Source organism: Siphateles boraxobius, unplaced genomic scaffold (genome assembly GCF_051911475.1).
Source record: "Siphateles boraxobius isolate OS27281-9 unplaced genomic scaffold, OSU_SipBor_1 130, whole genome shotgun sequence".
Taxonomy (NCBI): domain Eukaryota; kingdom Metazoa; phylum Chordata; class Actinopteri; order Cypriniformes; family Leuciscidae; genus Siphateles; species Siphateles boraxobius.
In genome coordinates, this window is record NW_027508734.1 from 33,796,016 (window position 1) to 33,868,104 (window position 72,089).

Consider the following 72,089-nt stretch of genomic DNA (forward strand, 5'->3'; position numbering starts at 1 on the left):
AGAAAGTTTTCTGTGATGGGTAGGGTTTACAAAGTGTCTATTTAGACTAAGTGCAAATAGCCCGCCTTGTTGGCAGAGGCTATTTACACTGTCTCGACCCACTGGCATCTGGTTAGGACATGTACACAAAATAACGGAAGACTCTAGATTGTCACCAATAGCAATTGTTTAGGGGGTAACGGTGCATGACCAATGTTTTGACCCAAATTGATCCAAGTTCAAATCCACCTTTTTCCAAACTCGCTCTACTCCCTTCCCCCATCACATATCAGAATCAATAAAGGTTTCAATAAAGGTTTTAGAAGATATTCAAAAAGTGGAAATAAAGTATCTAACGTATTTAATAATAAAGTGTTTATCAGTTTGGGTTTGGAGTAGGTGTAGGGAGGGCTTTATTGTCCTAATAAGGTGGCATCCATTAAATAATGTTAATAAAATAATAATTTACACTCTATGCCATTATTGCATACCGTTTAATGTACAACAACACTGAGGTGCAAATAGTATTTGTCACAATTCATAAGTATAAATAGTATCCAACTACTATTTACAGTCATTGCAAAGAAAAAAAATACTATTTTGACATGTAAATATAATCTATTGCTATTGCACTTAGTGCAAATAGCCACTTCCATGGGTTTAGGGGTAGGGTTAGTGTAAAGGGATGAATATACAGTTTGTACAGTATGAAAATCATTGTGTCTAAGGAATGTCCCCATAAAACATGGAAACCCAACGTGTGTGTGTGTGTGTGTGTGTGTGTGTGTGTGTGTGTGTGTGTGTGTGTGTGTGTGTGTGTGTGTGTGTGTGTGTGTAAGTGTGTAAGTGTGTGTGTGTAAGTGTGTGTGTGTAATTTAGACTAAAACTAGTTTGTCAAAGAAAAAACAAAATAAACAGAATCTACTATCATCTACAAAAAATGATTGAACAATGCTTGACACATAATCCTGCAGTGCAGAGCTCGAGTATTCTCTTTGGTTTTAACTAAAAAGACCAATTTAAAAGCCCCTACATAAGTCCTTACATCTAGATGTGTTTAAATTGTCAAGTTTACATGTCCAGGCTGAAAAGCAATAAAGGACAAACAGTATAAGGGGAACGTTGTGTTTAATTTGACTCTGCATTTGTGTGGGCATATGTCCACAGTGATAATACAGCCTTCTGCCACTGTGAGGGATCAGTGGAACCCTTTCACAGTAAATGAGCCAGGGAGTTGCTGACCAGAGGATTTAACAGATTACAACTGTCACTGGCCGCCTTTTCCATTTATTCTGGCCCTCCACGATGGGAATATGGAATGTCTGTGCAGCATTATACCTTATTCAAACAATTTACTCAAGTTATGACGGCACCCTGAATAGAATTTTCACATCTCCAGGCAGAGATAACACAGTTTGACTTATTGAATTATGCCATTCCACAAACATGCATCTAGGTTTTTCTGCCAAAAGAAGGTCAGTCTTTATCCTGTCTTCACCCAGAAGAAATCAATTTAACTTTGTGTAAAAGGCTCAATTTCAGTGGGTTTTCCAAGATAGAAGCAGCTATAGAAGTACTAAAGCAACAAGTCGTCAATGTTTTATAAGATAGAAGCAAAAGGAGTGATGTTGTGCTTTTTACTCCTGAAAGAGAGAGTGATCTGTATTTAAAGTAACCCTCTGCTGCAAGGATCCCTCAAAACGCATACCATTGAAAGCTATTTTTGACCATTCAGTGCATTACTTTATATATTATCTATCCCATAATATAACAGTTCTTTTAATATGCCTGTCAGGAATGAATCCACTGGAGGCAAGCTGGTTGAGAACCAAAATGTAGTGATGTGTCCTCCCGTATCGAGGCTTCGAAGCGTGTCGAGTAATCCGGGATGATTTCTGTGAAGCGCGTATCGAGGCTTGTGTCGGTGACGTATGTGGTGACGTTTGAAGCCTCGCGAGCCGCCTGTACCACGTGACTGCTTCAGGAAGTGTCTATTTCAAATATAAGGGCCAGCAAAATGCAATGGATTCCCCCTCACATTTTGTGGACTTGGGACTTTGCGAGTTTGTTAGCGATCTATTCAAGCTTCTTTTTTTGCGATGGAACCATGCGATGTCATTATAATCACACTGCATGTTTTACATTTATTGTCCACTTGATGGCACAATAGAGCAAATGAAGCACCATGAAGCTTCGGTACATGAGTGAACCAATTGGATGGAACGCTGTTCCATGAATGCTTTATGAAGCTTAATCTCGCCATCACTACCAAAATGCAACTTTACTTCAAAACATAATCAAACATAAAACAAAGACATGAAACAGAAACAAGAACAACGACAAGAAACCTGGACAAGAAACATTCAATACTAGACAAAAGCACAAAGCAAACATGAGGGCTTAAATACACAGACTAATTACAAGACAAGGAACACATGTGAACAATGATCAGACGATTAACAAATGACAAGACATATGGAAGGATCACATGACATATGTGGCAGGGCGGATCAGATCCCGCCCTATTAATTGTTGAGTGATGGGTGTGACAGCCTATCGGCAGCCATCCCTGGTATATTTAAGGCGGAGTTCAACCCACCTGGGTATGTGTCATTGTCATCTTTGTTTGTGTGCGCACGCATCTCTGCTGGAGGTATGTACCTAGTTGTTTGGCTAATGTTGTCGCTAGTCCACATGCACTGTTTAAGTGGAAATGTATATGTGTTAGCCAGACTAGGGTCTGGATTTGTGCGACGTCGCTGTTGGGTGCAGGCTGTCCTCATCACAGGTATGTTACTGCTAACGGATTACTGTTAGTTTTTGTTTGATCTCCGGTAACCTATGTTTTCATCACAGTACAGCTTATGTGCTTGGTCAGAATGGAACACGGGTACAATTGTGGTTTGCATCCTATGAACAAGGCTGTGAGTAGCTGAGTATTCTGGGGGTCTAGCGATCTACCATTGGAAAGGTAAATTTAATCACTCGATTTTACGGGTGGGTTATTTTAAATGTATTTATTAATTGTTTGCTTTCTTTAGTGCGTCAAGCTGTTTGAGCGGTTCATCTTGGTGGACTGCGGGGCAAAATGCTCCATAAACAACGTCGTTAAGACTGCACGGTCTTGTTCTGCTGCCATTAATCTTACTATGCGATCGTTTATTATTTTGATGTATGATTTGTTTGTTTCTCTAGTTTATTTTTCTTTTGTTGTTTGCTTCAAGCCAATGCTGTTGGTTTAAGGGAGTGGCTTGTTTCAGAGCCGTCATTCAACATGAGATGTGCCATCAGTTGTATCATTTAACTCCTACCTTTTGTAATATTGCCACCAGCAGTTTGGTTATTTTGGTCTTTGACCAGTGTTTTTCTTAAAGACTGCGAAGAAATGAGCTACATTTGTTTTCTGTGATTTACTACTTTGATCTCATTTCGTATGTGTTTTTTTTTTTTTTTTTTTTTTTTGTTTTATATAATATTTGGCTGCTTAAATGTTTATGCTGAACTGACAGTCTGATGTGAACCTCTTGGGAGGTACTAGCTGGTTTAACTTCTGTGACCAGAAATCTGCCAAGTGTTGGTTTCTTCTATAGTTAGAATTTGTTCTACTATAAAGTGTTGATACAGGTGTCTGCAGAAACTTGTGAAATTGTATTGTGTCTGATAGTTTTGTGTTTCTTTCAGAAGCTGAAGGCCCCCGGTGTAGGGAAGTTAGCTGTTGGTGCCCCTTCTGGTGGTGGTGTTTCCTTCACTGAGTGTTTTGTCTTTCTGGCACCTGCTTGTCTTTTGCTTAACTAGTGTAAGTGTTTGTGTGGAGTGTGGTGAGTGGTGTGGCCGTTGGGTACTCGCTGTCCAGCTAGCTCCTTACGGGTAAGCCTCAGCCTGAAAGTGTGGTTTTATGTTTGTGTTTTTTGTTTGACGCATACTGAAGAAGTGTAAGACTTTTACTCCTCGAATCAATAGTTTAGATGTATTCAGAATAAATAGGATTGTGAAAAATAAAGTGTTTTGTGTGTTCAGATTCACGTCTCTTGTCCTCTGTGGTAGCGAACGTGTCCTTGTGAAATTTCCCCGTTCAGTGAAACTGGGTGGCGTAGTCTGCTTTGTTTTCTTGTTTTACTCTTTTGCTATTCCTTTCCCATAAGTGTAACTTTTGCCAGATCTCCACCTCGCCACACATACATGAAACGGGAACAAGTAACAACTTAATATCTCTTGATCTACCATCTTTTATAAATATCGTGAAATATTATTAAAATCTAAAATTACTGTTATATTTTTTAAATCCAATTTATTCTTGCAAAGCTTAATTTTCATGATCTGTCAAATCATAATATTTTGACTTACTGCTCTATAAATATTTCTTATTATCAATGCTGAAAAGAGTTGTGGTGCTTAATATTATGTGGAAACAGTGATATGTTTATGAATTTGAAATAGAAGAATTTATGTATTTACTGTCACTTTCGGTCAATATCTTTAGAATCTTTGCTGAATAAGTTCATTTATTTAAAAATATATACTGACTCCAAACTAGGCCTATATATATAAGTAGATACCATGCAAATAATAATAAAAGCAGGAAGTATAATAAAATAGAAATATAATAAAAAATAATAATATTCCTGTTTTGAGGCTTAAAAATGCATGCCTCAAATAGTTACATTTCTTAAATCAAATCGGACATTTGTCAAAGTTCAGCTTGTCTTTACTCTTCACAACAGGTTTACAAAATGCCAGTTATTGATAAAGTATCAGTTCAGTGGCTTCAGATCAAAGTGGGGCTGTCCGCTCCTCAGTGTTCAAGGTGCTGAGCATGCTGACGGGGAATGAAGCTACAACATCTTAGATCTTTACCAAAAGGTGGAGCATGCATGACAGCAATCCATTAGATGTTATTTGTTTATAATAATTGTCCGTATTGTTCACATTCTTGTAGGATTTAATATTTGTTTTGGAGAAAATGACAGGGACTGAAATGTGTTTAACACATGTAGCCATGCATAAAAGATACACTGCCTGTTTGTTTTAAAGCGCTCTCCAGCAGCATATGTCTTCATTATTTGTAGACCCATTTGCTTATGTTAAATTATTCCTGTAACCTACTGATCCAAAATATTTGCTATTCCCTCTTCTATAACTCACTCACTTCTTTATCAACAGAACATGCACTAGCTTCCAGCCACTGTGTTTTACATTATGCTAGGGCTAATGCAAGGTAAATAACCATCCTTCTATTGTCTGCATCCCCTCCGGGAGAAGCCCCCTGATCCAGGCCTGATTTCCATTTATACTACATGTTACTCCAGGGTAGATTCTTTTTTTAGTGTTACTTGGGATGGTTGCAATGCCAGGAAAAAAACTGTGAATACATTCATTCTGCAGTGACAATGCTTGTTTCTCAACGACAGAAACGAATGCAGAAAAATACCAGCGTGTGTGAGTCTGTGGGCATGTGAGATGTGAGAGCATGTGGGTGTGTTTTTCAGAATCAGAAAGAGCTTTATTGCCAAGTGTACTTGCACACACAAGGAATTTGTTTTGGTACTGAGGCTTCCAGTGGACATATACAAATACTACAAGAAACATAATACTACAAATTATAAGAATAAAAATATAAATAAATCTACATATAAGTATCAAGCGTAGTAGGATATTGCACTAAACAGTGGGAGTATTGCACTTAAAGGCATATGCCTTGGGAGGAGTGTTAACTGTTCAGGAGGGAAACTGCCTGTGGGAAGAAACTGTTCCTGTGCAGAGATGTTCTTGTGGCCAGTGATCTGAGTCGCCGTCTTGACGGTAACAGTTCAAACAGGTGGTTTCCAGGGTGAGTGGAGTCTGTGATGATTTTACCTGCTCTCTTCCTCACTCTGGAAGAGTACAGGTCCTGGAGGGATGGCAGGGGGGCACCAATGATCCTCTCCGCAGTCCGGACTGTCCGTTGTAGTCTCCTGATGTCTGATTTGGTACCTGAACCAAACCAGACAATGATGGATGTGCATAAACACTTTTTTGTGGCTAAATGTATGTGTGTGTTTGTCCGTTTACAGATCATATAGTGGCTGTCACTGTTACAAGTGGACACAGTGAATATAATGGTCTCCCGATTGGAGAGGATCAATTATACCAACACCACATTTTAATACATGCTGACATGTGAGGAGGAAATGCATTCAGCTGAGGCATTTAAGAGTGATACTTCTCAGGGAGGCCTGGAAAGTGTTTTTCCAAGAGAGCTGAAGAGCAGCGAGGAGAAGAACTCACCTAGCTAGCAGGAATCAGTGACAATGGCATTTGAAAAGTAAAGGAGTTAAGGGTAGGAGAGAAGGAGAGCTGTCAATCTCATCCCAACCTACTCCAGCCAGCTATGATAAAGCTGGGATAAAGCCAAGGTTAGAGCGGAAATGTCTGTCAGTATCCATTACTGTCGGCAGGTGCCCAAAGGATTGTATCTAGGTCTCCAATGGCCACTACAGACCTGTAACAGTCATCAGCAATTTACCTATTTAACTCATTTAACTCCTAAACACCTGAAAAGTCAGTTATTTTTGTCAATGACATGAATCGAAGTAATTGATTATGTCGACATGTCGTTCCAGAAAAAAATCATATTAGGCTATATATATATATATATATATATATATATATATATTAGTGGCAAGGGGTGACTTTTTTAACTGTTTATGCTGGGTGGGCGTTATGTCAAAAATGCAGCTGGTGCAGATACGTTGGATGGGTTTAGTGTTTGTGGGTTTCGGATAGGTTTTGCTCTATTCAGAGTGTTAGCTGTTAAGTCGCTTACTCTCATGACACATAGCAACACAGCTAAAGTTTTCTTAATATTATGTCTGACATTTTACTGAAAGTAGCCTACATTTGCCTGTTGATGCCTTCACAAACACCTTGTAGTGTTACAATTACAGTTTCGTATACTGAATACAGCATTTAAGGTTATGATGATGATGATATTTGCTGTGAAGCAGTTTTCCAGCAAGAGAGTCCGGCAAATCTTGTTTTCTGTATCTGGCAGAATTCTGCTCTCTCTATCTAACCGGCTATTCCTGTTTTCTCTCTATAGTAAGCAGATTACTGAAACTTTGGTAGTCTCACTGTTTGAATAGTTATGCTGATTGGATTGGAATTGGTAACACTCCATGTATTGCCCGGTTCCTAAACCGGTATACATCATTTACATGCTTTGTTCACCACAATGTTAAGCCCTGCCCCTAAAATGTTTATAAATTGCAAGGGAACGTTTCATTTAGTCAGATTTGGGTAAGATTTTGGACGAAGCAGACTACAGCAAATAAACAATCCTGCTTAAAAGATACAATCACTACGTCTCCTGGTTTTTCGCTTCTAAGTCTCCTACACTTAAGAAGAACAAGGTTTACAACAGATGGTGCCATGACCCGGATAGAGCTACTCACCAGAATCCAGATTGAATCAACAAAAGATCTCAACGAAGAATGAACTTTCTGACTGGGTTCCAGACGGAATCTTGAAAACCTCAAGCTCAACAAAGATCTCAACAAAGAATGAACTTTCTGACTGAGTTCCAGATGGAATCTTGAAAACCTCAAGCTCAACATTTCCAGTTCCAAACTGAATCTTAAAACTTGAAGCTCAACAAAGATCTCAAAGCTAACTGAGTTTCCAGACGGAACCTTTCCGTACAACGAACGATTTGGTGAGTTTCGGTCTATTCAAAGAACCGCTGAAGACCAGTACAAATCTGTTATTCCTCTGCGCCGTCAGAAGAAGAGTTAACAAACAGCTGTAGAGTTTGGTTAACTACGTTATCTTCTAAAGTTTTCTGTTAGAGATGAAAGTGATCCTCTGTTGTCAGGCAGGGAAGAATTTAGCATTACGTGTTAATATTTGGTGATCCTCTGTTCACAGAGAAGGATTAGCATTTTGTGCTAGTTATTTTTGTTTTATTTTTTGGTGATCATCTGTTTCAGGCAGGGAAGTTTAGCATTACGTGCTAGTTATTTGTTGTTGTTTTTTTTTTTTTTTTTTTTTTTTGTTGTTCATCCTCTGTTCACAGAGAAGGTTAGCATTACGTGCTAATATTTTGTTTTATCCTCTGCTTTGCCAGGGAAGTTAGGGAAGTTGGTCTGTTTTTCAAACAGAAGAATTGTTTATCTTCTGTTCTTGTAAGCAGGAAAGATTAGCGTAAAAGTGCTAGTAATTTGAAGGAAGGTTAACCCTCTGGGGTCTGAGGGACTTTCTGGGTCCTGGAGGTGTTCTGACATGCTCTGACATTTGTGCTTTTTTCAGTTATTTATAAACATGTTAATGGCAAAGGTGTAAATTCACTCGATATAGCACAAACGGGGCTACCGTGATATGTGAGCAACATGTATGTACATGTTTGTATTGTTTAGAGAATAATGTTTATGCGTGGTTATTGAAAAAACTAAAACTTAAAGTGCCTGAAATAAGGCCACAAATCACATACTAAATATCTGTCCACAAGACTTTTGACAAATGGGTGTTGTTGCCTAGAATTTTTGCTTCAAAATGATCTGAAAATCATCCTGCCTAATCATTTACACAAAAAAATACATTGATTTAAATTCTATAAGACATCTTTTGTTTGGAAAGACTATATGCGTGGAGACGTGTTCACACCTGAGAAGACAAAGGCCAGATAATGTGCCACATACATAATGAGCTGCATATTAATTAGCCCTTTCACACAGGTGTGTCACTGGGTCCCAAAGAATGCAAGGACAAAAGAAGTTATCTATATATACATATTTTACAATTAGAAATTGTAACCAATTACAAATAGGTTACAATTACAACAACAATTACAATTTTAACAATATTTCAAGTGTATTTCTTTTTAAAAAGTATACATTTTATCATACGTATTAAAAAAGGTAAGGATTCATTAGTTTGAATATTGGAACAAACACTATAATAACATCTTAGTTAATAATTCAATATACCTACTTTATTTTTGACAAAACATCATACTATGTTTAGATACTAAACTAGTATACTACTAAACTAGTATATTTAACTATGAGCAGAAATTGGTGAACAAAAGCGTACCTATTTAATGTGACAGTAGTCTTTTTTTACAGTCAAAACTTTATAATCTATCCAAAACTAATCACAAAATAGTGTCTAAACATTCATATTTAGTCTTTGTTACAATATTTGTAACATATTGTGTATGATATATTAGCATATACATGTAAATTTGCAGTTTGTTGCTTATACAGACATTTTATTTCAACATATTTCAGTCTATTTTTACTCATCTTAGTAGGCTATAGCAATATAGTTTGGAAGTGTTCATGTAAACATAACGTTTACTAATGTAGGTGCGAGAGTGAATGAACGGCACAGACACGCGCTGTATAACTGTAGTAAAGAAAGCGCGCCTGTGCCATTCATTCATCTTTTAGCCTACACACAGACACGCAATTCATATTTAAACAGTCTTTTTGCGGTTTACAGTCAGACACTATTCAATATCGCGATTAGAACAAAGCACTTAAGAATAAATTACTTACTACATCAGCTGGATCTGTTGCTCCGCGAAATGAAATTACCAGCACTTCTTAGATAGTATTATTCCTCACAGCGTAGGGATACACTGTGTACACAGCTCTAGTAAGATACTTACTGAACACGATGCGTTTTATAATCCAGCTGGTGGGCGTTGGCATGTTTGAATGGCTTGCCTTAGATCATTTGCGTTTGAATACCGCCCGCTCTCCGTGGGCGTGGCACATTAACACGTAAGAACACGTAAGAAAAAGACTGACATCTCTCTCTTTTCATACAGATTACATAAACTGAGAATATTTGTTTTTTTTATATATAAATTAATTCATTTAAAAGAAGAGAGTTCAAGCTTCATTATGGAAAAACACTCGTGCCTGTATGACAAGTATTCGCGGAATTACAGTTAATTTTCGGACGCATTTCAGAATGGACTTAACTGACAGAGAGAATGCAGAACGTGCATCATGTTTGTTTTTCTTCATTTGGCGACAAGCAGAACACTCTATTTTTATTATGAGTATCCACAAAAAAAATAGACACTTATCAGGATTCTAATGATGTACAACACTTAATATGTAAGATCAAAATCAACAGATTATTTTGAGTTTATTTTGCACTGATAAGAAAAAAAGCGAGACTATCGCGCCCGCGCGATAGCCAACCTCAGAGGGTTGACAATAGTTTATCAGTTTTGAGTGTACCTTCTGTTTGATCATAGAAGTTTTAGTGTTTGTTTGTGTGGTAACAAAGAAAATCACAAAAATGGTTAGAAGGAATGCTAGGTTGATTCCAACAACTGAAAAAGGCGGTCTTGCTACTCCTTTGTGGTCAGATAGTGAATTCAAAACACTGTTAGGAGAACAAATTAACCTAATAGTCACAGGAAAAGTTTGACAAAAACTAACACAGAAATATGAGATTCATCCAGACAAGATTTGGTCGGTAGATGAGTGTAAAAAGGTGCTTGGAGCAAGTATCCACAAAAAAAAAATGTGAAGGGGTATTATGCTGCCATAGAGAATTTGGTTTAGCACTAGCTACACAACAGTCTCAGCATAACTCAGAACTAGAGAAAGAGATCAAAGAGCTACGTGCTAGAATTTATTCTTTGACATAGAAATTGAACCGCAACAAACCTATAAAAAAAATGATGTAGAAGAAGTTAGTCAGCCGGATAACATTTACCCTGACTTACAAGCGTTCTTTGAATCAGATGCGGCTCTCTTCCCAGTAACTGATGTCCCTGTAAATTCAGTAAATGTGTGTGGTGCTAGAAAGAGATCGCAGGGAATTGAGGGAACTGAAAGTGTTCCTCCCAACTCTTCTGTTGTCCAAATCCAAACTGTTGAAAAAGCACTCAGACCTAGAGATATAGAGATATTATCCCAGAGCTTGCCATCAGCACGTACACAGTTTTCTGAATTTAGAAGAACATTAATCAGCAAAATGCGTCTATATGACATGTCGTTAACAGGGGTCACACAGTTAATGTCACAAATTTTAACTGAAACTGAATTCAACAGTTCCCTTTCGAAGGGAACTCAACAATACGTCATCGACGCAATGGGGAACGCCTCAGGCGTGCATGTGTCTGAAATCACTATCAAATCACGTCAATCACATTGACCGGCAACAGCCCGTGAATCATTAGAGTAATGATTAACGTGCGACCTGGAAGTATATAATGGAGCCTTGCAACATGACAAATCATCTCACACTGCTAAGGCAGATTGTTTTCGTAAGTGGGAGCCCTCTGTGCGAACTGCGAGCGTTTTTCTCTTAAAACGCTCCGCTCTCGTCTGGCCCTCTTCTCGAGTGAAGGGGGTTCAGTGTCTGGACGTCATGGTGCGGGTCCCGCTCGTGCCGAGGCTGAGCGGCGACTTACATCTTGGGGCTCCCAGATGGAGCTCGTCGATCGCCTCGAGAGGGCTGTAAACCTCTCAGATGATTCGACGGCTGACGAGGGCGAGCTGCAGGTCGATGGGGAAGATTACTCACCGACTGTACCTGCAGTTGATGCTCTTCAGGATGAGCAGGACATGGCTGAGGAGGTTTATGATCAGGTAGATCCTGAACCTCCTCAGCCATCCTGCCCCGTGTATGCAGAGCTGGTGGATGTGATGGAGCGCGCCGCCGACAGGCTGCAGCTGCCTTGGCAGCACGCTAGAGGAGAGACCACTCGCGGTAGGCTCGACGATCGGTTTCTCCCCGGCCATACACCACCAGCTCAGGTGAGCCTTCCATTCCTTCCCGATCTTCATATGGAGATCGAGAGGGCATGGAAGAACCCATACTCTGCCCGTATCCACCGACATCAGTGGGCCAGTTTCGCTGATGTTGAGGGGATCGGAGAGCATGGGTACGTGTCAATGCCGCCCATTGACGAGACGTTCGCGAACTATCTCGTGTCTGGGCGGTTAGCGACACTGAAAGCTCCAACTCTGCCATCCAAACCGCTCAAAACAACGGCTCGTTTGAATGGCAGAGCATACACGGCAGCAGGTCAGGCCGATGCTGCACTGCACACCATGGCAGTGTTACAGGCGTACCGGGCCGACCTGCTGGGGGATCTCGACCAGGGGGCAGGGATGTCCCCTGAGGCGGTGGCTGAGCTGCGCCACACCACAGATCTGGCTCTCCGGGCTACCAAGCAGACCGCTGCCGCGATCGGACGGTCGATGGCGGCGATGGTGGTCACGGAGAGGCATCTGTGGTTAAATCTAGCCAACATCGGGGAGAAAGAAAAAGCCTTCTCCTCGATTCGCCGGTTTCGCCTTCCGAACTCTTCGGCACCTCCGTAGAGGCGGTGGTTGGGAAGTTCAGGGAGGTGAAGGCGAGCTCAGCAGCATTCAAAACTTGTATACCGCTGAGATCCGTGTCCGTACCCCGGCAAGCGGGAGGGCCTGGCCCTTCACGGTCTGAGGACCGTAGGCAGGGCCAATGAGCCAGTGTCGCCTCTCGTGCACCCCCTCTCTCAAAGAGCAGGTCGCAGAGAAGGCGTGACTCCCGCAACAGGAGAGATCTGAGGGAGGTTAACCAGCGCAAACGCACACAGCGTCGGTGATGGATAACCTCCCAGGAGGGTCATGACATCTGCCCTCTCCTCTCTCCTGACCCCCAGGCGTTCATTACATCAGGCCTGGGGATGGGCCTATGATGAGAACTATGTTCTGACGGCCCACCTAGGCTTGGTTTGTGGAAACGCCCCTTTCAGGCTTGTGAAGTGGCGGATCCCAAGTTCTTAAAATAACTATCTGCCGGGTCTTCGCACGCCGCAGGTGAGCTGACCGGTCTTTTGAAGAGTATTTTTTGTGATTAAAAAATAAAATGTTTCTCTTTACAGACCGCGTTCCCTGTATAGAGTTATGGGGTCATGTCAAAGTACTAAGGTAAGATAACTTTATTGGATTATTAGGGCCCTGAAGTTCCCTGTTAGGTGGCCAGAACGGAACTGTGTTAGCCTTCGAGTTGCTAGGCCACCTTAGGGTAGAGTAGTTGGTCTCTCTCTTTTAGAAGTTTTTACTTAGAGTGTTGACTGACGCTAGTGCTTCAGCTAGATCTTATGTCTGGCCCACGGGGCCGTTTTGACTTGTCTGAGTGTTTCGTCCCTTGAGGTTGGTTTATAAGGACGAGGTAGGCCTCAATCAGGCCTCCGTGGTATTTCTGTCTTTTTTGTGCAGGGTTAGGTCGTCTTTCGCTTCACTAAGAAGACGGGGTTTGTCTGCCCGACCCTGCCGTGCAGAACTGGTATACGGATTATCCGCCAGTATAGGCTTTACTTACCTCGCCGAGCTACTGCTCGAGTGCTGGGTTGTAGGTGGTGGCTTTTAGGTCAAGCCCCACTCCCCTAGGTTGGGCACAGATACATTTCTGTCACCCCTAGAGCCGCTGGCAGGCCCGCACCATGGTAACCTCAGGGTGAAGTGTGAGTATTCCCCTGTGATACAGGGTAGGTCTGAGCACTTCACTCCCAGTTCTGTATTTTCCTACCTCGCACCACTATGGCTCGGGTCGAGTATGAAGTAAGCCTTCACTTCTTCTTTTGTCGAAGTACGCTCCCCTGAAGCCAGAGCATTGCCCTGAGCAACGCCCATGCATAGATGGTAGGCCCCTGACTAACTGGGGCCTCCGTTTAGGGAGAGTGGCGTATGCTTGTACCCCCCTTGTTTTAAGGGTGCTAGCTTTCTTGCAGAGTACACTGCCATGGGCGATGTGGTTAGGCACCTGAATGCTGTAGGCGCTGTGTGAACAGCTTATCTGCCAATGAAGGCTGCGCCATTGAGTAGTAGGCCTCAGCAGGCCTCCTTGATTGGGCAGCCCCCAAGAGGGCGCTGTAGGCCAGCTCACTTTACGTGGTTGGCCCTGTTGGTTCGGGCAGTTGACTCACTGATGGGTAGTACGCCTTAAACAGGCCTCCTCGGAGGTGAGTCCCAACATTGTGGGACATACCTATAGCGCTACTGGAAGCCCAATAGTAAATGATGCTTGTGTAGTATGGTTCCCAACAGTGTATGTTAGCAGAATATGACTTGTTATCAGCTAGTAGGCCCGACCAGGCCTCCCTGCTAGGTGAGTCCCCAGCTGGCTGGTCTTAGCAGACCACCTTGCACTATCACCCGGACTCAGGGCTCATAGCTACCAGTGGTTATCAGGTAGTAGGCCACTCAGGCCTCCCTGAAGGTGAGCTCCCCACATACTGTGGTTACCAGGTAGTAGGCCTCACCAGGCCTCCCTGAAGGTGAGCTCCCCACGTACTGTGGTTTCCAGGTAGTAGACCTCACCAGGCCTCCCTGGAGGTGAGCTCCCCACGTACTGTGGTTTCCAGGTAGTAGGCCTCACCAGGCCTCCCTGAAGGTGAGTTCTCCACATACTGTGGTTATCAGGTTGTGGGCCTCACCCGGCCACCTTGAAGGTGAATTTCCACTTACGTTGGCTATCAGGTAGTAGGCCTCTCTGGGCCTCCCTGAATGTGAGCTCCCAAAAGTTCTGGCTGTCAGGTAGTTGGCCTCTCTGGGCCTCCCTGGATGTGAGCTCCCAAAAGTTGTAGCTGTCAGGTAGTAGGCTTCACCAGGCCTCCCTGAAGGCGAGTTCCCACATGCTGTGGTGATCAGGGTTTAGGCCCTACTGGGTCTCCCTGAATGGGAACGGTCAGGTAGTAGGCCTCACCAGGCCGCCCTGAGGGTGAGTTTCCCACATGCTGTGGTGATCAGGGTTTAGGCCCTACTGGGTCTCCCTGAATGGGAACGGTCAGGTAGTAGGCCTCACCAGGCCTCCTTGAAGGTGAGTTCCCACAGATTGTGGTGATCAGGTAGTAGGCTTCACCAGGCCTCCCTGAGGATGAGTTCCCCACATACTGTGGATTTCAGGTTGTAGGCCTCTCTAGGCCTCTCCAGGCCTCCCTGTGAATGGTTCCCTATGGTGCTGGGTTTATGAAGCTAGTGGCCTCTTGCTATCTGTTTCAGCTAGCCTTAATAGGCAGCTGCTGAAGGCGAGCTTGCGCCCTGGCTCGCTAAAGTGTTCATTCTCTGCTATTGGTTCCCTCGGAACCTTTCCTGCCTACAGCCTGGTTTGCCTACCAGGCAGACCTTGTGCTCCCCTCACCGAGGGTCTCTATGAGCATGCGGCTTCCTGAGTCTGGTCAGACGGTCGTAGACATCTCGTGAGGCCTCCCAGTTAGATCAGCCATTAGGCCTTCACAGGCCTCCTCAGTGTTTTGAAACACAGACACTGGGTTGATCCGTGGATCGAGTAGAGAAACTCCCCTCACTAGCAAGGGTTGGAAAGCACTATGCGGAGTAAGGGTGTCATGATTTCGATATTAAATCGAAATTGATCGAAATGAATTCAATGGTATCGAAATCGAAATAAAAAATGGTATCGTCGATACTGCCACGCCCCATGTCGCGTCCGTGATGGAAAGTTCGGATCGTTTTACAGACTCTATTGTTCAATCTCGTTCATCAAAATTAACTTTTTTTCTAGTCATTTCAGGGGCTTTAAATGTTATTATTAACATGCAAATTCCCTGAACATTAAGAAGATGTACATAATGAATGCAGTGAAAAATAATTTACACTACAGGGAACAAATAATTACTTTACATTCCGAGTCTTTTGTTCATTTGTCGCGTGACAGAGGCAATGAACAGATCTTTAATGATGAACGACTCATCACGGTGCGGAAAACAAAACACCTGTTGAAAGGCTGCGAGTCCTCTAACTGACACATCATGGCAACTGCAGATATCGAAGACCCATCAACGGAACTTGAACACCCTCCTGCTTCTCTGAAGTCGCCGGTGTGGAGGTATTTTGGATTTGCAGTGCGGTATGTTGACAACGTTCGCGTTGTCGACAAAAAAGCCACAGTTTGCAAGCTCTGCTATGTGCGTGTACCATATTCGTCCACTGGCAACACGACTAACATGGCTGCGCATCTCCGCAGACAGCACAAAATATAGATTTGTCGGTCAAACCAACAACTGTACAAACTACTCTCCCGTCTTCATTTGGAATTAAATTTCCAAGTAACTCAACTCGTGCAAATGCAATTACAAGCGCCTTAGGAGTATTCATCGCTGCAGATATGCGACCTTATTCGGTGGTGGAAAACTCCGGATTTAGGCATTTAATTAGCGTGCTAGAACCGCGCTACGAAATCCCAAGTAGAACGCATTTCACAACTACGGTGATACCCTCATTGTACAACAATGTAAAGGAGAAAGTTATTGAAGGTCTGAGAAGTGCACATTTAGTGGCCTTGACTACAGATTGCTGGACCTCCAGAGCAACACAGAGCTTCATGACTGTCACAGCACATTATATTAATGATGACTGGGAAATTCAAAATCCAGTCCTTCAAACTCGCCCCATATATGAAACTCACACAAGTGAACATTTAGCAGAAGTGCTGAGGGAAGTGGTAGTGGAATGGAAGTTGGACAGACAAAATGTAACCATCCCTGTGACAACTGATAATGCAAAGAAAATTGTCAATGCCTCACATGCAGCTGGATTGTCTCCACACATCGGATGTTTTGCTCACACTATGAATCTGGCCTCCCAGAAGGGGTTGGGAGTAAACCAGTTTTCCCGTCTTTTGGGCAGAGTCAGGAGGGTGGTCACTTTTTTCCACAGAAGCACCACTGCAGCAGCTGTTTTAAAGTCAAAACAAGACATACTTCAGCTTCCTCCTCACAAGCTGGTTCAAGATGTCATTACACGGTGGAACTCCAGCTATGACATGATCACACGCTATTTAGAGCAACAAGCTGCTGTCTATTCTGCACTTGAGAAAAGGACATAAAAAAATGCCAAAGACCTTATCACCCTCTCTGATCAAGATGTGACTGTTCTGGAAGATGTATGTCAGGTACTGAAGCCCCTGAAAACAGTCATAACCTTGATGAGTTCCGAACAGCAGCCTACTGTGTCCATGGTCATGCCTCTACAACACACCATCCTGACATCTATGAAGCACACAGAGACACAGATTCAACAATTGTAAAGGATGTTAAATCTGCTATAGTGGCAAACTTTGAAGAGAGGTTTTCAGACCCAATACTTCAACAGTTCCTGAATGAGAGCACTGCCTTGGATCCAAGGTTTAAGACTTTACCCCACCTGGATGACATATCTCGGAATAAGATCTTCAATTGTCTAGAGGATAAAATCTTGCAAATGGACCCCACAAAGGTATGTGATGCATTTAGGCTAATGTGATGATTCTGATGAAATAACCATGTTATTCTGTAAAGTAGAATTCTGTAAATTTAATAACAATATATTAATTTAAAAAAATATTTCAATATTTCAAATATTTCTTGTTGTTGTCACACTTAAATATAATTTCTCCCTTAAACAACTGTTTTTTGGTATATGTATATTTAATTTTGTATATTTGTATTTGTATTTTGTATATTTCAGTCTCATGCCTCAGGAGAAGGGTCCAGCCAAAACCCTGCAGAGGATCCAGAAAATGTAGCAACCGGCAGAGGCAGCCCCCCAGCAAAGAGAACACCACTCAGTGAACTGTTTGGTGATTTATTCAGCACCACAGCCTCCACTGCAGCAGCATCATCAGCAGCAACAAAACCATGGCCTGATGTTGTGAAAGATGAGATTCAGCTATACAAAATGGTTAAAGTAATTTCTGTGGATTCAAATCCACTGAAATGGTGGAAAGATAATGAACACCAGTACCCAAATTTGTCCAAGCTTGCCAAACGTTATATTGCTGTACAAGCAACAAGTGTGGCGAGTGAGAGAGTTTTCTACGGCTCAAAGAGCAGCCCTCTCTCCAGAGAATGTGGACATTCTCATTTTCTTAAAGAAGAACATGAAAATATAAAAATCACATTTGTTGTCTCTGCCCATAAAAATGTAAATAGTTAATGTTTTGACAGTATTATAGTAATTTTTAAGCAGCTCTCTTGAAACTGCTAAATTGTTAGTTGTTCTATAATAAAAAAAATAATAATGTTTTTGTTTGATAACTTAAAGAGCAGCTCTAAACAAAACAACACATCCCTCTTTAGGAAGAACATAAAAGAATGAAAAATACAGTCATCATTCTCAGGGGATAAAAAGTAGTTATTTGTGTGGTATATGTTTTTTTATAACAGAATATAACTGTTCGGAAATAGTTTAAGATGCTTAATTGTTCAGAGAAGAGAAGACTAGTATGGAGTCTATGGACATTGCTGTTTTATTGCTTTTGTTTGTTTTGATGTGATTGTGAACATAAATGTCATCTTCTGAGAAGACTGCAGTTACAAAAGCAAAGTAACCTGCCATTTAGTTTCTCTTAAGTTTCCAATTGACTTAATAAAGTTATTGTTACATTTATGATGTTACTTGTTTTTGTTATATTTTAAATTTGGCAATGGTGTAGTGTACATTGTGAAGAAATTTATATTGCATAATGCATAAACGTGTAGTCTAAAAATTGCATAGCAATCTGCGCTTTAATTATTATTTTTTTTTAATCGAGAATCGAATCGAATCGTGACCTTAGAATCGAAAACTTAATCGAATAGAGGATTTGGAGAATCGTGACACCCCTAATGCGGAGTCATGCTCTCCGGGATATCCGTCTCTGAGATCCGGGCCGAGTGGTTCACTGCCAGCTTCGCAGTCCCTCGGGCTGGATGCCTTACTTAAGGCTTTTGTCCAGAGGCTCTGTCTTCAGACAGACAGGATTTGGCCAGACTAAGTGTCTATGTACTGACGCCAGGTCAGGCCGTCCTGGTGGTATTTCGGGGTGAGTACGTTCCCCTGAATAGTGACTGGCTGGGGTTCCTTCGGGTTCCCTAGCCACATTCCCTAGAAGGGACCCCTTCTAATTGGAAATTGTGGTTCCAAGCCAGGAGCCGGCCCAGGTAGACCTTTCATTTAACCATGTTTATGAAGGTTTTTCTGTGAGGCTGTAGCTTGGGCAATGACCGTAGGGAATGCTGTCACTGACAGCCCAGTGTGACCTGAGGGTGAGTGGTTCTAGCGTTTCATTTGAAGTTGCTGGTTCTGACAGTTGTCACTGCCCTTGGGCATGCACTCCCCTCAGCATGGCGGAGTGGGTATTTCGTTCCCCATAGCGTCGATGATGTATTGTTGAGATCCCTTCAAAAGGGAACGTCTCAGGTTACGACTGTAACCTATGTTCCCTGAGAACAGGGAACGAGACAATACGTCTCCCTTCCATGCCTCGGGGCTTGCCTACCGTACAGTCCCTTGAGACGATAAGGTGATTTGTCAAGTTGCAAGGCTCCATTATATACTTCTAGGTCGCACGTTAATCATTACTCTAATTATTCACTGGCTGTCGCCGGTCAATGTGATTGACGTGATTTGATAGTGATTTCAGACACCTGTCACGCCTGAGGCATTCCCCATAGCGTCGATGACGTATTGTCTCGTTCCCTGTTCTCAGGGAACATAGGTTACAGTCGTAACCTGAGAGGTTTTGAATCTACCGTGACTTCTTAAATAAAACATGCCAGTAGAAGTGATATGAGAGAAGGTGTTTTGAAAATCCTAAAGAATATCTTAGGGCCCAAAATAGATTAGTCTAGAATTACTAGTTTTGTACCAAAGAAAGAAGAAAATGTAAGTGAATATACTGAGAGGTTTTGTCAGTCAGCCGTAACGTACAGTGGAATAGTGGATGACTCTGAAAGTGTGCTCGATGACAAAGGACCACTGATTCATATCTGGTCAGATGGCCTTGTAGCCGAATACAGAAGAGCTTTGCCATTCCTAGATATAGCTTGGTCTAACAGAACTCTCAGAAGTAACTTAGACAGTTTGGCAGCATGGGAAAGAGATGCCGATGTTAAAACCAAAGTGTGAGTAGCTGCAGCAGTCACATTTAGGATAGCAAAACAAGAAAGCAGGTGGTCTAAAAAAGCAACCACATGCCACTACTGTGGAAAATTAGGACATTGGGAGAAAGAGTGTAGGAAGAAGTTGCAAGACACAAAAAGAAATGCTATGCATAATTCTGCTCCTTCTCAGCCTGCTTACAACCCTGAAGCAGTTCCGCAAGTGTCCACTGAGACTTTAGGACAGCTAGTTCAGGCTCTTCTAAGAGCACAAAAAGACCAGGAAACAAAAACTAATTGTTGGGGCTGTGAGTAGCTACCTTTCACCTGTAATCCATCATAATGACAAAATAATTTTTTTGAAAGGTAGCATACAAGAGAAATAAATTTATTTTTTGCTTAATACAGGTGCAGAAATTACAATAATTCCGTACAACAGACATTCCGTACAAGAAAACTAAACTTTCTTTAACTGGCGTAGTAGGTGAAGATTCCGTTTTGTATGAAACCCCGCCCATAGAGGTACAATTTGGCCCGAAAACTCTGACTACAAAACTGCTATGTGCTCCTTTAAATACAGGTGCAATTTTAGGCATGGATCTCCTGAGACAAGTACATCTAACGTTAGACATGTCCTAAGAATTTGCTAGCATTAAAATTTCCTCAGCACAAGTTTCTACCAATAATGTAATCCCTCAAGAGTATGCTTTCTTACAGAATCATCCAATTTGGGCTCAAGACAAGGATGATTGTGGTTTGTTGACAGGTGTAGAACCAATAAAATTGATGGTGACTCCACCTCCGGTCACTAAACAATATCCAATCAATAAGTAAGCTATACAGGGTATCAAGCCTATTGTAGAAAAATTGCTGACGCAAGGAGTGCTAGTTAAAACCAACAGTCCATGTAATTCACCCATATGGCCCATCAAGAAATCCAATGGGACATGGAGACTCACCATAGACTACAGAGTAGCCAATAAACATATTGATAAAATCACCCCCCTAGTGGCAGATCCTTCCACAATTTGTAATGGCCTACCATTAGAGTGTAAGATTTTTTCCGTAATTGATATGTCTGATGGATTATTTTCTGTGCATTGCACTCTGACAGCCAGCCATGGTTAGCTTTCACAGTTGACTATGAGCAATACCAGTGGACACGTTTGCCACAGGGATTTCAAAACTCACCAACCATATACCATCAGGCTGTCAGACGTGATTTGTGTGACCCAGAATGTCCGGTAAAACAGTCCACTATGATCCAATATGCCGATGATATTTTGATTGCCTTAACAGATGTAAGAGGTACATCAAACTGAATTGGCATCATTGTTGGACTATTTGCATAAACAAGGACACAAATGCAGCTTTCACAAAGCTCAAATTGCTAAAAAGCAAGTCACATTTCTGGGTCAAACAATTGGTGCAGGAAAAAGATCCATTACACAGGATCGAGCAGCTTCAGTCAAAACCATACCTCCGCCTACTACCATTAAAACACTCCGCCTATTTTTAGGAACAGAAGGTTACTGTAGACCGTGGATAGAAGAATATGCCTCGATTGCTCAGCCTCTCTATGACTTGTTGAAAGGCCATGGTAAAGATTCAGATACTGTTTGTATGGAAGAACTTCACCTCAAAGCATTCAATGATTTGAAGAGAGCACTATGTCAAGCACCAGCATTAGGAATTGCCCAATCTGATAGACCCTTTGTGCTTTATGTCCATGAACACTATTCTGGTAAACTTGACAATGTCGCTCAAGGTATGGGCCCATGCCTTAGAGCAGTGCAGGCAGTTCATCTAGCTCTTCAGGCTTCATCAGCAATGGTGTTAGGTCAGACTGTAAATGTAAAATGCCCTCATGCAGTGTCCGCATTAATGAATCAAGCAAAAGTCACTTCTGTAACCTCCTCCTGTTGGGAAAATTGGTTAGAAACTCTCACAGCTCCGAACATTGTTTTACAGTGTGCACCAGTCACAAACCCATCCTCATGTATGATGTCTGCAATGACTGAGAATTTGTTAGAGGATGAAGGAGAAATGACACACGATTGTGTTACGCTTACATATACACCTACGAGTGAAGTAAAAGAAACTCCCATAGAGAATTCAGAATTTGAGTTGTTTGTTGACGGTTCAGCTCAAGTAATTGGAGGTAACAGACGAGCAGGTTATGCAGTAACGTCCACCACGGAAGTGTTCGCTTCAGGATGTCCTCCAGATAATTTTTCAGCTCAAGCTGCAGAACTAGTAGCCCTAAAAAGAGCATGCACGCTAGCTTCAGGATCAGTTGCTAATATCTACACAGATTCCAGATATGGATTTGGGGTAATTCATGATTTTGGTGGCAAACCAGACAGTTTCTAACTTCTGCTGGATCCCCCATTAAGCATGCTGAATTAGTGAAAGATCTAATGTTTTCCATGAAACTTCCAAAGAAATTAGCAGTGATCAAAGTGAAAGCACATCTCACAACTAATACTACGGAAGATAAAGGTAATGCTCTTGCTGATATAGCAGCTAAACAGGCTTGTTTCTATGCAACTGTACAAGTGTGTTCTGGTAGTGCAGCACAGAAGACAATTACGCCTCCTGAATCAAAAATTGATCTGTACAAAGACGTTCCTCTGTATGAAGCATCGACATGGTTAGACAAAGGAGCCACAGTGGATCATCCGGTTGCTGGACCAAAGGGGGAAAGTATGTCGCTCCCGAATCACTGTTGCTATATATGGCTCAACAAAAACACAATTTGGGTCTCAGTGGTCCAGCAACGATGAATCACAGGTTCTCAAATCAGTGGTGGAATCCAAAATTCAGAAATGTAGCCACAGAAACAGCCAAGAGGTGTATTACATGTCAGAAAAATAATGATGTACCAGCAGCCACAGGACAGGTAGTCAAGGAAGTGTCTAGAATTTTGAAGATTAAGTGGAATCTTCACTGCCCATACAGGCCACAAGCATCAGGACAGGTTGAACGATCGAACAGAACAATCAAAACCACACTAAGCAAAATGCATCAGGAAGGGGTACCATGGGTCGAAGCACTGCCAGCAGTACTGTGTAGTATGAGAGCATCACCTAACAGAACAGTAGGACTGAGCCCTCATGAGATTATTACTGGACGCCCCATGCAGATGCCAGGTGTGATTGATCTTAGAAATGCTGATGTACACATTGCCTCAGATGCCCTGATTGCTTACTGTGAAAACCTAACAAAGGCGGTACAGAGTGCCAGAGAGAGAGTTTAGTCATGTTGGCAGACTCCACCAGAAGGTGGACACACAATCATCCCAGGTCAATGGGTCATGATAAAGCCATTAGAACCTAAGTGGCATGGACCACATCAAGTGATGTTGATTACAGCAGCTGCAGTATTGTGACAGGGAAGGAAAACCTGGACTCACGTATCACACTGTAAAGTTGTTCCCCCATCTTCAGGGATAGGTTAGGACACGGAACCAGTGAGGAGCCCCGGGAAGAACCGAATGCAACATGCGTCGGGGGTTAAACCTGGGGTGAAGACTCCCATCATTACCTCACAGTTCCTTAGGTGTCAAAGGGTTTAAGAAATAGGGAAAGAGGGAACAACAATAGCAGACTCAGAAAAAGTTTACAACCATAGTGTTTGAACAAATACTGCTCTACTGTCTAGCAGACTCGAAAAAGTTCACAATCCTAGTGTTTGAACAAAAACTGCTCTCCTGTCTTTTGTTTTCTTTCTTATTCTGTGCAGACACCACTTGATGACTGTTCCGGGACCCATACGCACCGACCTCGTCATCTGCGTATGAAGCCACAAGAAAACCTCAAGAAAACGACTAGACCCACTGCCGAACCAACCATCACGAAAGAAAAAAATACACAACGCAGAGACTCACATACGAAAACCTTCAGTCATCCATCAACATGATCAAGATTGTCGTACTACTAAGCATCATGGATATCACACAAAGTGTGGACTCCAGAAACAACATATTCTTAGAGCTGATGAATATGTCAAGAAATGCCTTGTTTGCTGGGAAGAAAGTTTGCATGCCACACGCACCTTCAGTAGGAGCAGGAATCCCATGGGTGGCCCACCCTATCTCCAAATGTGACACGTGTACCTTATTCAATCATCATACCAGTGGATTATACAACAAGGATACATGTCACAACACAACAATTCCTCCCGCTTCTCCGTGTTGCATTCCAGGATTACCATCCTGCAACCTAACTTCAGCTACTCCCATCATGACATATCTACTCCTGCCAATGATGTTCTATTGGTGCATGGAAAATTATGCTCCAGCATCGACTCCACTGGGTGAAATTCCTTGTGAACGTTGCAGCTTTGTGATTGAAAGAGGAACAGAATCCCATGTGTACGTTACTACAACAGATAAGAAAGAGGAAAATTACTTAGAGTGTTTCTCCAGAAACTCATCCCTACCCATTTTTTTTGCAATTAATCAGTTGTGTATGATCTCTCCACCAACTGACACTTTTTGGTTATGTGGAACTTCTGTCTACAGCATCCTCCCCAGCCAATTCAACGGAAAGTGCACCCTGGTTTATGTTCTACCAGCTATCAGAGAAAATACACACTCCACCCCAAACTCCCCACAGCTACAAAATTCAGCTCCTACCACTAACGAAGCAGATGGCTGCATTCCAGGACTCATTTGTGCACAAACATGGTGGTCAAGAACTCTTGGTGCATTAATACCACCTTATGGTGTCATGAAAGTCCTTGCTCAAGTCAGAAGCTTATCGAATTCTGTACAGAAATTGGCCAATGATACGGCTTTGGCCCTTGGTAACATAACGGACACTCTTGCTTCGCACAAGATAATGATCTTACAGAACAGAGTGGCCTTGGATTACATTCTAGCAACGCAAGGAGGAGCCTGCACCATCATCGGACCTGAGTGCTGCATCGGGTTAATGGATCCAACAGAGAACTTGAACAAAATCCAACAAAACATTCTTGATCTTTCAGCAAAATTAAACCAGATGACCGAAGATAATTCTTCATGGTTCGGAAACTTGATTGGTAAACCCTGGCTGTGGATAAAGGAAATAGCAATTATGTTGTTGTTTGTTCTACTGGCGTACTATCTATGCGTCCACAGTATCAAGTGTGTCATACAACATATGAGTCACGCCTCTCATGAGAAAATCACAGTTCCTAACAGAAAAGACTATTACCCGCAGGGTCGCCACGGACCCTAAAATTGCATGTTTGTTTCTGTGTCAGCATGCAATTGCAGAAAAGCAAACAAAAAACATGCGTTATGTGCCTGTAACAATCACAAGTTACACGAATGAACTTTTAAGTGTTTAAATTTGTATATAATGAGAGAGTTATTAGAACTCTCAAATGGGGAAATGTAGTGTTACAAATTTATTAAAATGTTTTCATTTAGGTTCCAATACAATAGTATATAAACTGAGACAGTTTCGTATACTGCATTCAGCATTTAAGGTTATGATGATATTTGCTGTGAAACAGTTTTCCAGCAAGAGAGTCCGGCAAATCTTGTTTTCTGTATCTGGCAGAATTCTGCTCTCTATCTAACCGGTTATTCCTGTTTTCTCTCTATTGTAAGCAGATTACTGAAACTTTGGTAGTCTCACTGTTTGAATAGTTATGCTGATTGGAATTGGAATTGTTAACACTCCATGTATAGGGCCGGTTCCTAAACCGGTATACATCATTTACATACTTTGTTCATCACAATGTTAAGCCCTGCCCCTAAAATATTTATAAATTGCAAGGGAATGTTTCCTTTAGTCAGACCTGGGTAAGATTTTGGACGAAGCAGACTACAGCAAATAAACAATCCTGCTTAAAAGATACAATCCCAACATCTCCTGGTTTTTCGCTTCTAACTCTCCTACACTTAAGAAGAACAAGGTTTACAACAACCCGTAAAAGCTGTTGAGTTGTGTTTGAGTCGAGTCAGGGAAGGAAATCAGCAAGGAAATTGCGCGAAATTGAGAAAATATGCTGTATTTTTGTAATTCCGCTATAGGTGGCAATAATGTAGCAGAAACTACATGCTTCATCTTTAAACGTAAGGCGCATTTGCTGAGGACACTCATCTGAAGTTCTTTTTTTTTTTTTTTTTATGTTACTAAAATTTGTATAAAATAATCAATAGGCCTATTAGCAGGCTACTAGAAATAAAAGTAAAATATAATTAGAATAAATGTAAGTATAATACAAATATAAGTATTCTTTAAAATATGTTGAAATAATGCAAACAGAGGACTTTAACAAATGCAAAGACTAGTCTTTAACAGTTTATCGTTTTCATCAAGTTTCGTCACTTGACTAAGTCTATTTAGTTTTGCATCAAATACAATATGATTTTCGTCGATTAAGATCTGGCAGCAACTGCACATTTTTCCGCTTGAGCGAGCGATTAGCGGACAGCTTACCCTGTACAATAAATCTCCCATAAGCCAGCAAACCAATGAGAGCGCGGGACAGTGATGACGACACATAACAACAGAGCGTAAGCGGCAAAGCTGCTGTGTATCCGCTTATCCGGAACTATCAGTGAGTGGCAGATTTGAAGACAATTACCCTCGTTTGGCAAACAAATAAATGACAGACCATTACATACATATTGCCAACATTTTATCATGTGAGCTTTATGGTACACTTCAAACAAAGAAATGTATAGTGTTAATGTTAATTAGCGAGACATATATACCAATATGCATATAAACTCGTGGTTCATGGTTTAAGGAAATTATGCATTTTACTTGATTGTGCCATCACATACAATTTTTGAAGTTAATAAATGTAAGCTTTAAAAAAAAAATTGGTACAAGTTTTTCAAAGCCAACATGAATACAAAAAGTAGGCTATATAAGGCATATGTGGCACATTTGTTTAAACTAGATGTTCTCCTTTTTATCGTGGACAATAATTATTGACCCAATTACCAATCTCTCATCACTTCTCTTCTTCAAGATTCTAAAGGGTGGTACTAGTTTATTACTCATCTTTCACTCTCTATAGTGCTCGCTCAATGGCTTATGGCTGACATAAAGCACACATCCAAACGTCAGTGGGAGGAAAATGACTAAAGCATATTTAACGCTATAGAGACAGGCCCACAAACTGAGAAAAAAAAAAAAATATATGATCAGTCATGCACTCTAAAATGTACCATGTATATCACTGACATGGTCATCTAAAATATAAATTACGCATTATCGTTTATGTTTTTTATCTCTTAGATGTGTAAACTTCTTTAACATAATCACTGTCTGAGGGAAAAACAGAAAAAAGGGAGTTATGCGTCAGAGAACATAAACAAGACTTTCGGTTACAAACAAACCAGCCTGCCTTGCATGCAAATGCTGCTGCTCAGACAAAAGTGCTTGTCAGAATGTCCTTCCATTGGGTATTTCTTTGAGAACAGACTACTCTTATCTCTCATGTCACTTCAGTCATATCGTATAGGCCTACTTGTGATTTGTAACTCATTTAGACTCATTTAGACTCATTCATGGCAGTCAGTGCCAAATTAAAACATGGCTTCCGAAATTTACATTCATCAAACAAATGAAATACAGCGGGTTCATTGCACTGCAGTACTGAGCATTATTTTGCATCTGCAAAGCAAAGCGTAAAACATGGGCTATTCAATTAATTTGGAATTGGGGCCAGTTCATGAAACTGAGGCAAAATAAGGGGCCGGAGAACTCCCCCCCTTGTTTTTGTGTCAAACAAGTTGTGACGTTGTTGTAACATTAAAACAGGAGATCGTGACTTACTCTGGGCTCAAAGTGATGCTTGGAGCTCCAGTGGTTTGGTTTCCTCTGTGGATGAACGACATTTAGTTTTCTTGATTGGCTGATAAGTGGCGGGCTCGACTAAGAACTCCTGGGGAGACGCGCTTGATTCCTGCCGGTTCCATAGTGAGAGCGGCGCGACCAAAGAAATTTTGGGCGCTCCGGCATATTAAATATATTATAAATAGTTTTTCCGTGTGAGACAAACAATGTGTGGCTGGAGTGCGTGACAAAAGACCGAAATGCGTGATTGTCACGCTCAATGCGTGACATTTGAGAGCCCTGGAATATAGAGAGTCTCCACAACGGATTGAAGCGCACATCCGAGTGAAGACTGTGCGCAAGCCACAAGAGAACACAGTATCCGCGCCACTGATCGCAGCGGCAACGAGCACTTTGATCCAAAACAACACATTTCAGCGCTAGATCGCCTCTTATTTAACAAACGAACGAAGTGAATGCTCGGCTAGTTAACTGGAGATTTTTTAATTTATTTGTATTGGTACATTCGTGCTGCGAGATGTTTCAAAAGTGGTGAGGACAATATCAATCTTAGTAAAAAATGTCCCACCCGCAAATTACGCCCGGCCCTGGGGCCGCCAATTGAATAGCCCGGGCGTAAACTATCATTTTTCATGATGTGACTCAACCACTGACTCCCGCGGCCCATATATATATATTTTATTATTATTATTATTATTTGGTTCTTCCTGTGAAAAATGCATTACAAAATGTGTGCTTCTTATACAAACCAGCCTCCTGAGTAGTAATTAACAGACTGCAGTTGAGAATAAAAATAGCTGCATTTTCAGTTGATCCGAAGAAGCATTAGCAGAGATTGCAGAGATTTTAGCAGAGATTTTAGATTGCCAGTGTGAATGGTGATGACCTACAGTGGTCGGTCCTGGCCAGTTCATGTTTGGCATAATGAAAATAAGAGCAGATAGTGGCTGCAACCAGTCATGCATATAAAACAGAGTTTTTACTATTTAATGCTGTGTAAAGTCTATTCATTAAACATGCGGAGGGCGATACGCCCATCACATCCATGTATTCTGGAATCTAAATAATTCCACACTGTACACATGATAGAGAGCACACAGCAAATCTTATCACATGTTAATCTTGTTCCAAAAGCAGCCTGATATCCCCATCCATCAAAAGCCTATCTACATGGATGCATACTCATTTCCACATTCCCTATGTGTTAAACATGAGCATTACAGTCGCTGGCATTTTCTAATCTCAGAGGTGCTCAAGTACCCATCACCAGTGTCCCAGTTCCCACCTGCACGTCATCACTGTACTTCAAAAATAACTTTGAAATCCATCATTGAAATCTCTAGATCTGTATTAAAAAAAAAAAAAAAAAAAAATTCTTGACTTCACTACTAATAACTGTTCATTTTCAGTTTAACAACATGAATTGATGCAGACGACAGAAAATGTCTTGACTTAACAATGTTCAAAATACAACCACATAAGAGAAGAAACAGTTTTGAAAGAAATTGCAAATTATTCAAAACAAGGTGTATTACATAAGGGAATATTCTGAGGATGTAAATGTCTATATATGATATCCCTTAAATGGATGCATGAATGTCTCACCAATGATTATTACATATTCAGGTCTTTAGCGACCCGGATCTATATCTAACACGGAAGGAATTCTGCTTGTCACAATTATAAAGGGGTTTGAGTGGGTAATTATCAGTATCTAACAAGACGAAAAATTATTTATTCAATGTTGTCTACATTATATTGCATCTGCAGCAGCATTGTGAACTTTTGTAAAGATACGTTTAGCCATTAACTTCTAAATGCATCATTACATTCAAATTGCAAACACATGAGGAGAGTCACCGCATGAAAGACCAACGGCTGCAGACCAAGGTGCCACAACATTTCTCTCCGAAACGGTAGGAAATTAAATTAGATTGAATGGAGGATTTTAACTGTGACAAGATGATTGACAGGGCAGTTTACGGTGGCTGGACGCACGCGACAGAGCTGTCCGTTAAAGATGACGAAGTAGTATGTCCCAAAGCTTGCCTACTCTTTTGCTACACACTCAAAAGTATGTACTTTTTCTTCACAAAAAGAGTACATACTTTTAGGTCGTAGTATAAGTGGGCGAATTGGGACGCAGCCTAAGACAGACAGGTGCAGATGAAGACTGTGACAGATGTCTAACTTTTAAAAAAAAATGAATGAGGAGGATGGTAGTGAATGACGTACCGAGTCACTAATGGCATGAGGTATCCGATAAAGGAATATAGAGTATTGTTCAAAAGTTTGGTCTTGTTTTTTTTTTTTTTTTAAGAAATGATTTGGTTTTTTTTTTAGCAAGTGTGTGTTAAATTGATCAAAAGTGATCATTAGTTAATATTTTGTTATTTTTCTCTGCAATAATTTAACCATATTACTGTGTTTTTTAATCAAATATATGCAGCCTTGGTGAGCATAAGAGACTTATTTCAAAAACATTTTAAAAACATCTTACTGACCCCAAAGTTTTGAACTTTATTTTAACTCTACTATTTTTACCAGATTCATCAACAGTATGGGGTTTGTAAATATGCTAAATTATTTCAGGCTAGCAACGAATACAGGCAACAGGATATGATGTCATGCTGGTATTCTAATTAATTAGAAAAAGTAATGAATAAATTAAAAATGTCAAACACTCTCCACAGAACTGCAAAGTGTGCAGCAAGTTTGTTCCTGATGTCAAACCAGGGACTAATAATATCCAACCCGTTCTCATCCTTTGGCGTCATACATGTGACGCTTTGCACATTTCGTTGAAATCTTACCCACATGGCATCATTTAGCATCAATATGAGACGCAGAACCCAAGGCGTAATACAGGTGACGCTCGTCTAAATCCAACGCACATGGCATCGTTTAGCGTGAATATGAGACGCAGATCCCAAGGCGTCATAACCGTACCCTACCCCAGACCTAAACCTACCCATTACAGTGCGTGTTATATTGACGCTAAAGGATGCCATGTGCGTAAGATTTCGACGAAATGTCATATGGCGTCACCTACATGACGCCAAAGGATGAGAATGCGTTATAATATCAGAAGTTGGAGAGGACAGAATAATATCCTGACCGTGTAAAGTTTTCAGAACAAAAATAACAATTTAGTCTGCCTAGACTGATGCAAAACAAGAACAGAGCGATCCCAATAAAATCAGCCAAAAAGTCCCCATTTCTACAAGCTATGAAAAGGGCCTTGTGCTTCCCTTCCATCACAAATCAACATATATGACCTTTAGAAAAGAGAGAAGATTTGCATTATGCAGTCCATATCGATTCACGTAAGCCTTTTCATTTATTCCCCTTTAGCATATTTTATATTAATTGTTAAAAGGTCTCACTAGAACTGCAACAACAGGAACTTATTTGCATGCAAGAGGAGTAATGAACGGGGAGGCGAGAACATTGCTCTGCATCAAACACACCAATCTGACTGATCTCATGTACTTATGTCATCACGGCTCAGCACAGACTACATCATGACAGGTCCAATTTAAATCAAAAACCTCAGTGGAACTTCTCACAAGCACAAATATTATTCTCAATGGGGTCTCAATAAAAGAAGGTGGTAGAAAAATAATCTCAGCTAATGGTAGATGACATACAACCAAGGCTGTGTGATTTTGCTGTGGACGCCAGGCTCAGAACCTTTTGTTTCTGCAGCTCATAATTTATACGGTATTCATTATGCACACCAACAATTCCTTTGGTCTGAATCACAGTTAGTCAGCATGCAATCTTGAATGCCAATGTTTTACCTACTGTAACTACTGCAGCATGTAAAATATATTACATGACATTTATATTCACAAGCAATTTACACATGAATGTTTGGAGTTGTCAGAAAAAAATCATGTAGTGCGGTCGACTGTAGTTGCTTCAGACAACTGAACTAGATACTGTGAGATGTGGGTTAAAGGCTGGAGTGGGACAAATGCCTCCGAGTCTTACATGACCTCTGTCTCATCGTCAAAAGGGGAACTGAAGTCAGTGAAATTTACACATGTAAAGGAGAGACCTCAAGGGTTTATACACTTGTTTCAGTAATGGGCTAAAAAGTACATTTGGCACTCAATCCAGATCTAATACTCTACGCTCTTTTATTGCTTTTAGGAATTCCATTCCATTCCAAATCACCAGGTATGGTGAAAAAAATTGATTCCCTCCCAAACCACAGGCCTTTCATTCTCCTTCAAGCTTCAATCCATCCTGAAACTCTCCGTGGGTATTGAGAGGTGTGACATTAGCATTTCAGCACTTTCATTGGTCGACTCACTGAAAAATGGGCATTACATATTAATGATGTGTTGAAAGTGAAGTAATCTTTGACAAGCAATGCAAAGCGTATGACATCTGATACATGCGTGCGTGCGTGCATGTGTGTGTGTGTGTGTGTGATTGTGTGTGTGTGTGTGTGTGTGTGTGTGTGTGTGTGTGTGTGTGTGTGTGTGTGTGTGTGTGTGTGTGTGTGTGTGTGATTGTGTGAGAGAGAGAGAGCGAGACCCCCTGTGTGTGTGTGTGTGTGTGTGTGTGTGTGTGTGTGTGTGTGTGTGTGTGTGTGTGTGTGTGTGTGTGTGTGTGTGTGTGTGTGTGTGTGTGTGTGTGTGTGTGTGTGTGTGTGTGTGTGTGTGTGTGTGTGTGTGCGTGTGTGTGTGTGTGTGTGTGTAAAATACAAAATAACATTATAGCTTGAAATGTTGAAACTGAAATTTGGAACAGAAATCTCATAAAAACTGTAACGAGGTTAAAGGCTCAGGGAAGGAGGAGGTGGGAACCGGAGAACATTATACAAACTTTAGTACAAAAGAAAACAAACGACAAAACGAAAGTAAAGCGGCAGCCACTCACTGATGACTGCCGCATAAACTAAGGGTGTACTCACACTTTGTTTGCCTGGTACCATCCCCTGGCGCAATGGTCCCCCCTCCCCTGCTGCCCTGCACTCACATTGCACTTAACGTCATGGGCCAGAGCATGCTTACGTCATTTGCGATGCAACTTTTTGTTTTGAAGAAAACAGGAAGAAAAGTGCTTTCGCTAATAGCCTAACAGATTTATCATTTATGCCGCAGAGCAATTTTCACTTGATTGTCCTGCACGTATCAGAATATTATTACAGAGTCAACTGACTTTGACGGAGGAATTTGCAGCCACAATTCCTGTTCATCAAAAAGGTTAGAACCATACCAGTTATAAACCTAAATTAATTAATACATAACAAATTGATTGAATTATTGAAAAGTGTACAATACAAGTAGTAATAGAAGAAGTTTGCTGTCGTAATGATGACAGTAGCACACACAAGAGTAGTAACTTGCGTGCTCCGCCGCGTTTTGCAATCACTCTACATGCGTTCCCCGCCCGAGCCCAATTGAACCGCACCCACCTCTTCAAATTAAGCCCGGGCATGGTACGGAGCATCTAGGGCTAGTCCTCTCTCGTCTTCCACTGTCGTCACTCCTCCTCTTATCCTTCCGGAGCTCCTACATGGGACTCGAGACTGGTGTGGCATGCAGGTGACGCTCATTAACCTTCGCGTCACTGGCCTCGCTCCGTTACTGCAGCTCTCAGCCCTGCCCTGCTTGCCACAAAAACAAATTAGAAACATTGACAAATTGGTCTCTGTTGGCTCAGTTCAGAAACTCATTATTTCAGAAATTCTGTGTGGTACTACATAAATTAACTTAAAAATCTTTTCACTGATCTAAGATGTGGCCCTTGTGAATTTTAATCAGCCCTGAACAAACATTTCTTGGTTCAGTTCATATATTTTAATTTAAGAGGTTACAAAACAAATAATAACTAAAAATGTCCTACAAACAAACAAATAAGTATGAGAAGAAGTTGAAACATTACAATATATTCAAATCCTAAAATGTTTTTAGGATTTAGGACACTGGGCGGCAGTGGCTCTGTGATTCATGTTGGTTGTCTACATGCCTTGCATGGCTGACACCGCCATCAGTGTATGAATGAGTGAAAGAATGGGTGAATGTGAGGCAATATGTAAAGCTCTTTGGTGGCCATGGGTCTGTTGAAAGCGTCTGATATAAATGCAGTCCATTTACCATTACCATTTTATTTTAGGGTTGTGGCCAAAGCTAACAACATAAAATGCATAGGCTACTGAACATCACAACTACAAAACAAACAACATTCCTATTCCCTACATTCACAAACATGTATCTGACTTCAAGCATTAATAGTATAAAAATTAGAAATTCTGACTCGTATGACCACATTAAATTTGTTGGGTTAATGCTAAAGACAAAATTTGTGAAATAATTGCATCAAATCAAATGTTTTAAACCCTGTCAGCTGTAAAAGTTAATCATCTGATCTTATAGGTTGGGTAAGCGATATTTGAAAACCGCTGTTTGAAAGTTGATCGGACCGACACAACCAGACACAACAACAAAGCCAATCAGCTTTAGGGGGCATTAGACGGTGGAGGAGAGAGAACGAGCAAGAGAGAGATGTTAGGATTGGAGGGTGAGCTTTGGAATAGGAGAAATGAAGAGAGGGGTGTGTTTGTTTGGGTTGATTTCAAATATCAATGACTTTTAGAAATAGCATACTGCACCTTTGAGTTAGAGCCAAACTGAACTTAAATTTATGTTTTAAAAATATATATTTTTTGATAACACTTTATTTTGTCCCCTTTGAACGTTCTGTTGACCATTAGTAACTATGTTAACTAACTCTCATTAGAGTATTAGTAGACTCTTTGCTTAATATCTGCTAACTCTATTGTGATGCTCCTAAACAGACACTCTACTGATTATAAGTAACTTTGCAACTACGTGTCAACTTATTCTAACCCTAACCCTACCAGTCTAATACTCTACTGACGCTCTAATGAGAGTTAGTAGACATGTAGGTGCAACATTACTTATAGTCAACATAATTTAATTAATTAATTAATTTTATAGAATGTCTTTTTGTCGTATACAGACCTTAACCAATTTACAGGTTTTTACTGTAGCATTTTACAGTATGTTATTGTTAAATTATGTTTATTTTTGTGACATATGTACTCATGAAATAAGAAAAAAATTATCATCACAAAGATCACCAGAGATTTATTAATTCCAGGTGTAATGTCAACCTGCCTTGTGTTTGTTATTGTTTGGACTGAATACCCGGAGTTTATGACCTTTGCCGGTTTTCGACTACGATTGTGGATTACCTTTTCAATAAAACTGCATTTGGATCCTCAACCTTCGTGTCTCGGAGCAGTTTGTGACATATATACAGTGCTTAGCATAAGTGAACACACCCATGCTAAAGTTGACTGAAAAGAGGAATAAAAAAAAATCATCTTTTGGAAATTGATCTTAATGCTTTAATTAAAACAATTAGGAAAAATCCAACCTTTAAGGTCACCAATTTTATTTGTGAATGAATAATGTATCATAAATAAATACATTTTCTTCCTTAAAATACAGGGTGCATAAGTCAGAACACTCCTATGTTAAATTCCCATAGAGGCAGGCAGATTTTATTTTGAACCCTGCAAGACCCCCCAAAAAAAGAAAGACAAAAAAATGTTTCACCTGTCAGATGTTGTTGTAGGAGGCTTCTGATGCAAATAATATTTTTTGTTATTTTTTTGTTATTTATTATGTTTTAGTAAGTTAAGGAAAATTTGTAATATTGCAACATTGGGCCTATTTGGGAGTAGAATTTCAGCATTTGCACTCACACTGTCAGAACAAATATACAGAACAACTAAGGGCTCATTTAAAGTGTGGATTGCTTACATAGTACCATAACAGTAAATATCATGAATAGTACTAATAATACTCACCCAACAGTCATACCTTTATGAATTAGAATTTATTAAAAATAAACATAAAATATAAATATTAAATACAAAACAGATTGAAAACTATCAAAGAAACAGTGTCCAGTGTTCACTTGCAATGGTAGTCCCAAAAGCAGTTCATTTCCTCTGAAAAGCAAAGACGGAGATTGCACTTCCTGCAGAGAGTATTCAAATATAATTTTTTGCAGTGTCTGCAGTGCCCTCTCATTCTGAAATGAAAACAATAGTTGTAAGAGTTAGAGTATGTTCAAGTATAAATCATTTAATTGTAAATGAATCCTATTTATGTGATACATTCCACTGAAGTCACACAATTCTAAAAGGAATATTCAAACCCCCAGACCTCTTACATCCCCACATTCCAGAACATTAACACTTGTCCCTAAACAATAGACCATGCAACCCCCTATATGTCTGAACATTTACACCTGTCCTTGAATAACCATCATCCAAAGCATTCCACAAACAATGTCTGCCTTGAAACAAGCAGATATTTGGTCAAATAAACAAAGCCCAGATAAAAAAAAAAAAAAAAATATATATATATATATATATATATATATATATTTACTGCTAACATACAGGAACAATTTAAAATATGGAATTAAAGGAATTAAAACACTGCAACCAGAAATCATTTATTCATTTAGAATGATTCAAATCTGATATAAACTGAAAATTATAACAAATAACACATTTAGAAATTGTGAATCATCAAATACATTATATTTCCATAAGTATTTCTCCTATATGTGAACATTTGAGAAGTGAAATACCTCCATGTAATGTGCAATTTTGATTACCATTCTCTCCCAATGTTGTAAAATTACAACAAAGACATTACCTAAACATCTAAGTTGATGCATGCATTCCACAATAACCAAGTATTTACATGAACTAGACATTCTAACAATCACAAAAAAAAAAAAAAAAATATATATATATATATATATATATATATATATATATATATATATATATATATATATATATTTCTGGGGTTTTACTTAATTCAATGTTAAGATATCCAGTCCAATGAAACAAGGAGATGCGCTTCCAGGAAAGTCTGCAGGTTGTATGAGTTCATGACCTTATGGCAAGACCTACTATGCAATGGCATTGTGAGGCTAAACAATAGCTATGTAAATGTAGTCTTTAAAAAAATTAAAATTTGCAGATGTGTTTTTGGAAGAGCTAAAAGTGATGTTGCCATTTTACAACCACGGGTCTTACAGGATTAAAAAGGCCAGTTATTTCATGGATCCAGGATACTATGCATCCTGATAAAGTTTCCTTGGCCTTTGGAATTGAAATAGCCCCACATCATCATCACATACCCTTCACCTTAACTAGAGATTGGCATGGTTGTATTTCAGTTAGCCTAATAGCTGGTTTGATTTGCATTGAGAGATGATCTTATGGAAAGTACCCCATGCCAATCTCTAGGTATGGTGAAGGGTATGTGATGAGGATGGGCTATTTTAATTCCAAAGGCCAAGGGAACTTTATCAGGATGCATAGTATCCTGGATCCATGAAATAACTGGCCTTTAAAAATACAAATCTGCCTGCCTCTATGTGAATTTAACATAGGGGTGTAAGCACCCTGGATTTTAGGAAGAACATGTATTTATTTCTGATACATTATTCATTCACAAAGAAAATTTTTGTCCTTAAAGGTTGGATTTTTCCTATTTTTTTTTTTATTTTAATTAAAGCATTAAGATCAATTTCCAAAAGATTTTTTTTTATTCCTATTTTTAGTCAACTTTAGCATGGGTGTGTTCACTTATGCTAGGCACTGTATACACTGACTTTAAAAACACAGGTGGTAAAGAGAAAACCACATGATGAATCAACGTTCATCACAAGTATCTTTTCTACAAGCAGGTAAATATCGAAGGTGCACATTGTCAGTCACACAAATACAGAACACCATCATGCTAACACACAATACTGCAATAATACAATAAACATTTATTCTGGGAATTATAGAATGTATTTTCGTCATTTACAGAACTTAACCAAATTTAAAAATTTTTACTGTACTATTTTTGCAGTCTTTTATTGTTCAAATTATGTTTATTTTTGTGACATATGTACTCATGAAATAAGAAAGAAATGATCATCACAAAGATCACCGGAGATGCATTAATTCCAGGTGTAATGTCAATCTGTCTCAGCTGACCACTTGAGATCAGATCATCTGTGAGAGATGTTAACACTAGGTGTAAACAGGACTCAAGGGAGCTTTGCTGGGAAACAGCATTTACAACCTAATCTTGTTGATTGCTTCTAATCAGTCGGAAAAATGGAGATGATCAGTGTGGGTTCATTTTTTGTTTGCTTGTTTATCCAATTACTTGATACAACACCTTGGTTATCCCATTGTCATTATGATGCAAATGATCCATCTGTCTATATTTTACCTCACTGACCAACTAAACTGTTTGGCTTCACCATTCCCAGACATTTATAATAAATGTTTGGGTCTGTTTTCTTTTTTTTTTTTTGTGTGTTTATCTCCGAACAATATGACCAGAAGCAAAACACTTCCCCGATTGTTTATCTGCAGCAGCCAGAACACAGCATTAAAAGGGGTTTTATTTATAATAAAATATATCCCAGTTTCTCCTGTGGGGCAGCACTAAAAAGAGATCTCTTCTTTCGTCCCGTCATGTCATTGCATGTTCTTTAGGGTGCTTTCACACCTGCCTCATTTAGTTCGGTTGAATCGCACTACAGTTCGTTTTCCCCCTTGGTGCGGTTCGTTTGGGCTGGTGTGAAAGCAGCAATCACACTCAGGTGCGCACCAAAAGCGGACCAAACAAGCGTACCTGGACCTCCTCGAAGAAGTGGTCTCGGTACGCCTTCAAACGAACTCTGGAGCGGTTCGTTTGTGGTGAGAACGTGATCCGACCTCGAACAGACCCAACTGCCAAAGAACTGCGCATTTTTGGACTAAACCAGCTGCCGTAGTTAGGTGCGCTGTGCATTATGGGATGAGGACTAATGTTTGTTGACAGTTTGCACTAGCATGGCAGCTCGCGGACAAACGTGGAGTTATTTCAAATATTAACATTATTTTCAAGCCGCATCCTCGCTTCATTCTCAAATGTTATTGTTTGCATAAAGTGGTGTAGACAAACTATATAACACACTATGACCAGGGATACAATCAGCCCACGCAGTCATCTCTCCATAGTAAAAAGCTGTCTGATGGATTTTCCTCCTCTTTGTTAACTTCCGGGAGCTCTGGAATTTTCCCGCACGTTAATTCTGACCAATCGAAGTGCAGTTACCTCTGGTCAATGAGTGATCTGGATGTTGTCACGTGACTGCATTTTGATTCGTTTCATCAACTCATCATCTGATGGGGACCAGAGCAATCAGTGTGGTGTGAAAAGGAACCAAAACGCCTGAAAATGATACAAAGTATAATTTTTCGCCCTTAGTCCGGACCAAAGGAACCGAACTACAGATGAGAAAGCACCCTTAATCTTCCTTTCACTTTTTTTTCTGGATTACCCACATGGCCAGCTGTGTCGAATCACCAGGCATGTGCCTTGAACATCATCAATGTCTCTTGCAGATATTACATGGCACTCATTGGGTTTGTCAGGGGTGACATGCAAGTCAAGCCAATAGACAGCCGATGAAAGAGGAAGAAGCATGCAAGGAAAGCCAGGAGTAGATGATCCAACCCTCACTCCTTTTCTTTAACACCCCTATCAAATGCATCTACAAATTATTTTAGCTCACACATTAAAACAACTTCATTACATTCTACAAACAAGCTGTGAAAAAAAACTCCAAGGAGTTACCATCATTGCAGTGTTATTAAAAAGTATAATTTTTTGATTTGTTTTAGTTTTTTGATATATGATTGATGTATACATAAATCCATGATCTTTCAGCACCACCTCTTAAACAATGTATGACTTTCTGTATGGATAACATTTGGGAAACGAGGGCATCAGTTAAAGATAAATGCTTGGACAATGATTTCCCCCCCATTTTGTTAGGTCAGGGAAGCAGGAAAAATGGATTTTGGTGATCATTCAGCCTTTTTAGAACCATACACTTAAGATGTGTTTACACTTGTAGTTCAGTTATCTTGGTCCAAAAAAGGCAACTATACATTGAATCCTGGATTGCTTAGCTTTTACAATGTCATTTTTAACACTGAACCTAAAGATACAAAAAAAGGCTTTTATGACATACAATTTACAACAGAAATTACCATTCATCCAAAATAATGCTGTATGCGCGGCTAAATGCGTTTGTTCTCCGTACATATGATGGTATTTTTACCAGCTGAGAATTCAAGAGCCTATAAAATATGTAAAGGAGTCAAAACAACACCAAAAATTCATCTGTTTTACACACAGAAGAAGATTTGCTGCAAGGAGACAGCAGATCTAACTCCTGTACCGAACTGCATGGGCGACGTAGCTCCTATGGCGAGAAAAATACAGGTTTGAAGAAAGTGCTCAAGAAGAGAATGAAGCCAAGTGCTTGAACATTCGGTCCTTTTTAGGGTCGCATCTTATGTCATCACATCCTGCTTAGATGTTTGTTTAGATGTCTTTGGTCAATGTCCGTTTGTAAGCGGATCAAGACCCTACCTTTACAAGTTGGTCGGTGCGCACTAGGGTTCGGAGGGCAGAATTCACACTTATTCAAATTAATTGTACTAAAGTTTAATCGAACCAAACATGCCAAGTGGCTTAAGAAAAATCAATAATGTGATCGCTGATCTGTACGTTTATGGATTAGCCTATTTTTTTGTGTTTTTTTTTTTTACTGGTAGTGTATTGCTGTCCTTTTCAAATAACATCATTCCTACCCAGGGACTACAAATTAGCTTTATAGCTAACTCTGGCATAACGACTGTGTTGTGCGTGGTCCATTTTCAAACGAAATAAAACTAAAATAACATGTGCTATTTATCAAGGTAGACTCCATAATGAGTTCAAGAGTGAAGAGGGTCAGTCGTACAGGCATAGTAATGTGTGCATGATGCTATTGATATGCTTTCGTCTCCACACAGGCTTCCCTGCTTGGAGTACACATTCTCAGCGCGCTTGCTCACACACCACAGCAGGACTGCTTGTTAAGTCTGCTTCGACTTTTACAGATATGTTTTTAAACTGCTCTGGGAGCAAGTGGCAATGCGAAAGATAGAGGCTAATTGATGAGAATGTGTACTGGCAGTCTGCAGAGTGCACAACGGCACAAACAAGCAGGTATGACAAGTAATTTGACAGCTTCTGTGTTTTAACTCCCCTTAACTCTGCAGATATTCTCACAACAAACCACATGAAACAGCATGCTGCTGCGAGACAGGTATCTCAAAGCCCCGACTTCACATATATCCTGCATTACCCAAACGTGTTTGCTCTCTCAGCATCAAAGACTGTGACAACTGATGGGAGTAAAAAAGAGTAGGTGGATGAAATGCCCCTGGATTGTGTTAAGTCACCCAGTCTAAATGTATAACACGTACTGAGCATATTGATATTCTTCTAGCTCGCTTCGTCAAACTGAAAAGACAATAAAAGGGAGGAACAATGGAGTTATGGTGTGAGAGCTCTGATATAGATGGGTCAATGATGTATGGGAGTGTTTTCAAAAGAAAACAAATCTTAAAAATCTACTTTAGAACACGTCAGAGTTTTGATAACTATATTTGAGTTTTCATAAACTTGTAATATCTTTACACATTTAATTCATATGAGTAAACAGATCTTAATCATTATATATATTTAAAAAATAAGTTTACATATATTTTTTTACAAATACCATTAAATAATCACTCATACATATATCTAGGTTATCAGGGAATCACACCACATAAATATCCTATTATGCCCTTTTACGAAGTCTTGATTTTGTTTTTGGGGTATACTAGAATATGTTTTCATGTAATATTGTTCATAAAACACATTTATTTTCAAATATTTTATATTATTACAGCAGGATTTCACAGGACGTTTCAGAGTGGTATGTGTTTTGTAATTTCCTTATACATGATAGATACGATGTTATCCACCATTTAATTGTGATATTTGTCGGAAAATTAAAGTAATACAGAAATCGATCACAAAATAAATGGTTGATCTTCCTAAGGAGCGGTAAACCGTTTTACAAAAGCGAGAGCTTACAAAAGCAACAGAAAACAAGCTGTTCTCCATAAAATGTACAGTGCACAGATAAACGTTTGGGTTATAATTTTCTGGAACAGTGTTTAAAATTGTTAACCACTCTAAGTTGGTCAGCCTTAGGAAGGTTAAACAAATGAGTTTTGAAAATGTTGTTAAAAAAAACAATGTCTCTCTGACATAGCGACAACACTGTCTTCGCTAATGCAGCTCAGCCAGGCCATTACTTGGGCGGGGATTATTTAAATGATTAGCATTGTGACTTCATAAGATGCAGAAAAATCATGTTGCAGTACAAATGAGCCATTCATTGTAGTTTTTGAAAAGTAGAATATGTTAAGTAAAACATCTCACTTTGGAGTGGACTTTGATGTTTTGTAACCTTGCCGATCTTTTTTTATGCTCAAACAGCAACATTACACACTAACTAAAGTTGGAAAAAAATGGAAAAGCATAATAGGACCCCTTTAAAGGTCAAATTATCAGATGTTGATCATGACAGTCTGCAGGGATCCTTTCTATGATCTAATCTTATCGTTTTATGTTTTTCTACATGTTGGTTGGACCATATAAATTTGTGGACAAAAATATTTTAAAAAAATGCTAAAATATTATAAACCCCCCAAAAACTGAATATCTAAAGGAATATTATTACATAAATTAAGAATATGTTCTTCATAGAAGATGCATATTTAAGTCATTCTAAGCATTAAATGCGATTTTAATATTCATTTTGAAGAAATGTATTATTTCTCGACAGGATAAAACAAATAAGTGTCCCGTCATTGACCCAGGTGCTACTTCTAGAACGGTTAAGAAAGCTAGCGGTGACTGCAGTGTCCACCTTCTCCGCTTGAACAAAGCTAAGGTCAATGGTGTCTGATAGATAGGGAACTACTTACTCATGCAAATCCAGAGCAAGCGCAGCTAGCCATGCCAAGCAACACGCCCAACTCACTGCTCAGTCAGGGGTAACCAGACTCAGTGGGCAAATCATGCTGCGAGAAAGGGAGGAGTGGTTGAAGCAGAGCATAACAAGAGAGGAAAGGGAGAGGGAGCCAAACTCACCTGGTCCCGGCTGTCTCTCTGCCAGCTGAACAGCTCGGTCTGCTCTGTGCCATCTGAGGCTAGTGAGCTAGGACGCTGGCCAGGCCATCCTGCCTCTAATGATCTGCATGGTAGGCAAAGAGTCTGGGCTCTCTCTCTATCACTCTCCCTTGTCCACTCACCCACTCTCACACCAGAAGCCTAACCTGCTATCAGCAAACACTCCCTCGAATGAAGCAATCTGCTTGCCTATTACTGTACATCACCAAGGATATTTTTCTCTCCCTGTCCCATCAGCGAACCGGCTGTAAATTAACACGGGGAAACAGGGCATTTTCTGTACTAGCAAGTTGTTTAATGATCTATGTGCTGTTTTCATCTATCTGATGCCATAATCAGGGCTTCAGATTGGTTATAAACATCCTTGTTTGTAGTTTTCTTCCCATCACCAGCTAATTGGCCAAGATGTAAGATATTGCTTGAATGATTTAAGGTTAGTCCATGTTATTTTGTCTATGTCTTTCTGAGCTCTGAGTTACATGGCCAGACTTTTGACTAAATAATTACAATACATGTAGGGATGTGACGGTGAGGATATTTTCCCACCGGTTAATCGACGTGTGACAACACCGGTAATACCGGTATCACCGGCGGGGGCTTTTAAATCACTAATTTAAAGGCAAACATAAAATGCGCGCGTTTGCATGGGCATACTTGGTGGTCGTGCGGAGCAACACTGTTTTGTTATTGTGCGCTAATTTGAAAACAATTTTTTTTTTTTACATCGCTTATAAAAAGCTGGTGCAGGAGTGTGCACTTCACTTTTAAATTAGCGTCAATTCATCCTTCGCATGGAGTTTGATGCGAACTGACAAATCAAAATCCACCATATTTTGTCCGACAAAGCAGTCAGGAGAGTTAGATTAACGTCGGTGGATTTGAACTTGGCTTTAACTGAGGCAGTCTCTCACGTCACGACACATTAGAGCCACAAAACAGTAGGCCTATTTATTGTTTCATTTTCTTTGACTGACCAAATTTGAAAGTTGAGACTTTGTTTCATATTAAATATTACCTGGTCGGTCCTGTCTGTCAGCGTGTTGTCAGTTTCCTTGTAGGCTACGTGAGTTGCACGTATAAAATGATGTAAACAAATAAACATGATCCATCAGGAAGCGGCATAGATCGCTGAATTTCACTGCACTTCATGAAGAGTTTTTCTTTTGCGTGAAGAAGCTGCTCGCCGGAGATGTGTGAAAAGATAGTGGAGTGCATTCATGATTATTAGGCTACCGGTAGGCTATAATAAGCATCCTGGCTCCGTGTCTGAGTGAGTAATTTACTCTCTTATCTTTGTTCTTTGATTAACATTAGTGAGACTTTAAGACCAGCCGCTGCTGACAGAGACGCGATCTGACACGCGTCCCATTTTCTACAAATCTCTATGTTAATTTAAGACTTTATTTAAATAATTTAAAACTGCTCTTATGAGGACACTCGACAAAACGGACATTTTGGCATAATTTGTGTGTTTTATGGTTTGTTCAAGCCCAAAAGAGAACTCGATACTGACATGCGTTTTTTCTGTGGGTCGCGTGCGTGTGTGTGTGTAATAGGCAGGACTTATAGCGCAGTCTCTTTAGTCTTGTAGCGTTTAAAACCATTCTCATTAATAAGAGCGTGATCATACAACGCTAGTCAATGGGTGACAGAAAAAACCGGATACTGCGTAATTGCGTTAAATATTTTAACGCCTTAAAATTTTTTTTTTGTTTTTCACCGCGGTGTCGCGGTGGGCAAGTGATGAAACCGTGTTGCGACTGAACACCGTGTAACACCGGTAACACCGACTACCGTAGCAAGCCTTACATGTATCCTGTTTATTCTTCCATCACTAAGATAAGCACAAAAGGTTGTCCATGGGTTCTTTAGCAAAGCCGTTAGATGAACACAACCAGCACAAAAACTTGCAGATGCCTTATGAACTACTAGAGGAAACTAATATAGTACCCTGCGCCATGCTTGCATGAGAGCAAAATAATTATGAATTACATCACTGCAGAATAATCAAAGGAGGTAATCTGAAATTAAATGCACGCATATAAATGGTATCATTTTCTATTATATAATTAGAAGTCAGTATTGAGACCACAGTAGATGTACAATTTGCAAGGTAAACACAAATTTGAAATGTACATGTTATAAGCAGAAACACACAATGCATTTGAATATGTTATGTTGCATGCGTGTGCAAGAAGAACATCTAAAATAGCCTAGATTATTTGAATACTAATATATTGGGGTCAGCATTTTTCTTCAGGTTCTATTTTGTTTTGATGAAAATGACACAATATAAGTCTATAAAAAGAGATCATACTGATAAACTGTGAGAAAAACATGGATTGGCAATTGAAGAGTTACAGGAATTGAAGGTGTTGGAATAAACATGAAAGGTTTCGGTCAAAGTTTCCAGAGTTTAATGCTTATAGCTAATTTCGGTCATCATCAGGTAGCCTAGATGTCAGAGCTTGTGCAGGCGACTGGCCTCATTTGTTTCTGTGGAGTATTGATCATGCAAAATCAAGCTAAGGGTTTGTTTTACTATAGTCTGCATCTTTATGTCCATGTATACATGTAAAAATATGTAATTTAATATGTGAAGGTTTAAATGGATAGCATGTGTCTTTTGAAGGAAAACGCACAATGGTGAGTCTAATTGTAGTCCGATTAGGCCTACATGCTGGAAGTCTTGCTACACTTGCGTTATCCAAGTCTGTCAGTCTGACTTCACAAAAATTAGACTAGTATGAATCAAGACAGAAGAAAGCATTTACACAATATTTTACTGTTTTATTATTGTCAAGCTGCCTTGAGGTCCAATGTAGTTTCTAACAACACCGTCCTTCAATAACAGCCTCTTTGCAAAGCCTGAATTACATTGTGACAGGTTCACATAACAACCCGCTCTCAGACATGTTCCTAAAACTGTAAAGGTCAGATAGAAATTATTGTAGACCTTCAGCCACTCATTTCTATCCATGAAATCTTCCAGAAGGATAAACCAGATGAATCAGCCAGGAACAGCACAAGGTACACTATCATGAACTTCTTCAGTGTACAAGAAAATCAACAATAAATTGGCATTTAAATAAATAAATCCAGTCTAATGAGAAATCATATGTTGTATATTACATAATTCATTATATAATTATATTATCTAACTGTAAAGACACAGATTCTCCATTTACATGCCTGGTGATACATTGGGATCTCAGTCTCATAAGAAACATCAAGCAATAGGGGTGTGTTGGGATTTGATGAGTACAGACCAGCATATGGCCCAGTGTATTGTTATGGGAGCTGTTGTGAGCCCGAATGCTCCAGTAAGCAGCGTTATTTGTGTCACTCAGCTGCAAGAAGAAATGGGGCTCTTAAAATGCTTGACCCTCCTACAGATAAAACTCGACTCTTTGGGTGCTCAAGAGCCTCGCCAGAGCGTGGACTGAAGCCAAGCCTAGCACAGCTCTTTCACCTGTATTTATTGAATGGCTGATTAACCAACATATCCGCTGTAAAGCAGCAACGGGCTGTGCAGGGAAAAAAAAAAATCCACAATAGAAGCCACTATTACTTTACGGACAGATTAAAACAGTATCCATAAATAAATCATTTTATGTTCTATAGCAATTTAGGCACAATACATTTCAAATAAAGTTATAATAAAATTATATTTTTATTGTTGTTCATATGCTGAAGCCACCGCTGTTTAGTCAAGTCGGAGTAACCTTTCAAATGTGAGATACCCTCAGAAGAAATATGGTTCCTATTATGATTAGTGTTTTGTACTTTTAATATTTTGCACTTGAAATTGTATATATGGCAACATTTGCTTTACTAGGCAGAAATGCATTAAACTACTCCCTTATTCTCTCTAATGGTGTGTTAAATTTGCTGGGGCTGCAGTCAAACAACGGAACAAAGTAATCTAACCTGTTAAGCTGCAAGCCCACTTTTGAAAAATCCCCAGAAATGACATACCCAAACTGAAACAGATACAGTTCATGAGGCCTATGTATCTGGATGATGAGATTTCCCTGCATTTGGAAAGTGGAAAGTAGAAAGAAAGAAATAGTAATAAAAATTATAATTTAAACAATGATGAGTGACTCTTGTCATTTTACACATGGGCTATATATATATATATATATATATATATAAATACTGTCTGTATATATATATATATATATATATATATATATAAATACTGTCTGTATATATATATATATATATATATATATATAAATACTGTGTATATATATATATATATATATATATAGATATAGATATAGATATAGATATATAGATATGTATATACTGTATATATACTGTATATCACTTTTCTGGCAAGGAAACTGAGGCAAGACAACAAAAGACGACTTTGACTCTGATCAAACGTCAATCTTACTAGACTTCTCTGTTATTTCAGAGACACAAACAAACAAACAAACGGAATGTGAGATGATGATCAGTCCAAAACAAATTATTTTATTACTCAAACCTGTTTTTCATGAGTCAGCTAAAGCTTCCATAAGATGAACTTAATAATGAATCAGAACTCATGCACAGTGTATGACATTAGACGATTTGCTCTATCTGCAGAATATAATATCAAGCTACAGTCAAAGCAGTGCTGTTATCGTCAACTAAATCTAAAACCATTAAAAATAATAATTTTCAGTCATTTATATACAGCTGAAATAAAATAAAACATAAATATTAGATACTGCAATCTGCAGTACAAAAATGACTGCACTAAAAAAGAAATAAAGCTAAATAGAAGCATTAAAAAACAAATAAAAAATGTTATGACAAGCACATAAATAAAATAAATGATAGCTGAAAATATAAAAATAACTAATTCAAAATATTAATAAATACTAAATAACACTAAAAAAATCACAGATCCAAAGTACTATTTTCTGATTGATGAGAGTTTCCAATTATAAGTTATTATAATATGGTAGAACTAATAGACACAGGACTTTGGTTCTCTGATATGTGCTTCAGTAATTCTGAATACATTATAAGCTTTCATCAGCATGGAAACTCCTATTTATTAAGTATTCAAATAAGTGAAACACCAGAGGTTATACATAATGACTTGAATACTAATCACTGAGTCTAAATCATGTGTCACATCATTAATTGCTGAATATTATAATTAATCAAACTATGCTAATTATAAAAGCAGATGTGTTATGAAAAATAATATAACTAAAAATTTGATTACATTCAGAAAGACCCCAAAATCAATTAACATACAAGTTACTTTCATAGTGCACATTATATTTGGCAGATATTATAATGAACCACAGCCTGAAACAAGGAATTCATGTAAAAGCACTCAACTAAACTACTTATAATATTAACAGGGAAAAAAAAACATCACAAGATAGGCTACAAGAGACTGTTTGTGTTTTACTTTTCTAAAATTTTAAATGGGGTTGTTTGCTTACATTTGGTAATTATTTGGCTTTGGTAAACTGCAAAGTTTCCCAAAGAATTACCTAAGAGATGGGTGTATTTCTTTGTTAAACACCCATCTCTTAGCTAAACCCAAAATTCCTGTGCGCTGAGGGTCATCCCACCCATAATACTTAATCTCCGCTGGTTTGTTCACCTCTGATTTCACTCTACTAAAGCTGGCTTGTGTTCATCCCAGCATCAAAGCCTCTGCCACCGTACCCAGCTGCGATGGGGAGAATCAGCCACTCGATCAAAACCTCCACAGACCTCTCCAAAGCTTTGCAGAGATCAGATGACCACTGCAAAACAGCTACGACAAGTGAAACCTTTCCACATAAGAAATCTCATATGTGGGAAAAGTGTGGGTGTCTTTCGAAGTGCAATAAAAACACTATAGTCCCTATGAAGCAGAGGAGGTTGCCCTCTAAAAACAGAACCTTTTATTTAGTAGCTTTCAAATCATATCCCCAGGACAGAAGTTGAAAGACCAATTAATTTGGTTTTAAAGGGTTTTGTTAATTGACGACTACATTGGTACACACATTGTTAGTGACATTTAAGATGTAGTGTGGAATGAGAGCACCTTAGCTATTACTAATGAGCACTTCACAGGAGCTTATGTCGACAGCACTTTATGGCACGAGGCTTTATTACAGAAACATTTACCATCTTAGGTGTTTTGCATATACAGGTTTGTCTTTCCTTGTCATTGCTGCCATCGCAGATAATGATTGGTGTCCTCAAAAAATTATCTTGCTTATCAGTGAATTCCAGCTACCACTAGCTGCACTGATTTGAATGACAGAAAGATGCAATACTGTATCAACAACCATAATCTATGGAATGATATTCCGGACATTATTCAAAAGGAATTGCAAATTGTATTTGCAATTGCGTTTTCAATTTGTGGACGCATAAAATGTGACATAATCCAAACGCAATTGCAAATCGCGCATTACCGTTTGCATTTTCGTTTAAGCGAACGCACACTGACTGCCAAATTTCAAATGAAAATGCAAAGTCCGTTTGCAACTGTGTTTCCCATGTCTTACGAGGTTTGTCTCCATTCCTATTTAAATAGTAATTTCAATTACCACGTCTGCTTTTTCACTTTCTCAGTGTCGCGAGTGTAACCAGCCAAAACTCAAATGGAATCGCAATTCCCTTAGCGTTTGCATTTCCGATGCCTACACTGAAACCTGTCAATCAGTGTCGAGGGTGGGGTTATATGCTATGGGGCGTGTTTGTGTTGGGAAGTGACGTCACTCACAGTCGACCACGTTTGGCGGGAAGTGACGTAACTCACAGTCGATCGCGTTTGGCGGTTTGGCGGGTTGGCGGGCCATGCGTTAAATGGTTGTACGTAAAAAATTTGATCAGAAGATCGGGCCTTTTTTTATGTACAATTTTCATTTAGACTTGTAATGGAGAAGTCAATCTCTCAGCTGCTGCGAGAGGCGGCCGCAGCTCTGGAACAATCAACATCAGTGTCTCCATCGAGTGCTCCTTCACCTGCGATGATACGCACAACTGACGTTCAGGGTGAGGATTCGTTATTTTATTTATATAATATTTAATGATCTAATGCGCATAATATATAGCCTACTTGACCAATAACCATATATCTTTCTCGGACCTGTAAAATGTGTCCGGTCGGGATTTTGAAGCTGGCTATAAAGGTCCCAAAATTGGCGTGCATATAGGCTACACGTTGTGTATTTGCTAATAGCAAAAGTAGTTCAAATTGCTACTGAACACCAGTTGTCATGTATTAATGTGTTCCTACCTGATTATTCTGTTATAATACATTTACAAATACAAATCCTGCTTTCTTCTTTCTATGGAGGGAACTGTGTAAATGAGACCACCAGACATGCTTTGCTTCTCGTAATCAGAAACATCAATAACTTAAATTCATGCCCAAACTCTGTTAAACAAAATTGATAATAATATAACCGAACACGTGTCTCATAAGAATGTTTGACAGCTGGGTTATTTAACATACATTGTTATTTTTGCAAAAATATTTACTGTGTTCAAAAATTAAAGTTATTTTCTTCCTTTAAAATGTTTCCAAGGTGCACGTAGTGAAGTGAGCAGGTTGTTTGCCCCATATGCACAATCACGAGTGGGTATACGGAAGAGGTCATGCAGTTCAGCTCTGCCAGCAAAGAAACTGAAGACGATAACATACACCCACAGATTTTTTTGCTTGCCTAAAAGAAGAGACTGTGAGATTCCAAACCCATCTGAGAAGCTGAAGCTGGAGAAAGCTGATCTGGGGGGGAAAAAAATTGTTTTCCCAGGTAACTTGTAACATTGTAGAATTACGTTTCTACGTAATCTATTTTCGTTTTCTAAACGTGTCTATTTTATTTTTTAAAAGACATGCTGTACACATTTTGCTTGCCTTTCAGATAAATATTGTCAGCCAGAGGATTTTACAGATTACCTCTATAAACAGTTTCCGAAGCTCAGAGATGCTGGAGGCTATGAACTTCTTAAGACTCGAGGTGCTACCCGCTCAAAGTCATTGGAGATAATCCCTTGTCCTGACGAAGGATACTCGGCAGAGTACTTGAGCAGCAGTGCCCTTGGCATAGGAGTTAGCATGATTTTCATCAGACCTCTTCAGAAAGATCTAAGCTTGGAGGTATGTAAACTGCATAAATAAAGCATTGAAAATGGCTGTTAAGATTTGCCATGTCTGACTTTTTTGTTTGTTTACATGGACAAGTACTCAGAGGGAAAATCAGGACAAGGGCCACAAGTACCTTGTTTGTACTGCCAAGTAAAAATTTATGTTGCTGAAATGCAGAAACATGTCGACCAATGTGAAATGTAAGTGATGCATGGAAAACTTTCTAAACAATAGAATGTTAAAAAATACTAAGTATAATAGAGTTTTTATTATTTTATAGAGTTCTACCTTCCTTTTTTCTACATTTATTTTGCATTTCCTTTTTTAACAAATCAGGTTGGAGGGAGGGGCATGCCAAATCCCCCAAAGCAGCAGCGAGGAATCACCTAGAGACAGCATTGAGGAATTAGCTAGAAGCAGCAACGAAGAAATAGCTAGCAGCAGCAGACAGCAAACCTTCAGCAGCAGCAATGAAGAAATAGCTAGCAGCAGCAGACAGCAAACTTTCAGCAGCAGCAATGAAGAAATAGCTAGCAGCAGCAGACAGCAAACTTTCAGCAGCAGCAACGAAGAAATAGCTAGCAGCAGACAGCAAACCTTCAGCAGCAGCAACGAAGAAATAGCTAGCAGCAGCAGACAGCAAACCTTCAGCAGCAGCAACATCAGACAGGAAATTGATCAAAGTAGAGAAGCGAGGGACAGTGACAATGAAGGTGATTTAGTTGATGTTTCCTGCAATCTGTACAACAATAAGGTTATTTTCTCTATATCAGAGCATAGCTAGAAAAAAACTCTCAAAATATGACAATGTCAAAGGTCTTGTGAATAGTGCCTACCAGGTTTTTATTAAATTGTATTTATTTTTTTGTTTTAAAATTTTGTTTTTTTTTCCTTTCTTCTCAGAGTGGAAAGTTGAGCCAAACTTGTTTCGGGCAGCACTTCAATACAGAAGGAGACTTTTGGAAAGGGCTGAAAGTTTATCTGCTGAAAGTCTAACTGCAGGACTGAACCTATGCAGCAGTACACAGGAAAGAGAAAGAGAAATGTTTACTTTCTATAAATCTCAACCTGGCAACTGGGCTCGTCCATTTTTCGTCATACTAAGGGGTAAAAATTAATAGTTTTCTTTAAATATGAACACATTTTATACAAGCAATCTGTATGGCAATATCACTGTATGTTTAATATTGTGGATACACTGCATAGATATTAATATTCTTTACGTTATCTCAGGCGATGCAGCAATTGGAGATGGTGTGAAACGCTACTTTCTATCCCAGGTTATTTCACGTGTGCAGTTTGGGTTTGCCCTAGATTTTGGTAAGTAATTGTAATCTAAAACATTACGTAATTAAAGGGATGGTTTAGCCAAAATGCACATTCTTTCAGTACTCTGTCTCTTTGATTTCAATTTATGACTGTTTCTATCATAAGAGAAAATTGATTGGTTTGGAGTAATTTCTAAAAGAATTGCTATTTTTTTGGATGCAATATCTATTTAAATGGAATTACACATGACAAAACTTATAAAAATGTGTTACCTTGGAACTTGTATTGAGCCTAAAAAAAAAGTGTTATTTTTTCTCACTTTAGACAACTGTGGCAAAACTTTATTTTTCATCGGTCAAGAAGACCATTTGGTGCCATCAACCTCCCGAACTCTGCTGGATAGTGACCTGTTCCGCATTGTTGGACGCATGATTGGCCATTCATTCCTTAATGGTGGTCCCTTATTGACTGGACTTAGCCCTGCTATGTTTGGAATGATAACTGGACAAATGAACGAGACCATCATAATTGAACTGGAAGATTGCCCTGACACAGATGTAATTGACATTGTCCATCTGGTATGTACAACATAAAACCTACCTCTGATCATTGTTTTGTGCAAGTAAAAATGACTGAAAATGAAAATAATTGAACTAGATTTTTATATTTTTTACTAACATTGATTTTATTACAGCTTCAAAGACCAAATACACTTTCTGATGATGAGCGTGCAAAAGTGAATGACCTGGCTGTCAGTTGGGATCTGCCTCGGGTCACTGTGGAAAACAGACTGTGGCTAGCCCAAAGCCTTCTTCATCATGCTGTAAGTTTAACCTTTTTAAAACATATTTTTATTTTAAACCATTTTTGTAATTATTTATTAAAGACTGCAACAATTAAATACTTCAGGTCATTGGCCGGCGAGAGAAACAGATGCAGCAGTTGAAAAAAGGACTGAAGGATACTGGAGTTTTCCGCATGGTCAAAGAACGACCTTCTCTCATTGAAGTCCTATTCCCACGCTCATCTTCCCTGACAATTGATGCAGAGGTAATGTACCATCATGTGCCATTGACTATTTCCAAATAGATATTAATATATACTTACACATCCTTCTATGTAATGATTATGCATAATCTACAGTTCCTTCTATTAACAAAGCATGGTTTAAACACAACTGGTCAAATGTTTTGGAATAATTACGATTAGTACGATTGGTCTCTTCTGTTCACCACAGCTGCATTTATTTGATAAAAAATACAGTAAAAACTAATATTGTGAAATACTATTATAATTTAAGGCAAGGCAAGTTTATTTATTTAGCACATTTCATACACAATGGTAATTCAAAGTGCTTTACATAGAAAAATCAAAAGAAATAAGAATAATTAAAACAGTTAAGAATAAAGAAATTAAAATAATCAAAAGAAATCAGAACTTCTCTGTGACTTCACATTTTTTGATGCGGGTGTGTAAATGCGTTTTGCACCATATTCACTGCAGCAACTGTAGCAAAAATGTGAGCGTATGAGTTTCTTAATTTGTGATTTGTAGAATAGGATTTGTGCACCTGCAATGAAGAATTTGAGAAGGTGTAACTGTTGTGTTGTGTTTGTGGAAGAGAAAAAAAAGTATACAAGTTTGCAAATCTTAAATCATTTCTCTCTGTGACTTCAAATTTACTGATACACGTGTGTGGCTATTCTCTACAACTACAAATTCCACTGTCACAGGCGTTCAGAAGTTTTGCACCAAAAATACCTTCATAGCTAAGCTACTGCATCATTTTATTTTGTGATATTATACTAGATGATCCTGGAAAAAGTAATATGGCCAAACCCTGACAGTGATGATGAGGAGAATTTCAGTCTGGAAACATGCTGCAGAATCACATCCTATTTCCGGCAATACATTGAACAAGGTACACATTTTGATTCTGTATTTGTACACGTTTAATATTGCATTTTTAAGATGTAATTTTGCTGGGTAGGGTTTGTGTGGTTATTTCATTGTAAGAAGACATGAAGATGTCTTATATGAAAATGTCATGTCAGTGTTAGTCACATTTATTCAATTAGCATTAGAGATGCACCGATTACAATTTTCTATGTCGATTCCGATTTTATTTATTTATAAAACACCATATACTTTTACCCAAACTGAATAATAAACAAGTTTAAATGGGTAAATTTTCTATAAATATTTTCTATAAAGTCTTCATTTTAATTTCTGACATAGATTACTCCAGTTCTTGTTAAAACACTAGACATGCAAATTCTGTGCATTTTGGGCAACACTTGTTGCGCAATGTTAATCATGCGCCGCCCGAGTGCATTTTGACCGGCATAAAATCGGCATATGTCAGACTGGATAGCTGGACAGACCAGACCGGTCATGGCCGATCACGTGAAAATCGGCCAATTCCGGTCACCAGCCGATCAATCGGTGCATCTCTAATTAGCATACAAACTAACACATTCTACATTAAAAAAACAGGTACACCACAAGAGCTGAAAAATCTTGTCGAGTTTTGGGTTGGCTGGACAAGCCTACCACAGGAACTGTATGTGGAAGTGTCACCTGACGTCAGAATGCCAACTGCCTCAACATGCAGGGAGACACTTAAAATCCCACTGCATTACAGTCATTATGATGAATTCACTGCTGATTTAAATGCAGCTGTGTCCAGCAACAGCTTTGGTTTTGGTTTAGTTTAAAATGTATTTCTTAAACCCTCATGTTGTCTTTGGGGTCATTAAAACCCTCATTAAAAAAACATTGCTGCCTTTCTCTCAGTTTCATGGAATTTAGTGACTTGTTACATTATTTGTCTAAACACAAAAAAACCTGGGTTTGATTTAGTTCTGTATGTATACATTTTTATTTTTTTATTCCACTGTTGTTTGATGTGGGGTTTATTCATTTTATTGAAAAATTAATAAATCCCACATCAATCTAAACAAATTGACAAATGAAAGCCTGGGACTACACCACAAATGTAAAGTGGAACAAACATTCCCGCACCAGACTGATCTCATGAAATGGCGTATGTATGACACGCCAATTCGTATTTCCATTTTTGGCGTGCTATCAACACGCATAATCGCTTTTCAGCGTGTTTATCAACGCCTTTGACTTAACGTTATATTACTGTATTATGTATATATAAATATATGACCTACCCCAACCCCGTCCCTAAACCTACCCGTCACTGGGGTTAATACCATTTTATGAGTCTTCTCCTACCATCCTAGGAAAAGAAATATCGCTCCACAGATGTAGATATAGATTTTGCTTCGTTTCGCTCGGACATTTAACGGCGTACACATACACGCGGAATCACTCGGACATTTAATGGCGTAGACATACACGCAAAAGATTTCGGCGTGGACATACACGCGGATAGCACAAAATGCGTATAGATAACACGCCACTTGAATTGAAAGTGGCGTGTATGTTTACGCAAAGTCATGATGTCATGTTGCCCGCACACACATCCACAGGTTTAACTGCAACAGACAGCATTTTTATTGAATTTCGCAAATTCAGAACACTCATATGAAGGGGTGAAACCTAGCACCGACACACACTTCTGTGAATGAAGACATTGTGCAAGCATATTTGGGTGAGTAGTTGATCTATCCAAATAAACGAGTTAGCTGTAGCACCGTTTCACAGTAAGCATCCACTGCTTCTGTAAGAAGAACATTAGGACTGGGTAAGGTATCCACCTCTGCAACAGTCAACTCTCTCTGCAGTAGTGCTTGTGGGACTGCAACTCCCTCCATTTCATTACTGCATGGTCCCTCCCAGTCTATTCCGAAGTCATCACTCGCCTTGCAACAAAAAAAAGCAAAAATTCCATTTTAAAAAATGACAAACATTACATCCCAAACTGTCATATCTACATATACCTGGTCTGGATCATCAGTAGTTTGAAATGTTGTCCACAACTGTAGAGGGGATTGGCTACCCGTGGTCCTTAATTTGTGGTTATTCCAAGCCTCCTGGAACAGATTAAGATGCCTTTGCAACTGAGGCAGGAAAATCCAGTGTAGTGCATATAGGTGCACCTCATTATCTGGATCCAGCAAACTCTCACTCTCCATTCCATAGAACAGGCAGTAAAACAGGTCTAAGACCTGTTCATAGACATCCCTCCATAACCTTTCAATCCTACAGAGACAACAGTACAACAATTTTATTGAAATTAAATTATGTAACTTTTTTTTCCCACCCACACCAAGCACCTTTGATTGTGGACACTTCTTCCAGTTATGTGTGAGTTGCGGTTCTCTCCCCTATGTGCCACCATGAAGTGTGCCACTTCAATGTTCTCCAAGCCCTTGTCTGAGCGCACTCGAGAGGGGAGTCCAAACTTCTGAACTGCTCCAATAAAACTGTCAACAACAGTTGATGCCCGGTTGTTTGTCGCAGCACTTAGGTAAACGATTAAGCGGCTAAAGCCGTCAATGCCTCCATGAATGACGAACCTCCACCTAAATAAGAAATCAGATACATAAAATGAAACATTACGTTTTATGATCCCCTCTCTTACCACCTCTATCCTCCCATGTCAGGGTTTTTTCCTGCATTTAAATTATTAGGTGGCTATCCAAATGAAATTTCTTATCACTTGAGCAAATTCAGACATCCATTTTTAAAACATCCCCTTCCATGCTATTTTTCTTCCAATATTTGTATTATTATATGTTTTACATTTACAAAACCAAACATTACAAAAGTTTGTACTGGATAGCATGGTGGGGATCTGTTTACTGGTGCTATCTGCTGGATGACAGAGCAAAAGTATTAAAACAATTTTTTTTTTAGCATAAGCAACCTTTATGGAAGTAATTTATGATTTACTTAACACTGAATATCTAATATGATTAAACTGAACTGAACTATATTAAAATATTTTGACTGTACCAGTTAGGACTATATAAAAAATATGTGTTTCCTCTGCCTTGGGTAAGTGAGGGCCAACTTGTTTTACTTAATGATTGTATTGAAAATATTAAGGCAAAGAAGGCCAGGTGATTTTTCCTACAGCCAGAGGATGAAAACAGAAAATATTTTACAGAGGAAGACTGAAAGGTTTGTAAATCATAGATATCCAGGTTTTGAGCCTCTTGTTCTACTTAATTTGCTTTTGATGTAAGCACAAATTGTATTACGGTAGATTAAGACCACCCAAAATCATTTGTCACCCAGGAAAAACCCTGTTCAATGTTTCATAATTGCACAGATAGTATATTTGCCTAAGTTTAGACTCCCAATACCTTATTAGCTTGTGGTTTCCGTCTATATGCCACATTGCATTTGGTCCTGAGACAGAGTATTGACGGCGATGACGTGTGCATATTGCTAATGCTCTCAGCTGAGTTCCCAGTGGATCGACTCTTCGCACAGACTCGCGCACCCTTGAAGCTTAAAAGTAAAAAAAGAAATGCACAATATATTTCAATACATCAATTAAAACCTAATTAAATGTTTTTTTTTTAATTCTGTAATTTACTAGAAATTCACCACATTCTGGTATTTAAGCATTAAACCGATAAAACCCGAACCTTTAATATAAAACAGCCAAATTGCTGACTGCACACTGAATCAATGCTGAAGACAGCAGTGTGCTGAAACTTTTGCTTGCTTTTTAATTCACATGCAATTTGCACGATGCAACTTATAATACATTTTTTTGTTTTTTTTGCTAGACTTCAATTTGTACTGTATTCAGTGTGCGACCAGCAACCTTCTTGCTCGTATACACAAGTATTGAAGACAAAAGGTGTAAACTCAAAATATTATGAAATTGTTCTTACTCTGAATATGAAGACCTTGGGCCCGAAGATGACCATGTATAATCCTGTACCCAGCGTTTGGGTAATGTCTTTGTATTTCTGCCACAATGTTGTCTAATACATCATCAGTGACATCAGAGTACAAATCTCTAGCCCTATGGTATGGGGGGGAATATAAATATATTTATATTCGTTATTTATTTGTACATTCCACTTTTTCCTCTCTCACTAATACAAATGTATTAAAATTAAGTACCTTAATCCATGCTGTTCTAGTCTTCTACGTATAGTTCGCTCAGATACTCCAAGCAGGCGCGCAAGCTGGACACATGAGTAACCACATATCACGTAGTACTCGATCATCTCTTGTGGTATGTCCAGTAAAGGGCGTCCTGGTCCTTTAGTTGTCCTGTCCTTCACAAAAAGCCTGTAAGCTACTTCATTGAGGTTGGCGAAGACAACATTACTGATGTTGCTGTTGGTCAAGGCCACAAACTCATTTAATTTATCCAAAACTAAATGGCTTCTGAGTAAGAGGAAATCAGTAGAGGATGTACTATCTTCAACTTGCTGCGCGAGCATCATAAGGTCCTCCACAATTTCACCAACTACCTCCATTAAATAAATAAATAAATAAATAAATCGGAGTCCGTTCAGCGCATCACCTCTTGACCGTCGACTGTGAGTGACGTCACTTCCCAACACAAACACGCCCCATAGCATATAACCCCACCCTCGACACTGATTGACAGGTTTCAGTGTAGGCATCGGAAATGCAAACGCTAAGGGAATTGCGATTCCATTTGAGTTTTGGCTGGTTACACTCGCGACACTGAGAAAGTGAAAAAGCAGACGTGGTAATTGAAATTACTATTTAAATAGGAATGGAGACAAACCTCGTAAGACATGGGAAACACAGTTGCAAACGGACTTTGCATTTTCATTTGAAATTTGGCAGTCAGTGTGCGTTCGCTTAAACGAAAATGCAAACGGTAATGCGCGATTTGCAATTGCGTTTGGATTATGTCACATTTTATGCGTCCACAAATTGAAAACGCAATTGCAAATACAATTTGCAATTCCTTTTGAATAATGTCCGGAATATCATTCCATAATAATCAGTCTCTTTATGGGACCTCTCAAACCGATCATTTGAAATTCTTACCACAACATGACACAAGCTGACACAAGATGGATCAAATATAAACTAAAATGTGAATCAAATTGTTCAAACCTCAGCAGCAGCACATTTGTATGTAATATATGATCAGACAGAAAAGTAAAAAGAAGTAACCATAACCAAACAATAGCACAAATGTCACCATGGCACTATCAGTCAACAGTACTTTTATATAGAACTTTATATTAAGGGGCCATTGAATGCTTGAATCTGGTTGACAAAAGTTCTAAAGTGTGTAATTATTTTCATGGAAACGCACTGCTAAAGTAGTTCCAGGCAGGTCTTGACCGCATTACTATACGCCAAACGATTTAAGTTATTTCAAAGGTCTTTACAGCCTACAACCTACAACAGCATAAGAACAATGGCATTGACCAAGCAAATAAATACACACATCAAACACACTCAAACTCAAACAGACACATACAGTACGGACACACACTCGCACAGAGACCTGTTGGCTGCTCTGACGATTTTATCAGTAAAATAGGTTAGCAGCCTAAAAGCTATGTGACATTTCTCTCTAGAGGGGTAAAAACGGCTCTGTTCTTGAAGCGGATAAACTTACAGTTTCACTATTAGAGACGCCGCTGCTGAACACTGTTGAGAGACGTGCAATTCACACACTCTCTCTCTCAAGCAAATATTTCTTCTTTTCTAGGGACATATTCAAGATTCACAGAATTAGGTGAAGCAGTGGGGACATTACATTATATCTCCAAAACGCTTCATTCTTTTTGTTATAGATTAACTTTAAGTTCTTCTTTAATGACTCAATCTCCATTAAGAATAAAATACATTTAGGTATGTGTAACGGAGGCCAGCTCCTAGTCGCTGTGCGAGTAAACCTCACTCCTCTGATCTCAATAGGCCCTTTAGCGACTGATGCTAGAGGCGTCAGTCTTTAGCCTCCTTGTTATAGTGCCTGACTCTCACGCCGAAGACCCGGGTTTCGAGGCCCGCACAGAGCGGGGCGAGTAGGATTCGGGTGGAGGGTATACATATGCATTTTGCAAATCTTTGTTTACGGATATAATATTTACCATGCAAAATGTAGATGTTAACTATTCAAACATTTTGCTTATGTGTGTGAAAGAATAACATCTTTTAGAAATAACTTCGATTTTACTTAAATCCCATAAAATCATACCGATACAATGAGTGTGTTCCGCAAAGCAAGGGAGCGCTTGTGAGCTCAGAAGAGAGCCATGTTGACATATCCGTCCTCAGTGCCATGGATAACAGGATGTATCTATTTTAACGTTTTAATTTATATTCAAACTCAAGTAAGCAACAATATCAGGTTTGCCAAAAGTTCAGGTTGGAGTGAGATTTATTATTATTATTATTTTTTATTATTTTTATAATATTATATTTTTTAATCATTAAATGTAAGTATCATTAAAATATTAGGATGCAAGTTATTCATTTTATAAATTTCACATTTAAAAAATCTAGTCTTTGATCATGTCTAAATATTTATTCAAATCCAGAACCTAAAATAAGTGAGCAGTTATGACCTGAAATACTCTTTTTAGCAACTAGACTAGAAAATGTTAAAAAGCCATAAAGGCACCTAGTGGCATTACAAATTAAAAAATATTATTTTTCCAGCCACAAAATGACTCTAACTTGCCTCTTTGCACTGGAATTCAAAACCCTTTTCTGTATTTTAATCTTAAATACTACACTAATTGTAATATAAATAATAAAAAATATTAGAAAAACATATTATTTTAAGTGGTCATTAATGGACCATAATTATTGCACAAATAACATTTAGTAGCTACCAAAAGATCTCTTCAGAATATTATATTAAATACATATTATTGAACTAAAATATAGAACATGTATTTCATTTGAAAAATAGTTAAGGTGTATGGTCACATTTGACCACCAAGTATGAGTGTGACCAATAAGCAAGGAGTACGTGAGGGTTACAAGAAAAACATTAACATTAATGTTAACATTAGCCTAATATTGCCTCTCCATCACTCTACAGAATAAAATTATACTGTAAATGTTGTCGACGCAATAATCAATGCACACTATGCTGTAGTATTTACAAAAAATTGCTGCAAGTACCTGTATATTAGTGAAGCTGTTGTCACATGTATTGACAGCACTGGTTTGTTTGGAACTATTGAGAGCTCCATGAACCACGTGACCGTGTCGCGGCGACCTCGGCGTGAGCATGTCTGTTTTTCAACGGCTGGCTTTAACTGAGGCGCTACAGCGATATGTTATGCCAAATTAAGTGCACCAAAACTGTATTAATTGTTTGAATTTTGTATTAAAACTTACACAATTTGAATGCTGAGACTTAATATCAAAAGCAGGGTTTCCAATTTTGCGTGATGTTTACTTGGGCAGAGTGAGAGCGTGAGACAGAGCCTGAAAGCGCGTGTCTCATGCCAAAAGCGTGAGAGTTGGCAACCCATATGAAAACAAAACAGATTTACAATTATACATATAATTAAATATCCAATAGTATATTAAATCTCTAATAGTATAGCATTTGTGTGCATACATATGCTTTAACCCTCTAGGCGCCACGGTCGAGTTTACTCGACAAGATGCGGCACTGAATAAAACGGCCGATTTTGTCAAATTGGGTATCAAATTTCATTCGACCTCCCCTCCACTGGATGGCAGACATGTCATACTTCATCCCCGAATCAAAAAAAACGTCATGTTTCTATACAAAATGTTCGAGTTAGAGCGCATTGAATCAGTGCGATCAAAAGCGGAGCTAGTGTGCGAGTGAGCCATTTTATCAGATCCTCTCCGCAATCGCGGCGACAGTATTGTGGTGGAGACTTAGTCTAATACCACTGGGTATGTTAGACAAGGTCGAAGTATTCATAGGACAGTTAGGAGACAACGTGGAGGCAGGGTGAGGAGTCGCAATGACAATGACAGTAGTCCGAGCTGTGCAGACTCGGAGCGCGCGCGCGAGGCAGACCTGACCGCGCTGCTCGTATCATCTCACTCATGATCTGTGGCGAGTGAGCGTTTGAACTAAACAGATCTTGTCTACTTGTGTTGGTATGTCATATGAATAATATATATGTGCCCCATACATGGAATCAGAGTGCCTACTGTATTTAGTAAATGGAAAATCTCTAAAGCAAAAGGCCAACCACTACATGCATTCGGTTTGTTTCTACCATTTATTAGTAATGATTTACACAGTTTGTTTACTACTTACTATATACCTGAGCATTCAGTATTGTGCAATATAGCATACAGAAGGTGATGGACATTTTTGGGGGAAAGAAGTGCTGCATTTTATCATTTAAACATGTGACTTTTCATGAAAATTCTATAATCCAAGATTGCCACCACCATATGACGTCATAATATGCAAATTAGATGGGAAAATGTAATCCCTACATAAAATTTGGGTCATCGTTAATATTTCTCTAATTTACAGAAAGTCTCTATCTTTTATCACTTTTAAGATATAGCCTTTTGAAATTAAGATGTCAAAATCGAACGTTTTAGGAAAAAACCTCTGGCGCCTAAAGGGTTAATATGATTTCATTTTTTGACGGATTGATTTATCTTTGGATAAATATTTTATGGATGATAAATATGTTCACATTCATTTTTATAACAAGTCAATTAGGGGTTACTGTTATTTCACTTGCTTTTATGTAGCTATACAACAATTACTAATGTTTGTGACTTTTTTTTTTTTTTGAGAGACCATCCACGTGAACCAAAACCTGAATTAGATGAAGAAATACCTGTAATGATGTTTAGCCAGCTGCAAACATCCTGCCAGAACTGGATGTATCAATTTATAGATATATAGAGAACAGCCAGAAATAGACAACACAAATAATAATTTTTATCCTACTAATAATAAATACTTGATTATGAAAATATGTGGTTGTCTATGTTTTTCAATAAGTATTTTTATAGGAATAAGCATATTTATAAATAAATGTTATAGCAAGTTCTTAAGAAAGCTACATTTATTTCTGCTTCATTCTATGATCAGAGTTCACATAAGTGTATAAGTGAGTTTTGAGCTTATTCTCTTATGTGAAATATAAGCATGTGGAGTATAAGCACAGAAGTGAGTTTTGAGCAGGAGAAACTGATTCTGATAGCCTAAATTGTCAAGTGGGCATTTACCCATCAATGGAAAGGTAAAGCTATTTATAGCTCTGGCATGGTGCTTAGAATACGTGAGAATATCACATTTTTCCTTTGAGAGCCTCTTCTTTTAAATTTTTTATGGTTAAGGACAATGGTGGAACCGGAGGGAAGGTGGAGCTTGACAGATCCAGAGAAGTGGAGTTTCGAATCACAGCTGAAGACTCGGGCCAGAGCAACGACTGGCCAAGGTGGACGAGGGAGGCAAGCTGAACCTGAGGGATGACAGACAATAGTGGAGCCGAGGAAGCGTTGAGCCAGGGTGGAGCTGATGGGTCGGAGGCTTGGGGTGGAGCTGAGGGATCTGATGACTGGGAACCCCCAGGTGGATCCGTGAAGCTGGGCGGAACCACTGGAAGAGCCTAAGGGGCTGAAGGGAGACAGCTTAGACGAGGCAGAGGCACAGGATGGCTTTGGCAAAGGAGGAGGGAGGGGGATGCTGGGCGGGACCATCTGCGATAAAGGAGACTTGGAGCTAGGAAGAGCCAATGGCGATAAATGAGACATGGAGCTGGATGAAACCAGCGATGATGATGAAGATTTTATGCTGGGCCTAACCAGCAGAGACTGAGATGTATTGGAACTGGGCTTAACCAGCAGTGACAAAGATGACTTGGAACTGGACTGAAGATGTTCCAGCGGAGAAGTTAGACCAGAAAACATTTCCTCTTCCTGCTCATCCAATATTAATTCCATTGAGATCCAGCTTTGTTTATGCACCTTAGCGACAGGAGTGTGGGCGGGGCTCCAATCCATGCCGACAAACTATTCTGCCCTCAGTGATGGACACTGATGCCGGCTCACACACCTGAACAGACTCAGTGATGGGATTGTGCTCCTGGACAAACGTGGCCTTTGGCAATCGCTCTGGCTCTTTTTTCATAGTGGGCTCGGGCTCTGAGTCAGCGGTGAGCTCTGACTTGTCTTCCGTGGTGGACATGGCTGAAAGTGGGCTGGGCTCTGGGTCAGGAGTGGACCTGGCGTTGTCTTCTTTCATGATGTAAACAGTGAGTGGGGAACTACATTGTTCCAGCACCCACTCCACATGTTCGGAGAAAGACCCCAGAGGACCATCTCCGGGCACACTCATTCAGGCAAACTTTGAAAATACACAGAAAGATTGTTTGACCATACCACTGACTGGAGTTTGTTTTTGTCTGTCCTCACCTAGCGCTACCTTTAGATAGAGTGTATATAATATCAGTGGGGGAGAGGATATAGAGGTCACATCCATGGACTGAACTACACAGTAGTATTTGTTTTTCGAGTCGGATCTGTGTCCATCAGCGGTCAACTCCCACAGAGAAAGCTATGGGTCCCAGGCCACCCCTTTCCCCTGCCGCCTTTGCTGTCACCTTTCTGCTTGGCTGCACACCCTTTTGGTAAATATACCTCCAGAGTCATGTTCTGCCAATATATCACACAGCCAGATAGTACATCAGCGACCCCCCTTATTAGTTTATTTATCTTCCCTCTCTCAATGTCAGGTCTGTGTTCTCAGCGCTGGGCTTCAGAACAAAAGAGACAATGGTGTTATTGATGTGTTGGGCTCCAGGCATCGCACGGGGCCTTCAGTGCCCAAAGAAAGACCACTGTCAGAACAGAGCCTATAAGGGCTTCTCTGGGTCTCAACATCAGCCGTGGATGACAGAAGCCATCTTTTATTCCACAAGGACAGGCCATGTTCAGTCGTTACTGCTCCACACTATACCCAACTGAGTGTTATAAACAGCTTCTTCTAAAATGACTAATGAACTATAAAAGCTTAGCACTTAAATGCAATAATCCTTTTCCTTTTGGTATGAGACATATAGGCTATGGTTTGTGTATGTTCTACTAGACTACAAATTCTTGCACCTAATGCATGCCATTTGAAATTGATGAGGTAAGTGTTAATAAATATCCATTCAAGTATAATTAAATAATTAAAATAAATATATAAAATATGACAACAGACTACCTACTGAGTACTGAAAGACAGTCTGACATAAACAGTGTGTTTCTATGTGATTAGCATCCTGCCATACAGTCTCTCCAAATGTGCGAAGGATGAGTTTAACCTTGCCTGAGGTAGAACAAAAAATTTATTCTAAAAAATTGATTTTATTTTTCTATTTATGATGCGCCCCTGGCATCACAGCTTCCCAACCTACACTAAATATTGCTTAGAAACAGTGTCATTCATGATAAAACATGGTTTTGAGCAAGACAAAACTTGATGTAAAATTTTGCAGGACTTTTTTGACTTACCAGTTAATTTTAGTTTATTATTGATTAGTTTGTGTAAAACAAACCCCAAAGGCTATACAATTAAGACTTCTGTGATATATTCATATTCGACTGAAATTGCTGCTGTTCCTGACAATGCAAACTACCTTGTAACCAATCACGTCAATGTGCCGGCAGACTTTAGCATATTAATAGGGGCTTACGCACCGGAAAAAGCTTTTCATAATCCCTAGAACTATTGGCGAAAGTACCCGTATTTTGGTGCGTTCGCACTGCAGGAAGGATTATTTTAGTTCTAGGAACTCTTTTGGAGGAACTTAGCTCCTACTTCAGAGTAGGATATAAATCAGCACTATAGGAACTATCCGTGACATAAGTGTACGCTGATTTACCGAGCGCACGCAAAACCAGCACCTGCTATTTAAAAAAAAAGCTGTAAACACAGATTATAGCGTATATATTTACTCCAGAAACTAACTCTACGAACTTGGAAAACAGTGATAGATGGGCCTCTAAACCTTTACGCTGAGGAATCCTTTAAACTGGGAAGGGTCATAGAACTTGCATATTGTTGTCCTATTGTTAGTGGTTCTCATTTGTAAGTCGCTTTGGATAAAAGCATCTGAAAAAAAAAGTAAAAAAGTATTTCTGCTCAACTAGCAACACTGGACATCAACCACACGGAATATGCTACTAACTTTTCATTACTGTCTACATTCTATGTTCTATTGAATAACATATTAGACAGGACTGTTAGACAGATTGTTAACCAATGAACACAGAGAATGCAAGCACTGTTTGTTTGCTCAGGCTCTGGTTGGCGTTCTCTGCGCCATCAAAATAAAAGTCGAAACAATAAGCGTGGCTTACGTCACTTCAGAGTTCCTACTGGCGGTGCAAATGCAACCAGAAAACGTTCCTAGGGGAACCATTAGTTCTCGGGGAACCACCCTGGTGGCTAGTTCCGAGAACTAAGTTCCTAGAACTATCCGGTGTGAAAGCCCCTATTAACAGCGAACTATCAGGGGAGTCTGGAGAGAAGCAAGGTTATCCCGGTATATTTTTCTGTTATGATATAAAAAAATCAGGTAGATTTAGCAATATAGCTGGTTTATGATTTTATAATGTTATGATGAACTATATGCCTTTCACCACTGACGTTCTGAGTTGTTCAAAGTGTTTCTGATGATTGTTAGAAGGCAGCTGCCTGACTCTGAAATGGCGAACGGGAACATAGTTTGTGTATTAGCAACTCATTATTAGCTGTTTGATAACATAGTCAAGCAAAAAGGTAATCATATTAATTTCTGTTATGTGTCCGTCGTTGTAAAGAGCAACATCATTGTGCATCATTTACATAAGTTGGCCTAGTGAATCTCTGAGGTTGCATGACAGTGGAGACGGGGCTAATTAGCATATTAATGGGTCCGCGGACCGCGTATACTAAATGAAGCAAGGTTGTAATTACATTCAAGCTATTTTAAGGCATGATAACGTTTAAATATATAATTTTGGTGATCAAAGATGCATACGTTTTAACCTGATTGAACTCTGGGATAAAATTATTGACAACAGGGTCAATAAGTCCTTGAGGGGAAAAATGTAAGACAGTACATCAGTAGATTCTATTAGAATTAAGGATTGGATGATTGACAAAATAATCAAACTCAAGGTCTTTAAGTTTTTTTTTTTGTTTTTAAAGAAATTAATACTTAATCCGCAAGGACACAATGATCAAATTTTGACACTAAACATTCCTTTTTATTTCAAATAAATGCTTTCCTTGTCAGCTTTCTATTCAAAGAATCATTAAAATAACGGAATAAATGATAAAAAAATTAAATTATTATATTTTACAATGTGATTGTTTTTACTGTATTAATCAAATAAATGCAGCCTTGGTGAGAATAAGAGACTTAATTCAAAAACATTTAAAATATCTTACTGACCCCTCGAATGGAGGTTATGTATTTTAAGAAGTTACCTTAATCCATATTTTTAAGAAAGGTAACAGTAAAATATATCATATAAATTGCTTACAGAGCAAAATGTTTTAATTGTTTAGTGGTCAATCATGTTAAAGCTGTTTTTGATAAGGAGTAATTTCAAAATCTCCATCAAGAAGTTCAATCTCTCTTTCTGTAGACACCAGCACATACGACAGTATTTTAAAATAAGACTTTTTGTATAGCTGGCCTTGATGGGGCTTTTATAATCATCATCAGTTTGGGATGTACATAATTCAGGAGCCAGCATGCAACTCGGCACGATAGTGTATGCAAAAAAAACAAATGCATGATTAGTACAAGACTTTTGGTGCACACAGAGGTTCCAGCTCAATAAACACGGACTGTGTACTGTGGGACCCTGTCCCACTTTATGCTTTTTTTGCCTGGCACTGTTATTGGAGGAAAGAACTTAACGTGACTGCTGTGCTGGCCAACTGGTTAGTCTAAATGTTCATTTAGTCATTTAGTAAAGTAATGTGGTTCCAATCATGGTTTTATATTCAGGATTTGTTTACATAGATGGAGTTTAAAAAGCCCCGTATGTACCATTCTGAGTAATAGTCATCTCATGTCACTATACACAGCCCACACTTTGTGTAAATAGCAGGTTGCTTCTATTTTCATTTGGTGGAAAATATCAACAGATGACTATTTGCATGTATTTTAAATTGTTCATTAAACCGAAGGTAAACATGATTTTGTATAATTTTCACTTTGGTGTTAAGAGCATGTTGTCATTTACACCTCTCATTTATTTATCTAAATGTGCATGTTTGTTCATTTAAAAGGAAAGAAAGATTCTGTCATCATTTAGTCACCCTCATGTTGTTTTCAGTTCTCTTTTCCATGCAATAACAAGGAAGCAAAAATGCAAGTTATAATACAGTACATGCTCCATATGACACAATAACTTTGTGGCAAAAAAAAAAACAGACTGAATCTAGGTTCTGATATCTGAAAAATCTGATATCTGGAAAGTTCATTAAGCCCAGTATACACCAAGTCAATTGTAACATGGAGTGTTTCAGAAACAAGGAAAAGGAGGATCAAAGTGCAGTATAGCAGCTTATTAACAAAATAACACAAAAACATCCAAGCAACAGGGGACAGGCAAAAGCCAGAGTAAATCCAAACAAGGGGTTAAACAGAACTAAAAACAACTCACACAATACATCCAATAAGGACAACACCAGACCAAGAACATGAGAAACACTGGGGCACTGTGTTATAGGCTACACACAAGAGGAGATTGGCAAATAAGACACACCTGGGAACAATCTGGAACTAATCAACAGGAAAAACTACAAAAGACTACAAAACATCACACAGAACAGGAAATAACATAAAGCCTAAAAGAAACAGGTCTATTTGATATAATTTAAGATCAATCAAGAATATATATATACAGGTCCTTCTCAAAAAATTAGCATATCGTGATAAAGTTCATCATTTTCCATAATGTAATGATAAAAATTAAACTTTCATATATTTTAGATTCATTGCACACCAACTGAAATATTTCAGGTCTTTTATTGTTTTAATACTGATGATTTTGGCATACAGCTCATGAAAACCCAAAATTCCTATCTCAAAAAATTAGCATATCATGAAAAGGGTCTCTAAACGAGCTATTAACCTAATCATCTGAACCAACTAATTAACTCTAAACACCTGCAAAAGATGCCTGAGGCTTTTAAAAACTCCCAGCCTGTTTCATTAATCAAAACCGCAATCATGGGTAAGACTGCCGACCTGACTGCTGTCCAGAAGGCCATCATTGACACCCTCAAACAAGAGGGTAAGACACAGAAAGACATTTCTGAACAAATAGGCTGTTCTCAGAGTGCTGTATCAAGGCACCTCAGTGGGAAGTCTGTGGGAAGGAAAAAGTGTGGCAAAAAACGCTGCACAACGAGAAGAGGTGACCGGACCCTGAGGAAGATTGTGGAGAAGGACCGATTCCAGACCTTGGGGGACCTGCGGAAGCAGTGGACTGAGTCTGGAGTAGAAACATCCAGAGCCACCGTGCACAGGCGTGTGCAGGAAATGGGCTACAGGTGCCGCATTCCCCAGGTCAAGCCACTTTTGAACCAGAAACAGCGGCAGAAGCGCCTGAGCTGAGCTACATAGAAGCAGCACTGGACTGTTGCTCAGTGGTCCAAAGTACTATTTTCAGAAAGCAAATTTTGCATGTCATTTGGAAATCAAGGTGCCAGAGTCTGGAGGAAGACTGGGGAGAAGGAAATGCCAAAATGCCTGAAGTCCAGTGTTGCTTCTCTGTAGCCCAGGTCAGGCGCTTCTGCCGCTGTTTCTGGCTCAAAAGTGGCTTTTTAGCATCGGTCGGCTTAGTTTTTTCAATGTGTTCTGCACTGTTGGCTCTAGTTGGACACCGTTGAGGTTTTTTCGTCAACATGCTGAATCGGCAGTTCATCTTAGCGTAATAAAGTAATGAAAGTGAGCAACAAAGTTATGGTACAGACAGAAGGCTGATGTAATTTTACGTCATCTTACCTGAACATTTAAATGCACATATATTTTCATAATAACATGAGCCGACTGAAATGAACAATTTGATTATTGATTATTGATATTCAAAATGGTAAGCAACTGCTGCTTTGTATACTCTTCAAATATCTTTAGTCCTAGTTTCGGTTTACCTTTTTGAATGACGAAAATAGACTATTGATACCTGCTGATCTAGACAGATATTTACTTGCACGCAGGCACAGAATGCACAGCTAGTTGACAGTCACCTTAAGTCCTTTTGCTGTGTTCAAGTGCAGCTTTTTTGCCGAGGCGCAGCCGTTGAGAGGCAACAACAGTCAACATTCGTCCCCACTACTTCTTTGATGTCGACTGGGTTATCCCGGGCCTTAGAGAAGTAATGATATCTGTGATGTTTTGTGAATGTTCTGTGATTCAGAATGATTTGGTCCTTGGAAGCCTGCTGACTCGATTCATTTGTAGCGTTTAACATAAAATTGTGGGATGTTCATCTACCAAAGCTATTGTGTGACTTCAAAAGGCTTGCAACTCACAAGTCATAATACCACTATTCTGATACGTTTGTGGTGCTTGATCTGTTTTCTTTCTGTTTTAAACCTTGAATGCTTAAGCCCCCATTCATTGTAACCTCATAAAAAGCAACTACGGTTTTCTGTTGTTTTACAAGACAGACAAAAGTTATGAGAAAGTGAGATTTTTCATCAGGTGATGAAATGTCCCTCTAATGTGTATTCATGTATTGATTTTTTTCGAGCTAGATTATTAGCCTCCATAACATGTCTGTTTTGAAGCAGAGCTCCAGTGTGATTCACACTAGCATGATTCTTCATCTCAGGCTGAAATCTGCTGATAACTGAAGAAGAGGTGAGTCACTGATAGAGGTCACTAACTGCTTCACAAACCGAAATAGTATCAGCCTGCAATGGCAGGCTGGATACTTTAACCACTTCAAAAAGAACGAAGGCATTTCTGGAGATAACATGGCTTTTAAGAGAAAGACACCAGAGTGTGAGGAACGACTGATATATAAATGACAGACTGAAAGACAGAGGTTAGTTTTGATGCCAAGATTGTAGTGCTTGTGGAACACTGCAGATGAGACATGGAAAGAGACATTGAGAGGGGCTTGCAGGGCATTAATAGCACATTAATATTGTCATCTTCTTCCCCACCTGAAGCAGCAGGTTCTAATCGTTTTCTCAAATCCCATGTTAGACAAGCATCTGGATTTAGGTGTGCGGAAGGTGTGCATGGGTTCAGCTGGAACCCTTCCAGAGCATACCATTACACTCAGGGACTCTTCCTCCTCTGTAAAAGCACCATTTATCCTCCAGCGGTGGGGGTTCATCAACTTTGAATGGACAAGCACTTTCCAAGGGATTCAACCTTATCCAGACCACCTGATAACAGCCGTGAGATCGGCTTTAATGGAAGCTTGAATCAGCACTTTCATAACTGCCCTTTCAGCCAACTAAATGGAATGTAACCTAACGGCAGGATGGTTTGTTCTTAAATAGTTTGTTTCTGTGCCAGCAGAACAGTATGGATGTTTTTATACAACAGAAATGTAAGAAAAAATGAAGTTTATGATATACCTTTACCAACACCGTAGCTGTTCTCGAACAGCTGTTTGAATTCTCAAACAGATGTATTGTTCAACCCATCAGATGTGCTATTTACTGGCCTCTGATACAGTGTCAAAGAATGCCCTTGCACAAGGCAATTTAAAGAGAATGAATTGAAATGCCAGAGTAGCCAATTATTTTGTCAGAAAAAACCTCACAATCATTGCATGGAGCTGCCAGGCTCCTGTGGAAAATTGTCAGAAAGCCCTTCCTGAGACAGAGAGGGCCATGGAGAATCAGCGTGGAGCCCAATAAATAAAACTCGAGCCCTCTCCGCTCATTACCTTGTCATCCCAAATAAGCATCTCTCTCAGAGAGAGGCTACTGGAAGATGTATGGCACATTAATTAGTTGTTCTCAGCTTGTAAATTATTTATTCCCAAAATACATTTCAAGTACAAGCAAAACTGCACAACAA

The 72,089-nt window shown here is 39.3% G+C and overlaps 2 protein-coding genes across 2 annotated transcripts; one reads left to right on the plus strand and one right to left on the minus strand.

Moving 5' to 3' along the window:
• Positions 1–15,736: 15,736 nt before the first annotated feature.
• LOC143737852 (uncharacterized) lies at positions 15,737–54,879 on the plus strand. Its single transcript, XM_077229712.1, has 16 exons — positions 15,737–15,834; positions 16,868–17,201; positions 17,433–17,766; positions 40,808–40,942; positions 48,439–48,561; positions 50,321–50,548; positions 50,660–50,895; positions 50,980–51,083; positions 51,220–51,596; positions 51,787–51,990; positions 52,117–52,203; positions 52,477–52,730; positions 52,847–52,975; positions 53,062–53,202; positions 53,962–54,073; positions 54,649–54,879. Exons 1-16 carry the CDS (start codon positions 15,737–15,739, stop codon positions 54,867–54,869), a joined length of 3,117 nt encoding a protein of 1,038 aa, XP_077085827.1. The 3' UTR covers positions 54,870–54,879.
• Positions 54,880–55,656: 777 nt separating this feature from the next.
• On the minus strand, positions 55,657–58,659 carry LOC143737598 (uncharacterized). Its single transcript, XM_077229286.1, has 6 exons — positions 58,213–58,659; positions 57,978–58,111; positions 57,438–57,585; positions 56,403–56,651; positions 56,067–56,328; positions 55,657–55,988 (listed from the first exon to the last, which is right to left on the minus strand). Exons 1-6 carry the CDS (start codon positions 58,572–58,574, stop codon positions 55,791–55,793), a joined length of 1,353 nt encoding a protein of 450 aa, XP_077085401.1. The 5' UTR covers positions 58,575–58,659; the 3' UTR covers positions 55,657–55,790.
• Between the last annotated feature and the right edge of the window lie 13,430 nt (positions 58,660–72,089).

Bases quoted from the DNA above. Each gene is read 5' to 3' on its own strand.
- LOC143737852 (XM_077229712.1), top strand. From the start codon at position 15,737: ATGGCAACTGCAGATATCGAAGACCCATCAACGGAACTTGAACACCCT. The intron at 50,896-50,979 runs GTATGTAAACTG...TACATGGACAAG, and splicing joins AGAAAGATCTAAGCTTGGAG to TACTCAGAGGGAAAATCAGG. The intron at 51,991-52,116 runs GTAAAAATTAAT...ACGTTATCTCAG, and splicing joins ATTTTTCGTCATACTAAGGG to GCGATGCAGCAATTGGAGAT.
- LOC143737598 (XM_077229286.1), bottom strand. From the start codon at position 58,574: ATGGAGGTAGTTGGTGAAATTGTGGAGGACCTTATGATGCTCGCGCAG. The intron at 56,652-57,437 runs GTATTGGGAGTC...TTTCTTATTTAG, and splicing joins GGAAACCACAAGCTAATAAG to GTGGAGGTTCGTCATTCATG. The intron at 55,989-56,066 runs GTATATGTAGAT...TTTTGTTGCAAG, and splicing joins CTACTGATGATCCAGACCAG to GCGAGTGATGACTTCGGAAT.